The sequence below is a fragment of the Triticum urartu genome, chromosome 7A (assembly GCF_056163025.1).
Source record: "Triticum urartu cultivar PI428250 chromosome 7A, HENAU_Tu73, whole genome shotgun sequence".
NCBI lineage: Eukaryota > Viridiplantae > Streptophyta > Magnoliopsida > Poales > Poaceae > Triticum > Triticum urartu.
In genome coordinates this window covers 526,578,616-526,650,704 of record NC_141879.1, presented here as the reverse complement: position 1 = coordinate 526,650,704, position 72,089 = coordinate 526,578,616, and the positions used below count along the sequence as shown (strand labels likewise).

Genomic DNA, 72,089 nt, shown 5'->3' with positions numbered 1-72,089 from the left:
GTTGTAGTTTTTAGTTAGTTTAATTTCCATGCTTGTAGTAGTAATTAAAAAAGGAAAACCCAAAAAGATTTCTTGTTCTTCTTTTGCTTGTTGGGAGCTCTCCCGTGTAAATAGTTTTATTTCTTTTCTTTTCTTTGGGGGTCGATAGGAGAAGACCATAATTAAATTGTTGAAGTGGCTCTTGTATGCATACTTGTTGATCTGACAAAAGAGCCCATATTGCCTTGTCTTCTCCTATTTATTGAATGCTTGCAGATTCCAGCTTAGTCCAATGCACGCGCACTATTATTATTATTCACATCGTTCGCTCGTGCAAGTGAAAGGCAATTATGATGATATATGATGGACTGACTGAGATGACAAAGGCTGGTATGAACTCGACCTCTTTTGTTTTTGTAAATATGATTTGTTCATCGTTCCTGATTCAGCCTATTATGAATAAACATGTTTGCAGTGACAACTAGAGATCATAGTTTCTTGTGCCATGCTTGATTAGCTATGAGTTATAATGGTTTACCTTGCGTGCCAACATGCTATTAAAATGGTTATGATGTGGTATGATAGGGTGTTATCCTCCTCTGAATGATTTAAGTGACTTGACTTGGCGCATGTTCACGCATGTAGTTGAAACAACATCAGCATAGCCTTCACGATATTTATGTTCATGGTGGATTATATCCTACTCATGCTTGCACTCGGTGTTGATTAATTTTAATGCATGTTCATGAATGTTGTCGCTCTCTAGCTGGTCGCTTCCCAGTATTTTGCTAGCCTTCACTTGTACTAAGCGGGAATACCACTTGTGCATCCAAGTCCATAAACGCCAAAGTTATTCCATATGAGTCCACTATACCTACCTATATACGGTATCTACCTGCCGTTCCAAGTAAATTTGTATGTGCCAAACTCTAAACCTTCAAATAAATATCTTGTTTTGTATGCTCGAATATCTCATGTATCAACTAGGGTTGTCTGTATCTTCCATGTTAGGCGGGTTATTCTCAAGAGGAGTGGACTCCGCTCCTCACTCACGAGATAAATGGCTGGTCACCGGGATGCCCAGTCCCATGCTTTATGCAAACTAAATCAAAATAATTGCAAACAAAACTCCCCCTGGGATTCTTGTTAGTTGGAGGCACTTGTTGTTTTGAGCAAGCCATGGATTGATGCTTGTTGGTGGAAGGGGGAGTATAAACTTTACCATTCTGTTTGGGAACCGCCATTAATGTCCGTACCATGGAAGATATTGCCATCTCTTGGTTGTTATGTTGACAATGAAAGTATACCGCTCAAAATATTATTCACCTCTATTTCAAAACCGTGCTCTGGCACCTCTACAAATCCCTGCTTCCCTCTGCGAAGGGCCTATCTATTTACTTTTATGCTGAGTCATCATCCTCTTATTAAAAAGCACCAGTTGGAGAGCACCGTTGTCATTTGCATTCATTATTGTTAGTTTACATTGAGTATGACTTGACTAGATCTCTTTTACCATGAATTACAATGTCTAGTCAGTCCTTGGTCTTTAAAGGTGCTCTGCATTTATGTTTTGCGGTCTTAGAAAGGGTTAGCAAGATACCATCTTGTTATATCATATTATGATTGCTTTGAGAAAGTGTTGTCATCCGAGATTTATTATTATCGCTCGCTAGTTGATTATGCTATTGATATGAGTAAACTTGAGACCTAAGTGTTATCACGAATGTGGTTAGTTATAATCTTCGCTGAAAACTTGAATGCTGGCTTTATATATTTACAACAACAAGAGCAAACAGAGTTTGTAAAAGTTTTTCTTTATCACTTTCAGTTTGTCGACTGAATTGCTTGAGGACAAGCAAAGGTTTAAGCTTGGGGAGTTGATACGTCTCCATCGTATCTACTTTTCCAAATACTTTTGCCCTTATTTTGGACTCTAACTTGCATGATTTGAATGGAACTGACCCGGACTGACACTGTTTTCAGCAGAATTACCATGGTGTTATTTATGTGCAGAAACAAACATTCTCGGAATGACCTGAAACTTCACGGAGCAACTTTTCAGAAAATATGAAAAATACCTGTGAAAGATGAAGGCCAGGGGGCCCACCACTTCTTCACGAGGGTGGGGGGCGCGCCTGCCCCCTAGGGCGCGCCCCCTACCTCGTGGGCCCCCTGTTGCCTCTTCGACTCCAACTCCAACTCCATATATTGTGTTTCGGGGAGAAAAAAATCAAGGAGAAGAAATCATCACGTTTTACGATACGGAGCCGCCGCCAAGCCCTAAAACCTCTCGGGAGGGCTGATCTAGAGTCCGTTCGGGGCTCCAGAGAGGGCAATCCGTCGCCATCATCATCATCAACCATCCTCCATCACCAATTTCATGATGCTCACCGCCGTGCATGAGTAATTCCATCGTAGGCTTGCTAGACGGTGATGGGTTGGATGGGATCTATCATGTAATCGAGTTAGTTTTGTGTAACACCCTCTGTCGGCATTCTGGGAACGGGGGTCCCCAGACATGCCTGCCTGCGGCGTGGCTCAAAAGGAGGGCCCAGCACGGCCCATCTTCACCAACACAAACCCAAGACCCTCGCGAGGGGCCAGGCCTCGCGGGGCGGATGACGCGGAGCTTCCTCAGGCACGGCCTCATCAGGCTGGCTCACGAGGGGGCGGAGAGATCAAGGCGGGGTACCTCACGAGGTGCCCGTGACGCAAGCCATGACGATTCAGGGCGCCAGGCGGGTGCCAGCCCGTGCAGCGTCCTCCTTCCCTCTTTGGTGCAAAGGGGGCAAGCGCGGCTGCGGAGTACCGAGGCATCAGGCAAAGGTCGCCATTTCGGTGCAACGAGACCAAGACCAGGAGGACTACGAGACGGAGGTCACCATGGAGCCCAAGACGGCATCATCACTAGAGCTTTGCGCAGGCGAAGACTACTTTTGTCAGGATAGCTGATACTTGTTGTCCCCCTTCAAATTAGCCCGCCATTGTTGGCTCCCTTCCCGCTCGATATTTGGGAAGAGGACCATGGCCTCTATAAATAGGACTAGCCACCCACATGGCAAGGGGTCGGCTGGTTGGAAGCAGAGAGAGAGGGAGAGAGAGAAAGGTGACTGAACTCCTCCCAGCAGTTCATCACCTCAGCCAAGAACAGACCCTCGCGAGGCTGTTCTTCCTTGTATTGTTCATCATCATCAGCCCAAGAGGCAATCCACACACCACACACTGGAGTAGGGTATTACACCACAACGGTGGCCCGAACCAGTATAAACCCGGTGTCTCTTGTGTTGTTCTTCCGACAGTTTAGATCCTAGCAGGGCGGAGGGGTGCAGGTAGGTAGGAGGTGAAATCTCCGCGTGCACTCCAGTGTTCGAACCTCAAGGGTCTGCCGGAACCCGAAATCCGACATTTGGCGCGCCAGGTAGGGGTGCGCCGGAATTCGTCTTCCGTCACCCCGTTCTCCTCCGACCATCGCGCTCATATCTGACGCTCGTCGGGCCCGCGCGGAGCGCCGGGCCGCCCTCGCTTCCCGCGTCGCCCGGACGGCCCCTGTCGGAGGGCGTCCTCGCCGTTCCCCGTCACCTGCCGTCAACGCCGCCACCGGCCCGGCGGGGGACGAGCAGCAAGCATCGTCTCAGCAGCCATCCGTGCGCCAAGACGGCCGCACCACAACTCCCTCGCTCGCCCCAGCTGGTTCTTCGTCCCGCGCGCTCCGCGCGCCCATGGAGCCCCGCAACCTCTCCCCCGCCTATCGCGCTGCACCGACACCCCCAGTCGTCGCGGCCCTCTTGGGCGGCTCGCAGGCGCCGCCTACAAGTTACCACGTCAAGCCGTTCATCCGCCGGGTCAGCGCTGCTTCCATGCGGCAGGGGGCTCCCCTGGATCGGGCGGCGCCCGAGACCGGCCTGAGCTTCAGCTCGGAGGACCACCCCTCCAACTCGGCCTGCTCGGGCGCGCTCCCCATGCTGTGCACCCCCACCATCTGCCAGGTGGCCGTCACCAGAACTCTCATCGATGGCGGGGCAGGCCTCAGCATGCTCTCAGTCGAGGCCTTCAACCTCCTCTGCATACCCCTGGAACGGCTGCAGCCCAGCCGGCCCTTCTCAGGCGTTGGGGGAAGGTCATCTAGCTCCTTGGGACAGATCCGGCTCCCGGTAACCTTCGGCACCTACGACAACTTCCGCACGGAGCTAGTCGACTTCGACATCGCCCCCATCGGCCTCCCCTACAACGCCATCCTCGGCTACCCAGCGATGGCCCAGTTCATGGCCGCGACGCACCCGATGTACAACCTCATGAAGATGCCCGGGAGCAGCGGTGTCCTCACCGTGCACGGGGAAACTGGGGACGCTCTGCGGGTGCTCAAGCTCGTCTTCAAGACAGCGGCGTCGGCTTGGAGGCCCCCGAGCCCAAGGGGGCTGCGCCCGCCAAGAAGAAACAGTTGTTCACCCAAGACAAGGCAGAAACCAAGCAGATACCCGTCGATGAGGACGGATCCACCAACGCCACTTTCACCATAGGCGCCCACCTCAAACCCGAGCAGGAGGAGGCCCTGGTCGGGTTCCTGCGCACAAACAAGAAGGTATTCGCTTGGGAGCCAGACCAGTTGGCAGGGATCCCCAGGAGTGTAATCAAGCATCACCTCAACGTGTGCCCCAACGTGCGCCCTGTGAAGCAGAAGGCCAGGCGGCAGTCCAAAGAAAAGCAGGCCTTCATTGTCCAAGAGACTCGCAAATTAGAGGCCGCTGGGGTCATTCGCGAGGTCCGATACCCAGATTGGTTGGCCAACCCTGTCGTTGTGCCAAAGAAGGGAGGGAAGGAACGCATGTGTGTCGACTTCACCAACCTCAACAAAGCGTGCCTGCAAGATCCGTTCCCGCTCCCCCGCATCGACCAGATCGTCGATTCCACTACGGAATGCGACCTGCTATGCTTCTTGGATGCCTTCTCTGGGTATCACCAGATCAAGATGGCGGTTGAAGACGTCGAGAAGACAGCCTTCCTAACCCCGTGTGGGGTGTACTGCTACACATGCATGCCATTCAGGTTGCGTAACGCAGGGGCGACCTTTCAGCGGCTGATGCATATCACCTTGGGCCCGCAGCTCGGGAAGAATGTTGACGCTTACGTCGATGACATCGTGGTAAAATCTCGGGAGGCCAGGACCTTGATACAAGACCTGGAGGAAACCTTCGCGAGCCTCAACGCAGTGAACCTATGGCTCAACCTAGAGAAATGTGTGTTCGGAGTCCCCTCGGGTAAGCTCTTGGGTTTCCTCGTGTCTCACCGAGGCATCGAGGCTAACCCGGAGAAGGTCAAGGCAGTGGAAGACATGAGCCCGCCAAAGACCCTCAGAGAAATGCAGAACCTCACGGGGCGCGTGACCGCGCTAGGGCGCTTTATCTCCAAGTTGGGGGAGCGAGCGCTACCCTTCTTCCAGCTAATGAAGAAAAAGGGGCCCTTCGAGTGGACTGAAGAGGCCGACAAGGCATTCCAGGATCTCAAGAAATACCTGACCAGTCCACCGGTCATGGTGGCTCCGCGCCCTCAAGAGCCCCTGGTGCTTTACCTCGTTGCCACTCCCTACTCCGCCAGCGCAGCCCTGGTGGCAGTCAGAGAGGAGCGTCGAATCAAAACCGCGGCAGCAGCCCGGGACAAGGCGGAAGGCCCACAGAAGCCGCCACGGCGGCTGATGAGGACCAGCCGCCGCAGAGGGGCGCACTAGAGGTAGAAGAGGCCCCTCTCCCAGATGGCCAGTCTCAGGAGGCCTCATTGTCTCGAGAGGCGCCATGGTCTCCAAAGGGAGCCGCCAGCACTGACGCACTCCACCTCGTTGAGCACCCAGTGTACTTCGTCAGCACAGTGTTGCGGGATGCAAGGGCGCGGTACCCTATGCCTCAGAAACTCCTCCTCGCGCTATTGGTGGCCTCGCGCAAACTGCGGCACTATTTTCAGGGTCACCCCATCAAGGTCGTCTCGTCATACCCCCTGGAGAGGGTGCTCAGGAGCCCCAATTCAGCTGGGAGAGTCGCTGAGTGGAACATAGAGCTGCAAGCATTTCAGCTCGAATTCAGCATGACCAGAGTCATCAAGGGAGCAATGTTGGCGGATTTTGCGGCAGAATGGACGGAGACGCAAGGCCTCAAGGCCGACGAGGATCGGTCCCTGTCCCCGGGAAGCGAGGCGCCAGAAGGTTGGGTCATGTACTTCGATGGGGCGTTCTCCAGACACGGCGCAGGGGCTGGGGCGGTGCTTATATCGCCCACCCAGGACAAACTCTATTACGCCGTGCAGCTTTGTTTCCAGCAAGGCGAAAAGGTCTCCAACAACATAGCGGAGTATGAAGGTTTAATAGCGAGCTTGAAGGCCGCAGCTGCCCTGGGGGTGAAACGCCTCACCATCAAGGGCGATTCGCAGCTCCTTGTCAATTTCTCCAACAAGGTGTACGAGCCGAAGGATGAGCACATGGAGGCCTACCTTGCAGAGGTCCGCAGGATGGAGAAGCAGTTCTGGGGGTTGGAGTTGCAGCATGTGCCCCGTGGCACCAATCAAGAGGCCGATGACATCGCCAAATGCGTGTCCAGGCGGTTACCTCAGGAGCCTGGCGTTTTCGAGGAACGGATCTTCAAGCCTTCGGCCTTGCCGTCACTATCAAACATGGCTCAGCCCCGGGAGGAGCTCCCCCAGCCACCTGCCTCCGGAGCTCCGGCCTGTGGGCCGGCCTCAGGAGCACGCCTGCTCCTGACGATGGAACCTCAGGAGGGATGTTGGATCACGGAGCTCCGGAGCTACTTGACGCAAGGGACCCTGCCGGAGAAGGAGGAGGAAGCAGAGCGAGTGGCATGCCAGGCCACGGCATACTGCATCAGAGATGGAGAGCTCTACCGGAAGCGACCAAACGATGTATCCTTGCGCTGCATCTCCAGGGAGCAAGGGAAGGAACTACTGGAAGATATACACGGCGGGGACTGCGGACATCATTCATCGTCACGGACCCTCGTCGGCAAGGCGTTCCGCAGTGGGTTTTATTGGCCCACCGCGCTCAATGACGCCATTGAACTAGTGAAAGCTTGTGAGGCCTGCCAGTTCCACGCCAAGCAGATCCATCAGCCGGTAGGGGGCTTGCAGACTATCCCCCTTTCGTGGACATTCGCAGTCTGGGGGCTCGACATCTTGGGTCCGTTTCCTCGGGCGCCAGGGGGCTACCGCTACCTTTACATTGTTGTAGACAAGTTCACCAAGTGGGCTGAAGTGGAGGTTGTCCGCACCATTCCTGCGGGTTCCGCGGTCAAGTTCATCAAGGGCATTGTGAGCCGGTTCGGGGTGCCGAATCGCATCATCATGGACAACGGTTCGCAGTTCACCAGTAACCTCTTCAAAACATACTGTGATAACCTTGGAACGCAGATATGCTACGCTTCAGTGGCGCACCCCCGAAGCAATGGCCAGGCCGAGCGAGCCAATGCGGAGGTCCTGAGGGGCCTCAAGACCAGGACGTTCAAGAAGAAGCTGGAGGCCTGCAGCAGAGGTTGGTACGACGAGCTTCAGTCCGTGTTGTGTTCCATCCGCACAACCGCGACCAAGCCGACTGGGGAGACCCCGTTCTTCCTGGTCTACGGAGCCGAAGCGGTCCTCCCTCACGAGGTCAGACGTCGCTCCGCGCGGGTCCTGGCGTTCAACGAGGCGCAACAGGACACCATGCGGGGGATGGACATCGTGCTGGGGGAGGAACGCCGCCGAGAAGCCGCGCTACGAGCGGCGAGGTACCAACAAGCGCTGCGGCGATATCACTGCCGCAACATCCGCCCCAGGACACTCGAGGTAGGAGACCTCGTGCTCAGGCGGGTCCTCTCCAGGGAGGGGCTGCACAAGCTCTCTCCCATGTGGGAGGGCCCGTTCAAGGTTGTTCATGTTTCCAGGCCCGGCTCAGCGCGCTTGGAGACTCAGGAGGGAGTGTCGGTCCAGAACGCATGGAACATCCAGCACCTCCGGAGGTTCTACCCCTAAAAAGGCCCGGAGCCTGTGAAGCAAGGCGAATGCCTGTGAAGCTATCGCGTTTTGGAAAAGGCCCGGAGCCTGTGAAGCAAGGAGAATGCCTGTGAAGCTATCGCGTTTTGGAAAAGGCCCGGAGCCTGTGAAGCAAGGAGAATGCCTGTGAAGCTATCGCGTTTTGGAAAAGGCCCGGAGCCTGTGAAGCAAGGCGAATGCCTGTGAAGCTATCGCGTTTTGGAAAAGGCCTGGAGCCTGTGAAGCAAGGCGAATGCCTGTGAAGCTATCGCGTTTTGGAAAAGGCCCGAAGCCTGTGAAGCAAGGCGAATGCCTGTGAAGCTATCGCGTTTTGGAAAAGGCCCGGAGCCTGTGAAGCAAGGCGAATGCCTGTGAAGCTATCGCATTTTGGAAAAGGCCCGGAGCCTGTGAAGCAAGGCGAATGCCTATGAAGCTATCGCGTTTCGGAAAAGGCCCGGAGCCTGTGAAGCAAGGCGAACGCCTGTGAAGCTCGCCGCCCGTGACACTCTCACGTAATAATGAGTTGGGGTTGTACACGCCCCGGAGTCTCAGGAGCGCCGGCCTCAGGCCCTGGGGCTCCCTTCCACGCCTAGTGGCAGCACTTAGCTCCGCGCTGGTGAGAAGACGTCGAAGACTAGACTAGGTGCCGGACGCGGCTTTTCATTTGCTTTCCGCAGTTGGCTTGTTCCTCTTCATTTGAAGTTTTATTGAAGTTGTTGCCGTATTTGGCTTGCGGTTCTTCGGCTTTTCACGCTCCTGCCTCGATTTCTCTTGTGCAAGGCCTCACGAGGGGGACAGCCGAGCGCCCTCGCGAGTGTTCCTATCCTAGTCACTCAAAGGGTTCGCGACCTGGGCCCCTTGCAGAAGCACCCCTCCAGTCCGTGCCCCTCGGGCACCGCGACACAAATACAGGGCCTGGGTCGGTTGCCCCCACGGCTGGGGCCGGGAACCATCCACGTGCGGGCACATAGTCGGAAGGTACGATGAAGAAAGCAAAACGATAATTAACAGCAATAACCCATACACGCCCCCACGGGGCACCACACTACTATCCTTTTACACAGGAAAAGGGAAGAGAAAGAACAAATCTGGTGCGGCTCGCCTCGCACCGGCCCGCAGGGAAGCCCGAGCTGCCTCCAGAGCTCAGGCGTACTCCCTCTCGCGCTTCACTAGGGCGCGACGGTGGGCGGACACGCTACCACCCCCCAAGCAGATACGACGGCGTGGGGGCTGACTGCGGCCACCACTAGAAGAGTCGCCGCCTGAAGAAGAACCGGAGAAGCTTGAGGAACCCTGAGCGTCGCCAGCCCCGCGAGCGTCGTCCTCTCCATCATCGCCGGAGCCGGGTTCCCAGCCGTGGTCGTCGCCCTCGGGGCAACACCCTGCGCGGCGACCATCTTCCCCAAACACCCTCATGTAGAGGGTGGCATCGCCATCGAACCTGAAGTGTAGGGTGCACCGACGGCCCAGGCCACGCGCGTGGGCAAACGTCTGCCAACCGCGGGCCAGGGCCAGGCTCCCGGCTGCGGAGACCTCCAGTGAAACCCATGAGGCCCGGCTGCAGCAGCCGTCGGCCTGAAGCCAGAGGCCGCCCGGGGCGCCGGACGGGAGCTCGCCGAGGAGGAAGCAAGGAAGTGGGAGCCGGGTGCTAGTCGGCTCCGCCGACCACACGACGAACTCCGGCAGCACCTCTGCAGCGCAAAAGCGCGGCATAGGGGGACGTGCAGCCGGAGCGCACCCCCGGCCGCAGCAATCCGCCCGCCACCGCGCTGGAAAGCGTCTCCGCGGTCGTGGGGAGCTGCCGTGGTGGCCACAGGATGTTTGCGGGGGCGCCCTCGGTCGCGCTTGGGCGGGGGAGAGGCATGCTCTGCCTGGCAAGCCTTCCCCTTCTCCGTGGCCGAGAACCTCCTCGACGGGGCCATGAAGAAGAAGTAGAAGCAAGGGGAGATGAACCGGAAGGGAGCACGCCGTTCCGTACTTATAGCCGGCGGAGGCCAACCGCCGACCTCCACGATCGCAGGTAATCATGACCCGTTTGCATGCAGGGACTTGTCCAGTCAATGCAGTTGCCGAGGCGCCATGGGGAAGTGGAGACGCCCACGTCCAATCAACCGCCACGCGGCGCCTAAGGCCGCAGGCTGTTAGGGCCCGCGGCGCTTCGCTCTTGCCCTTTCGCCTCCCTGCACGGCCAAGCCCGGGCGCGCCTTGGGCCCGGGGGCTACTGTCGGTGTTCTAGGAACGGGGGTCCCCAGACTTGCCTGCCTGCGGCCTGCGGCGTGGCTCAAAAGGGGGGCAGCACGACCCATCTTCACCAACACAAACCCAAGACCCTCGCGAGGGGCCAGGCCTCGCGGGGCGGACAACGCGGAGCTTTCTCAGGCACGGCCTCATCAGGCTGGCTCACGAGGGGGCGGAGAGATCAAGGCGGGGTACCTCACGAGGTGCCCGTGACACAAGCCATGACGATTCAGGGCGCTAGGCGGGTGCCAGCCCGCGCAGCGTCCTCCTTCCCTCTTTGGTGCAAAGGGGGCAAGCGCAGCCGCGGAGTACCGAGGCATCAGGCAAAGGTTGCCATTTTGGTGCAACGAGACCAAGACCGGGAGGACTACGAGACGGAGGTCACCATGGAGCCCAAGACGGCGTCATCACCAGAGCTTTGCGCAGGCGAAGACTACTTTTGTCAGGATAGCTGATACTTGTTGTCCCCCTTCAAATTAGCCCGTCATTGTTGGCTCCCTTCCCGCTTGATATTTGGGAAGAGGACCAGGGCCTCTATAAATAGGACTAGCCACCCACATGGCAAGGGGTCGGCTGGTTGGAAGCAGAGAGAGAGGGAGAGAGAGAAAGGTGACTGAACTCCTCCCAGCAGTTCATCGCCTCAGCCAAGAACAGACCCTCGCGAGGCTGTTCTTCCTTGTATTGTTCATCATCATCAGCCCAAGAGGCAATCCACACACCACACACTGGAGTAGGGTATTACACCACAACGGTGGCCCGAACCAGTATAAACCCGGTGTCTCTTGTGTTGTTCTTCCGACAGTTTAGATCCTAGCAAGGCGGAGGGGTGCAGGTAGGTAGGAGGCGAAATCTCCGCGCGCACTCCAGTGTTCGAACCTCAAGGGTCTGCCGGAACCCGAAATCCGACATCCTCGATGCGGCTATATCTCCCACGTGTCGAAGCACGACTTAGAGGCATAACCGCATTGAAAGCAATGTCGCAAGTAAGGTAATCTTCACAACAACCCATGTAAATAGATAAAAGGGGAAAAGGTACATAGTTGGCTTACACTCGCCACGTCACACAAATACATGAATAACATTACAATCATCCAATACACTCATGGTCCGACTACGGTACCAAAATAAAGATCAACCCCCACATGCAAAAAAATCCCCGATCGCCCCAACTGGGCGCCACTACTGATCATCTGGGAAAGACACATAGTAACGACGAGAGTCTTCATCGAACTCCCACTTGAGCTCAAGCACATCGTCTGGAATGGTATCATCGGTCCCTACATCTGGTTTTGGAAGTAAGCTGTCAGTCACGGGGACTCAGCAATCTCACACCCTCGCGATCAAGACTACTTAAGCTTATAGGTAAGGCAAGGTATGATGTGGAGCTGCAGCAAGCGACTAGCATATATGGTGGCTAACCTGTTTGCAAAAGAGAGCGAGAAGAGAAGGCAAAGCACGGACGAACAACTATGATCAAGAAGTGATCCTAGAATAACCTACGTCAATCATTACTCCAACACCGTGTTCACTTCCCGGACTGCGCCGAGAAGAGACCATCACGGTTACACACGCGGTTGATTCATTTTAATTAAGTTAAGTTTCAAGTTATCTACAACCGGACATTAACAAATTCCCATCTGACCATAACCGCGGGCACGGCTTTCGAAAGTTCAAATCCCTGCAGGGGAGTCCCAACTTAGCCCATCACAAGCTCTCACGGTCAACGAAGGATATTCCTTCTCTCGAGACATTCCGATCAGGCTCGGCATCCCGGTTACAAGACATCCTCGACAATGGTAAAACAAGTCCAGCAACACTGCCCGAATGTGCCGACAAATCCCGATAGGAGCTGCACATATCTCATTCTCAGGGCACACTCAGATAAGCAATCCGTACAACTAAAACCAGCCCTCGAGTTTCCCCGAGGTGGCGCTGCAAGGGGCTCTAGTTTGGACCAACACTCAGAGGAGCACTAGCCCGGGGGGTTTAAATAAAGATGACCCTCGGATTCCGGAAACCCAAGGGAAAAAGAGGCTAGGTGGCAAATGTTAAAACCAAGGTTGGGCATTGCTGGAGGAGTTTTATTCAAGACGAACTGTCAAGGGGTTCCCATTATAACCCAACCGCGTAAGGAACGCAAAATCCGGGAACATAACACCGATATGACGGAAACTAGGGCGGCAAGAGTGGAACAAAACACTAGGCAAAAAGACCGAGCCTTCCACCCTTTACCAAGTATATAGATGCATTAAGATAACAAGATAATATGGTGATATCCCAACAATAAACAATATTACAACAAGGAACGATCTCCAAGCTTCACCTGCAACTAGCAATGCTATAAGAGGGGCTAAGCAAAGCGGTAATATAGCCAATCAACGGTTTGCTAGGACATGGTGGGTTATAGGTTTGACATGGCAATTTGGGAGGCATGATAAGCAAATGGTAGGTATCGTAGCATAGGCATAGCAAAAGAGCGAGCATCTAGCAAGCAAAGATAGAAGTGATTTCAAGGGTATGATCATCTTGCCTTCAAAGTTGTTAGTGTTGACTTGATCCTCGTAAGCGAACTCAACGGGCTCCTCGTTCACGAACTCGTCTCCCGGCTCTACCCAAATAAGAACAACAAGCAAACGGAACACAATCAACCACGTGCAATGCTCAAACAACATGATGCAAACATGGTATGATATGCGGGATGCGGTATGTGATGCATATGCAAGATTTGACAAGGAATGATTGAACCTGGCCTCAAATTGGAAATCCAAGAGTGCCACTGGAAAGGTGAGGTGATTTTGGTTGAAATCGATATGAAGATCACCGGAATCGGATGCACGGTTTGGAAATGGCAAGCAAAACAAATATGGCACCGGTCTGCGATAATCAGCAAATGACCAACTAAATACATCAAGATAAATATGCTACAGCACTCAAACATGACAACAAAATACATGGCAGGGATCCACTCATGAAGCTTGACAAAAGATGAACACTGATCTACGGCTAATTCATCCCTTAACAGGTTCAAACAAGCATGGCAAAAGTGCAAATGATAACATGTTTCAGACTTGGTGAAATTAACACAAGTCTAGAATTTATCATCAGGAAGCACATTTTAGAGCATGAAAACTACATGCTACAGGAACTTAACATGGCAAAGCAAGGCATGGCATGAAGCTACTCAAAGCATTTAAGAAAAGTCATTTAGTGACCTTGAGCCAAAAGGGACTAGAAAATGCAATTGCAAGCATGTGAACATGGCAAAAACATAAACAGATTCAGACTTGGTGCAAATCAGTTAACGAGTAGGCATGTTTACGAGCTCGATGCACTCACTACAAAGCATGTCATGACAAACTAAGCATACACCCATCAAGAATACATGGCATAGAAGCTAGACATGGCAAGAACAACAACATAGCATGCATGGATCAATAGCAACATCCTCGGCAAAATCGCTAAACATGTCAACAATCTGCCAGGATTCACTTTATAGCAAAAGTAGAGCTCGATTGACTCAAGCTAGCTTGCTCCATAAATGCAAACAAAGGCATGGATGGATAGAGCACCAGAATGTTAACAAAACATCCTTACTGATCATCCTCAAAAGAGGCACGTATCACTAGGAAACAACATGAACATATGGCATAACGACAAGAACAGAACAAGGACTTAGTGAAATTCTAAGTCCCTGAAAACAGCGTTACCGATTACGCTACTTTGCAAGCTTGTGCTAGTCACCACAAATATCACACAAATACATGGCAAGCACCTCTTTAAAGATGGCATGGCATATAACAGAACACATGTAAAGCTCAGGAGCATAGCATGCACACATTAAACATGGCAAAAATGACAAATAGCTATTTGCTGAAACAGATCTGACAAATTCACCACATAGCCCTCTTCCAACAGCATTTCGGGAATCAAGATGAGCTCAAATGAAAATGATGCAATGAGATGAAATGATGTACTCGTCTATACGAACATTTTGATATGCTACACGCACGAAGCAGAGCTACGGATGCAGAGTTATAGCATGCCAAAGTTTGCAAAAAATTAGGGTTCGGGGATGAAAAAGTCAACCGGGTGATACTCCAGATCCAGATCCGGATCGGCGCGGATTACGAGGTTCGCTAGAGCTGCACTATAGTGGACTTGCCGAGGTCGTCGACGGCGGCCGGAGGAGAGGGGTTCGCCGGAGGGCTCGACGCCGGCGATGGGGCGAGGGCGGCGCTGGCCGAGTGCGGTGGGGCGCGTGAAGGTCTCCGGCGCCCGAGGCGACGGGGTCGCGGGGCCGCGGCGGCTGGGCGCGGCGAGGTGGCGGCCGCCGTCGAGAGAGGAGATGGGCGGCGCGGCGAGGAGCTAGGCGGCGGGGCGCGTCGATGGCCGAGCGGCGCGGTGGTGGAGGCGAAGTGGGCCGGGAGGGCCCGCGGCGGGTTCCGGCGGACTGCGTGGGTGAGGAGGTGGCCGGGCAATGTGTCACACCTTGGTTGGGCGCGGACGGCAGCGGCGGTCCGTCCGGCACGGAGCGGACACGTCCGGCGCACGGAGAGACGAAATTTAGGGTTAGGGTAGGAAGAGACCCGGGATTTTTGTGAGGGGATCTATTTATAGGCATACAGGGAGCTAGGAAGCTCCAAATGAGGTGCGGTTTTTGGCCACGCGATCGTGATCGAACGCTCTAGACGATGGAGGGATTTTAGGTGGGTTTTGGGCCAAATTGGAAGGGTGTTGGGCTGCAACACAAACGAGGCCTTTTCGGTCCCTCGGTTAACCGTTGGAGTATCAAACGAAGTCCAAATGGCATGAAACTTGACAGGCGGTCTACCGGTAGTAAATCAAGGCCGCATGGCAAGTCTCGGTCCAATCCGGAAATTTTTAACCCCCACACACGAAAAAAGGTAGAAAGGACCACCGGAGGAGATACGAGAGCCGGAATGCAAAACGGACAACAGAGAAAATGCTCGGATGCATGAGACGAAGACGTATGCGAATGCAATGCACATGATGACATGATATGAGATGCATGACAACGACAACAACACACAGAGACAAAAACCCAACACCGAGGAAAATAAAATAACTTATGCCGGAAACGGCAAGAGTTGGGATACATATAAGGTAAATTACATCTAGGGTGTTACAACACTCCACCACTACGCCGGGTACTCAGAACGAAGGTGATCCTCGTGTTCCCAGGTGGCTTCACGGTCGGAATGATGTGACCACTTGACTTTGAGGAATTTGATAGACTTATTGCGAGTCTTGCGCTTAGTTTCTTCAAGAATAGCAACGGGGTGCTCATGATAAGAAAGGTCTTATTGGAGATCAATGTCTTCGAAGTTGACGGTGCGGTCAGGAGTCTTGAAGCACTTGCGGAGCTGAGAGACATGGAACACGTCATGCACGTTTGCAAAGTTGGAGGGAAGCTCGAGTTGATAGGCGAGATCGCCTCTCTTGCTGACGATGTTGAAAGGACCCACGTATCTAGGGGCAAGCTTCCCTTTGATGCCAAAGCGACGAGTACCTTTCATTGGAGAGACGCGGAGGTAAACATGGTCTCCGATCTCGAAAGCCAAATCACGATGCTTACTATCATAGTAGCTCTTCTGGCGCGATTGCGCTGCTTTGAGGTTATCACGAATGACTTTGCACATCTCTTCTACCTCTGTGATCAAGTCATTTCCAAGAAGTTGACGTTCACCGGTCTCTGACCAGTTAAGAGGAGTAAGGCACTTCCTGCCATAGAAAATTTCAAATGGGGCCTTGCCCGAACTCGCTTGAAAGCTGTTGTTGTAGGAGAACTCGGCATATGGAAGACAATCTTCCCACTTCATACCGAAAGAGATAACGCAAGCCCTGAGCATATCTTCAAGAATCTGATTGACACGCTCGACTTGACCGCTAGTTTAAGGATGAAAAGTTGTGCTGAAACGGATGTTGGTGCCCATGGCCTTCTTAAAAGAATCCCAAAACTTCGAGGTGAAGATGCTGCCACGATCTGAAGAAATCAACTGCGGAATGCCGTGTAGAGAGACAATCCGAGAGGTATACAGCTCCGCCAATTGAGCTGCAGTGATAGACTCTTTGATAGGCAGGAAGTGAGCCACTTTAATGAGTTTGTCGATGACAACGAATATAGCATCATTTCCACGCTTGGACTTTGGAAAACCCATCACGAAGTCCATCTCAATGTGGTCAAACTTCCATTCTGTAATGGCAAGAGGTTGAAGGAGACCAGCTGGTCATTGGTGTTCTGCCTTCACTCTTCTGCAGACATCACATTCATTCACGAACTGAGCAATCTCGCGCTTCATTCGAGTCCACCAATACGCCTGCTTGAGGTCATGGTACATCTTTGTACTTCCAGGGTGGATAGAGAGGAGTGAATTGTGAGCCTTGTTCATAATGACTTTACGAAGGTCACATTTAGGCACAACAATGCGATCCTCGAAGAAGAGGGTATCCTTGTCATCAAGGCGATAGCACTTGTACTTGGATTAACTCTTGGCAATCCCAATCTTCACCTTCTTCACCATAGCATCAAGAAGTTGAGCCTCGCGAATCTGATCTTCCAAAGTAGGAGAGACTTGAAGGTTGGCGAGGAAACCTTGAGGAACAACTTGCAGATTGAGTTTGCGGAAAGCTTCACAAAGCTCGGGTTGGTAAGGCTTGAGAATCAAACTGTTGCAGTAAGCCTTCCTGCTCAATGCGTCAGCAATTACATTGACCTTTCCTGGAGTATATTCGATACTCAGATTATACTCTTGAATCATTTCGACCCAATGAGTCTGTCTGAGGTTGAGATTAGGCTGAGTGAAGATGTACTTGAGACTCTTGTGGTCAGTGAAGATGTCCACTTTTCTTCCCAATAAGAGATGTCTCCAAGTCAAAAGGGCATGAACAACAGCCGCCAACTCAAGGTCATGAGTGGGGTAGTTCTTTTCATTGTGCTTCAACTGGCGAGAGGTATAAGCCACAACTCTCTTCTCTTGCATCAACACTGCACCGATACCTTGAAGAGAGGCATCACAGAAGACCTCGAACGGTTTGGATTCATCAGGAGGAGTCAGAACTGGAGCAGTGACTAATTTCTCTTTCAGGGTGTTGAAAGCGATGTCACATTCTGGAGACCAAACGTACTTGACGTGCTTCTGGAGAAGGTTGGAAAGAGGCTTCGTGATCTTTGAGAAGTTCTCAACGAACCTTCGACAGTAGCTTGCAAGACCAAGGAAACTGCGGAGTTGCTTCACGTTCTGAGGTGGTTCCCAATTCACAATTGCAGACACCTTCTCAGGATTCACCACTATGCCCTTGGCAGAGATGATATGCCCAAGATAGAGAACCTCATCGAGCCAAACTCGCACTTTGAAAACTTGGCATAGAACTGATGTTCTCTGAATTTATCGAGCACCAAACGCAAGTGCTTGGCATGATCTTTCTTGTTCTTGGAAAAGACCAAAATGTCATCGAGGTAGACCAAGACGAAATCATTTGTGTAGGGGTTGAAGATGAATTTCATCATGCAAGAGAAAGTCGGCGGAGCGTTGACAAGGCCAAAAGACATGACAGTGTATTCATATGAACCATAGCTTGTTCTGAATGCCGTCTTGGGGATATCTTGCTCACGAATTCGGATCTGGTGATAGCCCATACGGAGATCAAGCTTGGAGAATACTTGAGCACCTTTGAGTTGTTCAAACAGCTCGTTGATGTTGGGAAGTGGGTACTTGTTCTTTATAGTCTTCTTGTTCAATGGACGGTAGTCAACACAAAGTCGGTCCGTTCCATCCTTCTTCTTCATAAAAAGAACTCCACAACCCCACGGAGAAGAACTAGGTCGGATGAGACCCATACGCTCTTGTTCATCGAGTTGTTTCTTCAGCTCCTTCAACTCTTTGGGTCCCAGCTTGTAAGGACGTTTGCAAACAGGTTCCGTTCCAGGCTCAAGATCGATGACGAATTCAACTGGCCGGTGCGGAGGCATTCCTGGAAGCTCTTCTGGAAAGACGTCTTGATATTCGCAAACGACTGGAATTTGAGAGATGGCATCCAGTTCATCCTTCCCATTGAGAGAAAACAGACGGATTGTATCATCCCTTGCGGCAAAGACAATTACATCCTCAGACGAATGAGTCAATTGAATCTGCCTGGCAGCACAATCAAGCTGAGCCTTGTGCTTAGAAAGCCAATCCATTCCGAGAATAAGATCAATATCTGAGTCACCAAGAACATTTGGAGAAGATAAGAACTTATAGTCACCCAATGTGATTGAAACATCCGGAACGCATACTCAAGAAGTCATCTGACGGGCCGGAGAGACAATAGCCAACGGTTTCGGCAACACTTGAGTAACAAAATCATGCTTAGATGCAAAAGGTCTCGAGATGAAACAATGTGATGCACCAATGTCAAAAAGTACTTTTACAGGAACATCGTTAACAGGAAGGTTACCCATGACGACATCTGACGAGTCCTCTGCCTGAGCTGCATTCATCAAATTGACCTTGGCGTGCTCGGGGTTATGCTTGACCACAGCTATACTTGCCGATCTCACAGGAGGAGGAGGAGGGAGACGCCTCTGATTGAAGCATTTGTTGGCATAGTGACCCTTCTGTTGGCACTTGTTGCACGTGACCTCCGAGAGCGGACGGTGATACGGAGCACTTGATCTTGGAGCTTGAGATGAAGTCTTGTTCTGAAAGCCAGGGTTGGGTGGGTGGGAAGATCCACTGCCACCTTTGCTCTTCTGCTGATAAGGCTGACGGAACGGAGGAGGAGGAAGCCAATACTTCTGCTGCTTAGCCACTTGAGTTGAGGAAGAAGGAGTTGCATCTCTGACTCGCTTCTTGGAAGCATTGCACTTCAGTTGAGTAGTCTCTTGCTTCATTGCCATGTTGTAGAACTCACACTGGTAGAAAAAGGGCCTTTAGTCCCGGTTTGTAAGGGCCTTTAGTCCCGGTTCTGGAACCGGGACTAAAGGGTCGGTACTAATGCCCTGACCCTTTAGTCCCGGTTCAATCCAGAACCGGGACTAAAGGCCCTCCACGTGGCCGGTCCACCTTTAGTCCCGGTTGGTAACACCAACCGGTACTAAAGGAAATTTTCTGATTTTTTTTTGAAATTTTTTTTTTGAAATTTTTTTTATTTTCAAATTTCTGAATTATTTTAACCTCTAATCTCTAATCACCCCTCATCGCTGCTCAATTTAATCTCTAATCACCCCTCATCATTCCAAATTATCTAACTTCCCGAACGGTCACCCATCCTCTCACTACTCCAGCCTGAGCATGCTTAACTTCCGGGTTCTATTCTCCCTCGTTTCCAAGTCTGCACTTGTTGTTTTCCTGACAATAGTAAGATGTCAATCCTATTAACCCTCAGGAATTTAGCTTGAGCATGAAGTCACATATTTCACTGTTTGAGTTTAAAACTATTGTTCTAAAAAACAATAATTTTTTAGTAACACTAATATTTCTTGAATAAGTAGTTTGACCATTGTTTGACCACAGTTTGACCATAGTTTGACCATACTTTGACCAGATTTGACCAAAATTCAAAAAAGGTGAAATAATTATTTAATAACACTAATATTCTTGAATAATTATTTAGTAACACTAATACTTCTTGAATAAGTAGTTTGACCATAGTTTGACCAGATTTACTGAAAATTTAAAAAAACTGAAATTTGAGCATAACTTTTTTTCTTTTTGGAATTTGAGGATTCTACAAATTTGCAAACAGGCCTTTGGCCATCTCCATCGGATGTAACTTTTCGAGTAGATGATTTTTCATATAAAAAACTTTTTAATCCGAGTTCGTATGCAAAAGTTATGCCCATTTTACAAATTCCAGAGAGATTTTGTAAATAAAGTCGAAATTCATATTTGTAAATTTTCCCAACAACTAGACCACGTATCACATGGAAAACTTATTTTATTTTATTTTTATTGACATTTCCATCATTTTCTTTTGTTTTTTCTAAAACTAAAAAGGCGGTCCACGGGGGGGGGGGAGTTTGAAAATGGGACCTTTAGTACCGGTTCGTGCCATGAACCGGTACTAATGCCTCAAAGCACATTAGTCCCAGTTGGTGGCACCAACCGGGACTAAAGGTCTAACCTTTAGTACCGATTGGTGCCACCAACCGGGACCAATGGACATCGCACCCTTTAGTCCCGGTTCGTGGCACGAACCGGGACTAAAGGGCCCAGGTGAACCGGGACTAATGCCTTAGCCGCACGAACCGGGATAAATGCACCCATTGGTCCCGGTTCTGGACTGAACCGGGACTAATGGGCTTACCCGGCCTGGACCAAAGCCCCCTTTTCTACTAGTGTCATCGTACCTCTTGGGCTCAAAGAGGACGAGAGCTAGCTGGATTTCTTCTCTGAGACCACCCCTGAACTGATATATCATGCTCTTCTCGTCAGGGACGTCCTGCTTAGCAAAACAGGCGAGCTTCTAAAACATTTTGTTGTACTCGTAAACAGACATAGTGCCTTGCTTCAGGTTGCGGAATTCCTCACGCTTGCTTTCAACCACACTCTGAGGAATATGATGAGCTTTGAAGTCTTGACGGAATTCATCCCAAGTAATCACACGGCCTCCTCTGGAATCTTTGTACTGCTGAAACCATTCTGCAGCTTGGTCTTTGAGTTGGAAGGAAGCGAACTTGACAAAGTCCTCAGGCCTAACGTTACTGCACTCGAAATGCTTGCATATGTCCATGAGCCAATCATCAGCGTCTGTTGCCTCAACACAATTGTTGAAGGTCTTTGGCTGGTTAGCAAGGAACTGGTTGAGTGTAGCAAACTGATTCTGATTGTTGCCATGACCCTGGTTCCCTTGGTTGCGCTATTGAAGAGGTTGCATGATCAGCTGCGTGTTTGCATTGGTAGCGGCCATCACAGCTTGCCATGCCTCTGGAGGTGGAGGTGGTGGTGGCGGATCAGGATTCGGAGTCGTGCGCGTTGGAGGAGCCATCCTGAAGAGGTTGACATCCGTTAGCACATTGACAGACAAATATTGAAGCTGAATCAAACGGGTTGAAATTGCAACATATAGTCTTCTCATCCGAACAAAATGAACGAATGCATTCCAATCGAAATGGTCACATATCCATAAATTGAGAAGCCACTTAGAGTTGAGGTAGAAGAAAAAAAAAACAAGGTATGGACAAGAATGAATACTTGGTGAGGATTACCCAATCCCAAACCAAATATCCATGGAAGAAGAACTAGAGCTACAAGAATTCCCACCTATGAAACTCCTGAACCTTTCCGGTTATGCAATCAGGTGTTGGGGATACAGGGGAAGCATAATATCTCACCCAAATCTAGCAAATCCTACATCCAGATGTATCCATCCTTCAACACATAACCGAGAAACCTTCAGAAATCATTTACCTCAACCTTCGAAAAGCATCCGTTATACGAGTTATGGCAATACTCCCGAACTCCCGCCCCAGTACTGGGTGGCGTCGAGGTTATCTCACCAACAACTGCATAAAAGAGATTTTCGATGTCGGCAAAACTCAGGTATTCCAAAATCTCAACGATAAAATTGTGACGACAACACCTCGGAGCTCAACTCCCCGGGACACTGCCACAACCCCTAAATGACAGGAGGCACCAAGAACAATGTTCTCGCCACAAATCGATCGATGTTCTCGCCACAAATCGATCGAAACGATTCCAAGATACCCGCGTGATCCTAAAAAAAATTTAGTGAAATTTGAGAAGAGAAGAGTCAAAACTCTACGTCAGCATGCCTTACTAGAGCGATGAAGGGACTGGAGAGTAAAAAGAATTCCTAACTCTCCGATATATAATTCCTAAATGACTCAAAACATTTTTCTAGACTCAACAACGCCAACGATTCGATCAAGCAGGGGGCTCCTAAGGTCGGGGAAGGCTCTGATTACCAACTTGTAACGCCCTCGATGCGCAAATATCTCCTACGTGTCGAAGCACGACTTAGAGGCATAACCGCATTGAAAGCAATGTCGCAAGTAAGGTAATCTTCACAACAACCCATGTAAATAGATAAAAGGGGAAAAGGTACATAGTTGGCTTATACTTGCCACGTCACACAAATACATGAATAACATTACAATCATCCAATAAACTCATGGTCCGACTACGGTACCAAAATAAAGATCAACATCCACATGTGACAAAATCCCCGATCGCCCCAACTGGGCACCACTACTGATCATCTGGGAAAGACACATAGTAACAACGAGAGTCTTCATCGAACTCCCACTTGAGCTCAAGCGCATCGTATGGAACGGTATCATCAGTCCCTGCATCTGGTTTTGGAAGTAAACTGTGAGTCACGGGGACTCAGCAATCTCACACCCTCACGATCAAGACTATTTAAGCTTATAGGTAAGGCAAGGTATGATGTGGAGCTGCAGCAAGCGACTAGCATATATGGTGGCTAACCTATTCGCAAAAGAGAGCGAGAAGAGAAGGCAAAGCACGGACGAACAACTATGATCAAGAAGTGATCCTAGAATAACCTACGTCAATCATTACTCCAACACCGTGTTCACTTCCCGGACTTCGCCGAGAAGAGACCATCATGGTTACACACGCGATTGATTCATTTTAATTAAGTTAAGTTTCAAGTTATCTACAACCGGACATTAACAAATTCCCATCTGCCCATAACCGCGGGCACGGCTTTCGAAAGTTCAAATCCCTGCAGGGGAGTCCCAACTTAGCCCATCACAAGCTCTCACGATCAACGAAGGATATTCCTTCTCCCGAGACATTCCGGTCAGGCTCGGCATCCCGATTACAAGACATCCTCGACAATGGTAAAACAAGTCCAGTAACACCGCCCGAATGTGCCGACAAATCCCAATAGGAGCTGCACATATCTCGTTCTCAGGGCACACTCAGATAAGCAATCCGTACAACTAAAACCAGCCCTCAAGTTTCCCCGAGGTGGCGCTGCAAGGGGCTCTAGTTTGGACCAACACTCAGAGTCAGAGGAGCACTGGCCCGGGGGGGTTTAAATAAAGATGACCCTCGGGCTCCGGAAACCCAAGGGAAAAAGAGGCTAGGTGGCAAATGGTAAAACCAAGGTTGGGCATTGCTGGAGGAGTTTTATTCAAGGCGAACTGTCAAGGGGTTCCCATTATAACCCAACCGCGTAAGGAACGCAAAATCCGGGAACATAACACCGATATGACGGAAACTAGGGCGGCAAGAGTGGAACAAAACACTAGGAAAAAAGACCGAGCCTTCCACCCTCTACCAAGTATATAGATGCATTAAGATAACAAGATAATATGGTGATATCCCAACAATAAACAATATTCCAACAAGGAACGATCTCCAAGCTTCACCTATAACTAGCAACGCTATAAGAGGGGCTGAGCAAAGCGGTAACATAGCCAATCAACGGTTTGCTAGGACATGGTGGGTTAGAGGTTTGACATGGCAATTTAGGAGGCATGATAAGCAAGTGGTAGGTATCGTAGCATAGGCATAGCAAAAGAGCGAGCATCTAGCAAGCAAAGATAGAAGTGATTTAGAGGGTATGATCATCTTGCCTGCAAAGTTGTCAGTGTTGACTTGATCCTCGTAAGCGAACTCAACGGGCTCCTCGTTCACGAACTCGTCTCCCGGCTCTACCCAAATAAGAACAACAAGCAAACGGAACACAATCAACCACGTGCAATGCTCAAACAACATGATGCAAACATGGTATGATATGCGGGATGCGGTATGTGATGCATATGCAAGATTTGACAAGGAATGATTGAACCTGACCTCAACTTGGAAATTCAAGAGTGCCACTGGAAAGGTGAGGTGATTTCGGTTGAAATCGATATGAAGATCACCGGAATCGGATGCACGGTTTGGAAATGGCAAGCAAAACAAATATGGCACAGGTCTGCGATAATCAGCAAATGACCAACTAAATGCATCAAGATAAATATTCTACAGCACTCAAACATGACAACAAAATACATGGCAGGGATCCACTCATGAATCTTGACAAAAGATGAACACTGAGCTACGGCTAATTCATCCCTTAACAGGTCCAAACAAGCATGGCAAAAGTGCAAATGATAACAGGTTTCAGACTTAGTGAAATTAACACAAGTCTGGAATTTATCATCAGGAAGCACACTTTAGAGCATGAAAACTAAATGCTACAGGAACTTAACATGGCAAAGCAAGGCATGGCATGAAGCTACTCAAAGCATTTAACAAAAGTCCTTTAGTGACCTTGAGCCAAAAGGGACTATAAAATGCAATTGAAAGCATGTGAACATGGCAAAAACATAAACAGATTCAGACTTAGTGAAAAACTGGAGCATGCAAATCAGTTAACGAGTAGGCATGTTTACGAGCTCGATGCACACACTACAGATCATGGCATGACATATTAATAATACACCCATCAAGAATACATGGCATAGAAGCTAGAAATGGTAAGAACAACAAAATAGCATGCACGGATCAATAGAACATCCTCGGCAAAATCACTAAACATGTCAACAATCTGCCAGGATTCACTTTATAGCAAAAGTAGGGCTCGATTGACTCAAGCTAGGGTGCTCCATAAATGCAAACAAAGGCATGAATGGATAGCGCACCACAATGTTAACAAAACATCCTTACTAATCATCCTCAAAAGAGGTGCGAATCACTAGGAAACAACATGAACATATGGCATAACGACAAAAACAGAACAAGGACTTAGTGAAATTCTAAGTCCCTGAAAACAGCGTTACCGATTACGCTACTTTACAAGCTTGTGCTAGTCACCACAAATATCACCCAAATACATGGCAAGCACCTCTTTAAAGATGGCATGGCATATAAAAAAACACATGTAGAGCTCAGGAGCATAGCATGCACACATTAAACATGGAGAAAATGACAAATAGCTATTCGCTGAAACAGATCTGACAAATTCACCATATAGCCCTCTTCCAACAGCATTTCGGGCATCAAGATGAGCTCAAATGAAAATGATGCAGTGAGATGAAATGATGTATTTGTCGAGGCGAACATTTTGATATGCTACACGCACGAATCGGACCTACGGATGAAGACTTATAGCATGCCAAAGTTTGCAAAAAATAGGGTTCGGGGATGAAAAAGTCAACCGGGTGATACTCCAGATCCAGATCCGGATCGGCGCGGATTACGACGTTCACCGGAGCTGCACTGTAGCGGACTTGCCGAGGTTGTTGACGGCGGCCGGAGGAGAGGGGTTCGCCGGAGGGCTTGACGCCGGCGATGGGGCGAGGGCGGCACTGGCCGCGGGCGGTGGGGCGCGTGGAGGTCTCCGACGCCCGAGGCGACGGGGTCGCGGGGCCGCCGCGGCGGGGCGCGGCGAGGTGGCGGCCGCCGGCGAGAGAGGAGATGGGCGGCGCGGCGAGGAGCTAGGCGGCGGGGTGCGTCGATGGCCGAGCGGCGCGGCGGTGGAGGCGAAGTGGGCCGGGAGGGCCCGCGGCGGGTTCCGGCGGGCCGCGCGGGTGAGGAGGTGGCCGAGCCACGTGTCATGCCCTGGTTGGGCGTGGACGGCGGCGGCGGTCCGTCCGGCGCGGAGCGGACACGTCCGGCACACGGAGAGACGAAATTTAGGGTTAGGGTAGGAAGAGACCCGGGATTTTTGTGAGGGGATCTATTTATAGGCATAGAGGGAGCTAGGAAGCTCCAAATGAGGTGCGGTTTTCGGCCACACGATCGTGATCGAACGCTCTAGACGACGGAGGGATTTTAGGTGGGTTTTGGGCCAAATTGGAAGGGTGTTGGGCTGCAACACAAACGAGGCCTTTTCGGTCCCTCGGTTAACCGTTGGAATATCAAACGAAGTCCAAATGGCACGAAACTTGACAGGCGGTCTACCGGTAGTAAACCAAGGCCGCATGGCAAGTGTCGGTCCAATCTGGAAATGTTTTACCCCCACACGCGAAAAAAGGTAGAAAGGACCACCGGAGGAGATAGGAGCGCCGGAATGCAAAATGGACAACGGAGAAAATGCTCTGATGCATGAGACGAACACGTATGCGAATGCAATGCACATGATGACATGATATGAGATGCATGACAACGACAACAACACACGGAGACAAAAATCCGACACCAAGGAAAATAAAATAACTTAGGCCGGAAACAGCAAGAATTGGGATACATATAAGGTAAATTACATCCCGGGTGTTACATTTTGTTAGGGTTTGATCCCTAGTATCCACTATGTTCTAAGATTGATGTTTCTATGACTTTGCTATGCTTAATGCTTGTCACTAGGGCCCGAGTGCCATGATTTCAGATCTGAACCTATTATGTTTTCATCAATATATGAGTGTTCTTGATCCTATCTTGCAAGTTTGTAGTCACCTATTATGTGTTATGATCCGTTAACCCCGAAGTGACAATAATCGGGATACTTACCGGTGATGACCATAGTTTGAGGAGTTCATGTATTCACTATGTGTTAATGGTTTGTTCCGGTACTCTATTAAAAGGAGGCCTTAATATCCCTTAGTGTCCGTAAGGACCCTGCTGCCACGGGAGGGTAGGACAAAAGATGTCATGCAAGTTCTTTTCCATAAGCATGTCGGAATACATGCCTACATTATATCAATGAACTGGAGCTAGTTCTGTGTCACCCTAGGTTGTGACTGTTACATGATGAACCGCATCAGGCATAATTCTCCATCACCGATCCATTGCCTACGAGCTTTCCATATATTGTTCTCCGCTTATTTACTTTTCTGTTGCTATTGCTATCATCACTACAAAATACCAAAAACATTACTTTTACTACTGTTACATTTTGCTACCATTACCACTACTATCATATTACTTTGCTACTAAACACTTTGCTGCAGATATTAAGTTTCCAGGTGTGGTTGAATTGACAACTCAGCTGCTAATACTTGAGAATATTCTTTGGCTCCCCTTGTGTCGAATCAATAAATTTGGGTTGAATACTCTACCCTCGAAAACTGTTGCGATCCCCTATACTTGTGGGTTATCAACCCACAATTCATCATATCTCGACAAACACACCACAAAAAGAATTACATCGAATAGATCTCCAAGAGAATCGAGGAGAACTTTGTATTGAGATCAAAAGAGAGACAACAATCCATCTAGCTAATAACTATGGACCCGAAGGTCTGTGGTAAACTACTCACACATCATCGGAGAGGCTATGGTGTTGATATACAAGCCCTCCGTGATCGATTCCCCCTCCGGTGGAGCGCCTGAAAAGGCCCCAAGATGGGATCTCATGGGTACAGAAGGTTGCGGCAGTGGAAATAGGGTTTCGTGGTGCTCTTGGATGTTTTCGGGGTATATGAGTATATATAGGCGAAAGAAGTAGGTCGGTGGAGCCACGAGGGGCCCACGAGGGTGGGGGCGCACCTACCCCCTGGGTGCGCCCTCCTGCCTCATGGCTACCTTGTTGCTTCCGTGACGTCCACTCCAAGTCTCCTGGATTGCGTTTGTTCCAAAAATAACTCTCCTGAAGGTTTCCTTCCGTTTGGTATTCCTTTTTAGCGAAACACTGTAATAGGCAAAAAAGCAGCAATTTGCACTGGGCCTTTGGTTCGTAGGTTAGTCCCAAAAATAATATAAAAAGGTATATTAAAGCCCATTAAACATCCAAAATAGATAATATAATAGCATGGAACAATCAAAAATTGTAGATACGTTGGAGACATATCAAGCATCCCCAAGCTTAATTCCTGCTCGTCCTCGAGTAGGTAAATGATAAAAATAGAATTTTTGATGTGGAATGCTACCTAGCATAATTCTCAATGTAATTTTCTTTATTGTGGCATGAATGTTCAGATCCGAAAGATTCAAGACATAATTTGTATATTGACATAAAAATAATAATACTTCAAGCATACTAACAAAGCAATCATGTATTCTCAAAATAACATGGCCAAAGAAAGTTATCCCTACAAAATCATATAGTCTGGCTATGCTCTATCTTAATCACACAAAGTATTTAGTCATGCATAACCCCGATGACAAGCCAAGCAATTGTTTCATACTTTTGATGTTCTCAAACTTTTTCAATCTTCACGCAATATATGAGCGTGAGCCATGGACATAGCACTATATGTGGAATAGAATGTGGTTGTGGAGAAGACAAAAAAAGAGAAGATAGTCTCACATCAACTAGGAGTATCAACGGGCTATGGAGATGCATATCAATAGATATCAATGTGAGTGAGTAGGGATTGTCATGCAATGGATGCACTAGATCTCTAAGTGTATGAAAGATCAACAAAAGAAACTAAGTGGGTGTGCATCCAACTCGCTTGCTCACAAATACCTAGGGCATTTTGAGGAAGCCCATCATTGGAATATACAAGCCAAGTTCTATAATATAAAATTCCCACTAGCATATGAAAGTGACAACATAGGAGACTCTCTATCATGAAGATCATAGTGATACTTTGAAGCACAAGTGTGGTAAAAGGATAGTAACATTTTCCCTTCTCTCTTTTTCTCTCATTTCTCTTTTTTCCTTTTTTTAGTTTGGGCCTTTTCCTATTTTTTATGGCCTCTTTTTTATGGCCTTTTTTTCTTTTCTCCCTTTTTTTATTTTCGTCCAGGGTCTCATCCCGACTTGTGGGGGAATCATAGTCTCCATCATCCTTTCCTCACTTGGGACAATGCTCTAATAATGATGATCATCACACTTTTATTTACTTACAACTCAAAAATTACAACTCGATTCTAGAACAAAATATGACTCTATGTGAATGCCTCCGGCGGTGTACCGGGATGTGCAATGAATCAAGAGTGACATGTATGAAAGAATTATAAAGGTGGCTTTGCCACAAATACGATGTCAACTACATGATCATGCAAAGCAATATGACAATGATGTAACGTGTCATAACAAACGGAACGGTGGTAAGTTGCATGGCAATATATCTCGGAATGGCTATGGAAATGCCATAATTGGTAGGTATGGCGATTGTTTTGACGAAGATATATGGTGGGTGTATGATACCGGCGAAAGGTGTGCGGTATTAGAGAGGCTAGCAATGGTGGAAGGGAGAGAGTGTGTATAATCCATGGACTCAACATTAGTCATAAAGAACTCACATACTTATTGCAAAAATCTATTAGTTATCGAAACGAAGTACTACACACATGCTCCTAGGGGATAGATTGGTAGGAAAATACCACCGCTCGTCCCCGACCGCCACTCATAAGGAAGACAAACAATAAATAAAGCATGCTCCGACTTCATCACATAACGGTTCACCATACGTGCATGCTACGAGAATCACAAACTTTAGAACAAGTATTTCTCAAATTCACAACTACTCAACTAGCATGACTCTAATATCACCATCTTCATATCTCAAAACAATCATAAAGAATCAAACTTCTCATAGCATTCGATGCACTTTATATGATAGTTTTTATTATACCCAACTTGGATGTTCATCACATTAGGACTGATTTTATAGCCAAAGAAAATTACCATTCTGTTCTATAAGACTCTCAAAATAATATAAGTGAAGCATGAGAGATCAATAATTTCTATAAAATAAAACCACCACCATGCTCTTAAAAAGATATAAGTGAAGCACTAGAGCAAAATTATCTAGCTCAAAAGATATAAGTGAAGCACATAGAGTATTCTAATAAATTCCGATTCATCTATGTCTCTCCAAAAGGTGTGTACAGCAAGTATGATTGTGGTAAAATAATAAGCAAAGAATCAAATCATACAAGACGCTCCAAGCAAAACACATATCATGTGGTAAATAAAAATATAGCCTCAAGTGAAGTTACCGATGGACGAAGACGAAAGAGGGGATGCCTTCCGGGGCATCCCCAAGCTTAGGCTTTTGGTTGTCCTTGAATTTTACCTTGGGGTTCCATGTACATCCCCAAGCTTAGGTTGTTGCCACTCCTTATTCCAAAATCCATCAAATCTTTACCCAAAACTTGAAAACTTCACAACACAAAAACTCAACAGAAAATCTCATGAGCTCCGTTACTATAAGAAAACAAACCACCACTTCAAGGTACTATAATGAACTCATTATTTATTTATATTGTTGTTAAACCTACTGTATTCTAACTTCTCTATGGTTCATACCCCCCGATACTAGCCATAGATTAATCAAAATAAGCAAACAACACATGAAAAACAGAATCTGTGAAAAACAGAATCTGTGAAAAACAGAACAGTCTGTAGTAATCTATAGGTTTCGAATACTTCTGTAACCCCAAAAATTCTTAAATAAGTTGGTGGACATGGGGAATTTGTCTATTAATCATCTGCAAAAAGAATCAACCTAATCGCACTCTCTAGTAAACAATGGCAGCTAATCTCGTGAGCGCTAAAGTTTCTGTTTTTTACAGCAAGATAGCAAAGACTTCCCCCAAGTCTTCCCAAAGGTTCTACTTGGCACAAACACTAATTAAAAACGTAAAACCCCATCTAAACAAAAGCTAGATCAATTATTTATTACTAAACGTGAACAAAAAGCAAGAAACAAAAGTGAAATTGGGTTGCCTCCCAACAAGCGCTATCGTTTAACGCCCCTAGCTAGGCATAAAAATAAGAATAGATCTAGGTATTGCCGTCTTTGGTATGCAATCTATAAGTGGCTCTCATAATAGATTCATAAGGTAATTTAATTTTATTTCTAGGGAATTGTTCCATGCCCTTCCTTAATGAAAATTGAAATCTAAAATTTCCTTCTTTCATATCAATAATTGCACCAATCATTCTAAGGAAAGGTCTACCAAGAATAATAGGACAAGTAGGATTGCAATCTATATCAAGAACAATGAAATCTATGGGCACACAATTCCTATTTGCAAAAATAAGAACATCATTAATCCTTCCCATAGGTCTCTTAATGGTAGAATCCGCAAGATGCAAATTTAAAGAACAATCATCAAATTCATGGAAACCTAACACATCACACAAAGTTTTTGGAATCGTGGAAACACTAGCACCCAAATCACATAAAGCATAGCATTCATGATCTCTAATTTTAATTTAATAGTAGGTTCCCACTCATCATAAAGTTTTCTAGGGATATAAACTTCTAATTCAAGCTTTTCTTCATAGGATTGCATTAAGGTATCAACGATATGTTTGGTAAAAGCTTTATTTTGATCATAAGCATGAGGAGAATTTAGCACGGATTGCAACAAGGAAATACAATCTATCAAAGAGCAATTATCATAATTAAATTCCTTGAAATCCAAAATAGTGGGTTCATTGCTATGTAAAGTTTTGACCTCTTCAATCCCACTTTTACCAATTTTTGCATCAAGATCTAAAAACTCTGAATCATTGGGACGCCTTTTAACTAAAGTTGGCTCATCACTACTAGGAAAAGGGCTATAGATAGAATTGACACTAATAACGCACCAGACATGTGGTGCGCCATTACTATATACTAATGGCGCGCCATGTGTTGGTGCGCCATTAGTGTCCAAATACTAATGGCGCACCACATCCACGGTGCGCCATTAGTAAAAAAAATTAAATTTTTTCAAAACTACTAATGGCGCATCGTGGGAATGGTGCGCCATTACTAGTTGAACTAGTAATGGCGCACCAATCCCACGGTGCGCCATTAGTAACTTGGCCACCACTTTCACCGAATGCACCCCCCCCGGACCGCCTTTTCAGTTTTAAAAAATAAAAAAATGATGGAAATGTCAAAAAAATAAAAGAAAATAAGTTTCCCATGTGATATGTGGTCTAGTTGTTGTGAAAATTTACAAATATGAATTTCGACTTTATTTGCGAAATCTCTCGAGAATTTGTAAAATAGGCATAACTTTTGCGTACGAACTCGGATGAAAAAGTTTTTTATATGAAAAATCATCTACTCAAAAAGTTACATCTGAATTTAACTGGGGGAACCTCGTTAAACATTTTCAAAATCCTCAAAAACCTAACAGAAAAAAAGATACGGGGCTTTTAAGATCTGGAGAGGCAAAAAAATTCAAACTTACTAATGGCGTACCTACCCATGGTGCGCCATTACTATCTTCCCACCTTCAAAATTCAAAATAAGTCAAAAAAATAAAAAAAAAAAGTTAGTGATGGCGCACCTGCCCGCGGTGCGCCATTACTATGCCGTATATATGGCTGGTCGTGGTCCTCTCCTCCTTACCTCTTCATTCTTCTCCTCCACTCCACCTCTCCTCCACTCCATCTCCTCCTCTCCTCCACTCCATCTTCCCTTCTCTCCTCCACCATACTATCCTCCTCCTCTCCGGCGACCTCCTCCTCCTTCCTCTCCTCCCCTTCCCTCCCCTCACGGTTTCTCCTCCCTCCTCTCCGGTGAGCTCCTCCTCCCTCCTCTCCTCCCATCCCCTCATGGTTTCTCCATCCTCCTCTCCGATGCTCCGGTGAACTCCTCTTTAGCGACCTCCTCCTCCTCCTCTCTGGAGAACTCCTCCTCCTCCTCTCCGGCGATGTAGGCGAGCGCCTCTCCAGTGACCTCCTCCTCCTCCTCTCCGGCGAACTCCTCTCCGGCAAAAGAACACGACAAAAGAACGTACAAGATCCAAAAACAGAAACAAAATTTGAAATAATATCGTGCCAAAAAACGAGCAAAAAAATGAGCAAAAAATGGGCAAAAAATCACGATCCAGATCCAAATTCAAAATTCAAAAATAGCAATGGCGCACGGTGGGGGTTAGACGGTGCACCACTACTATTTTCCCGACTTCAAAATTCAAAAATACTAATGACGCACCAGTGGCCTATACTAATGGCGCACCAGTGATGCGCCATTAGTATACCAGATACTAATGGCGCACCAGTGATGCGCCATTAGTAGGCAAAACTGTTGCGTCATTAGTAGCCCTTTTCCTAGTAGTGCATCTCCAGTCTCATCATTATCAATATTCATATTGGCAAACAAATATTTAATAGGAGACACATCAATCACTTTTAGATCTTCATCATTGTTACCATGAAAACTAGAAGAACACGCTTTTACAAAACAATCTTTTTTAGCATGCATCCTAGCGGCTCTTTCTTTGCACTCATCAATGGAAATTCTCATAGATTTGAGAGACTCATTGATATCATGCTTAGGTGAAATGGATCTAAGTTTTAAAGAATCAACATCAAGAGAAATTCTATCCACGTTCCTAACCAACTCATCAATCTTAGGCAATTTTTCTTCAAGCAAAGCATTGAAATTCTTTTGCCAAATCATAAATTCTTTAATACTAGTCTCAAAATCAGAGGGCATCTTATTAAAATTTGCAAAAGAGTTGTTGTAGGAATTACCATAATTATTATAAGAATTACTAGGAAACGGCCTAGGATTAAAGTTTCCTCTATATGCGTTGTTACCAAAATTGTTCCTACCAACAAAATTCACATCACATCCATAGATACATTATTATTCTCAATCAAAGTAGACAAAGGCATATCATTAGGATCAGAAGAAACACTCTTAGTAGCAAACAATTTCATAAGTTCATCCATCTTTCCACTTAAAACATTAATCTCTTCTATTGCATGAACCTTTTTACTAGTAGATCTTTCGGTGTGCCATTGAGAATAATTAACCATAATATTATCTAGGAGTTTAGTAGCTTCTCCTAAAGTGATTTCCATAAAAGTGCCTCCCACGGCCGAATCTAAAAAATTTCTAGAAGCAAAATTCAATTCAGCATAAAAAAACTTGTATGATCATCCATAAAATTTAATCCATGAGTAGGGAAATTACGTATCATTAATTTCATCCTCTCCCAAGCTTGTGCAACATGCTCATGATCAAGTTGCTTAAAATTCATAATATCGTTTCTAAGAGAGATGATCTTAGCGGGAGGAAAATACTTAGAGATAAAAGCATCTTTGCACTTATTCCATGAATCAATACTATTTTTAGGCAAAGACGAAAACCAAGTTTTAGCACGATCTCTAAGCGAAAACGAAAATAGCTTCAATTTAACAATATGATTATCCACATCTTTCTTCTTTTGCATATCACACAAATCAATAAAGTTGTTTAGATGTGTAGCGGCATCTTCATTAGGAAGGCCAGAGAATTGATGTTTCATGACAAGATTCAGCAAAGCGGTGTTAATTCACAAGATTTAGCATCGGTAATAGGAGAAATCAGAGTGCTAAGAAAATCATTGTTGTTGGTATTGGAAAAATCACACAATTTAGTATTGTCTTGAGCCATTGTGACAAACAATCCAACACACAAGCACAGAAGAAGCAAGAAAAAGAGGCGAATGAAAAAAGAGGGCGGATAAAACGGCAAAGGTGAAGTGGGGGAGAGGAAAACGAGAGGCAAATGGCAAATAATGTAATGCGAGGGATAAGAGTTTGTGATGGGTACTTGGTATGTCTTGACTTGTGCATATATCTTCCCGGCAACGGCGCCATAAATCCTTCTTGCTACCTCTTGAGTATGCGTTGGTTTTCCCTTGAAGAGGAAAGGGTGATGCAGCAAAGTAGTGTAAGTATTTCCCTCAGTTTTTGAGAACCAAGGTATCAATCCAGTAGGAGACTATACGCAAGTCCCTCGTACCTGCACAAACAATCAAGAACCTTGCAACCAACGCGATAAAGGGGTTGTCAGTCCCTTCACGGCCACTTGCAAAAGTGAGATCTGATAAAGATAATAAGATAAATATTTTTGATATTTTTGTTGTATAGATTGAAAATTAAAGATTGCAAAATAAACGGCGACAGAAATAGCAAGTAGATAGGAAAATAATATGATGGAAGATAGACCCGGGGGCCATATGTTTCACTAGTGGCTTCTCTCAAGATAGCAAATTCTACGGTGGGTGAACAAATTACTGTCGAGCAATTGATAGAAAAGTGCATAGTTATAAGAATATCTAGGCATGATCATGTATATATGCATCACGTTCGCGACAAGTAGACCGAAATGATTCTGCATCTACTACTAGTACTCCACACATCGACTGCTATCCAACATGCCTCTAGAGTATTAAGTTTATAAGAACAGAGTAACGCATTAGGCAAGATGACATGATATAGAGGGATAAACTCAAGCAATATGTATAAACCCCATATTTTTATCCTCGATGGCAACAATACAATACGTGCCTTGCTGCCCCTGCTGTCACTGGGAAAGGACACCGCGAGATTGAACCCAAAGCTAAGCACTTCTTCCATTGCAAGAAAGATCAATCTAGTAGGCCAAACCAAACTGATAATTCAAATAGACTTGCAAAGATATTAAATCATGAATAAAAAATTCAAAGAAGAATCAAATATTGTTCATAGATAATCTTGATCATAAACCCACAATTTATCGGATCTCGACAAACACACCGCAAAAAGAATTACATCGAATAGATCTCCAAGAGAATCGAGGAGAACTTTGTATTGAGATTCAAAGAGAGAGAAGAAGCCATCTAGCTAATAAATATGGACTCGAAGGTCTGTGGTAAATTATTCACACATCATCGAAGAGGCTATGGTGTTGATGTAGAAGCCCTCTGTGATCGATTCCCCCTCCGGCGGAGCGCCGGAAAAGGCTCCAAGATGGGATCTCACAGGTACAGAAGGTTGCAGCAGTGGAAATAGGGTTTCGTGGTGCTCTTGGATGTTTTCTAGGTATATGAGTATATATAGGCGAAAGAAGTAGGTCGGTGGAGCCACGAGGGGCCCACGAGGGTGGGGGCGTGCCTACCCCCCTGTGCGCGCCCTCCTGCCTCGTGGCCGCCTCGTTGCTTCCTTGACATCCACTCCAAATCTCCTGGATTGCGTTTGTTCCAAAAATAACTCTCTCGAAGGTTTCATTCTGTTTGGTATTCCTTTTCTGCGAAACACTGAAATAGGCAAAAAAACAACAATTTGCATTGGGCCTTTGGTTAGTAGGTTAATCCCAAAAATAATATAAAAGTGCATAACAAAGCCCATTAAACATCCAAAATAGATAATATAATAGCATGAAACAATCAAAAAGTATAGATACGTTGAAGACGTATCACGCCCTTGGAAGGGTTCCTCAACGCCGACCGATGCCACGGATAAGCAACTCTTCTCGAGCCGTTCCTCAATACGTTTGGGTGATGGCCGCCTCGCAATCTTCTGGATGGATCGCTGGCTACATGGCGAGGCTCCTGGTTCCGTAGCCCCGGGATTTTCAAGCTTGCCCTTTTCAAGAGACTAACGGTCAGGGAAGCGATCACAATTGGCTGGTGGATGCGAAGGATGCAGAGGATGCGCATCGAGGCTCAGCTGGCGAGTTCGTCAGATTGTGGAATGCGGTACAGCTGGTGGTGCTAGCTGACTCAAAGGATCATATTGGATGGTCTCTAACTCCAAACGCAAAGTACTCTGCCTCCTGTGCCTATGCAATTCAATTCGCGGCCAGGATCGAGCAGCCGGGATTGGTGAAGGTTTGAAAGTGCAGAATGGAAGGGAAGATCAAATTCTATATCTGGCTGTCCCCGCAGAACAGAAACTGGACTGTGGGTCGGCTGGACGCGAGAGGATGGCCACACAACGAAAAATGCAGACTATGCGATTGGGAAGAGGAAACCGTTGTGCACTTAACACTACAGTGCTCTTTCGCGAAGGAAATGTGGTTCTAATTCCAGGGAAATCACAACACAATGTGCGATGCTGCATCGTTAGCCTCCTCAATTGGGGACTGGTGGAGGAGGCTATGCGCTGCCCCTGGGGCGGGACAGGGCCCATGAGGAGATCACATTGGCGGCATACATAGCATGTCATTTGTGGAAGGAACGGAATCAGAATGTTTTTGAACAAAAGGAAGTAACTGCGGTCATGCTCTTAGCGATGATCAAGGAGGATGTTTAACTGTTCCAAGCAGCGAGGGATACACTACTAGTTGTTGAGATGTAACCTGCCTCCCCTCTTTTCCTTTTCTGTGTTGTTTTTGCTTCAGTGCTAGAGTGTGCGTGAAGCTTCAGAATGGAGTGTGTGTCTTGTACTCTGGGTGTTTAAACCCCTCCAATTCTACTATGTAACTTTTTTCACCACTATAATGCAAAGGCAAAGCTTCTGTTGTTCTCGTAAAAAAAAGTGCTCCAACAATCCAACTTGAATTATATCCTAGTCGGGACACCATTTTTTTGATGTGGCAGCATATTTAGTGTGGGAATAGATGCTACCATATCTTATTCTAGATATAGTTCTTCGCACCAAAACCAAGATAACTCATTTCTTTTCTCTCTCAAAACATATTAAATAAGATCTTTTTTAGGTACAACAATAATAAAAAGATACTCCATATATAAGCTAAGTATTGGAGTGCATTAGCAGTACAATGCATTGAAGGGGCTATATCGAAGTGTATATTTTTTTAATAAAGAAAGTGTATATTTAATGCGTATGATATACATTTGGAGTACCTTTATGCAGTTCCTCGTGTCTGGATAAGCACGCAATTGTTGCAAATAGGCACGAAATCGCCAAACAATTAATTGTTGTCAAATACAATAATTTCTACTCCCGCCGGGCGACCGCGGAAAAGCCATAAATAGAGGAAATCCAGATTTTTGGGACCATCGAACAACACCAGGCACTACAGACAGCGTTCCCTTGAGGCTTGAGTGAACTGAGCGGGCTGGGCATCACGAACCTAACTTGATCGCCATGGCTGGTCCTGCGTTGGTGCACTGCCTGCTCGCCGTCTCTCTCCTCTCCGCCGTTGCCCACGCAGAGCTCTCGACGAGTTTCTACGCCAGGTCCTGCCCCAGCCTGGAGAACACCGTGTGGGCGGTGATGAAAGAGGCCGTCGTCAAGGACCGGCGGATGGGCGCCTCGCTTCTCAGGCTCTTCTTCCACGACTGCTTCGTCCAGGTGATGACTCGTCGCAGTGCTTGACTACACAGTCTATACTTGAGCTCGCATGATGATAATTCTGACATGCATGTACTGCAGGGCTGTGACGGCTCGGTTCTTCTCGACGCCGGCGGCGAGAAGGCCGCCGGCCCGAACGCCAATTCCCTCCGTGGCTTCGAGGTCATCGACACCATCAAGGCGCGCGTGGAGGCCAGGTGCCCCGGCGTCGTCTCCTGCGCCGACATCCTCGCGCTCGCGGCGCGTGACGGAACGTTCCTGGTGCGTCCCCGTCCCGGCCGGCCAAACTTAGCCAGCGGCTCCCGGAGTGATTTGCTCCTTGCAACTTACCAATTTCCATTGTTAGAATCTGATTAATGTGTCTGCTTTGTTTGTAGCTGCACGGGCCGACCTGGGCAGTGCAGCTCGGCCGGCGAGACTCGACGACGGCGAGCCAGTCCCTCGCCAACAACAACCTTCCCTCGGTGAACTCCAGCCTGGCCACGCTCCTCTCCATGTTCGCGAGGCAAGGGCTCTCGCCGACCGACATGACGGCGCTGTCCGGCGCGCACACCATCGGCCAGGCCCGCTGCACCACCTTCCGCGACCGCATCTACCACACATCCAACTCCAACATCGACGCGGCATTCGCGAGGCGGCAGCAGCGGACCTGCCCCCTCGCCGGCGGGGACAACAACCTGGCGCCCCTGGACGTGCAGACCCCGAGGGCGTTCGACACCGCCTACTACCAGAACCTCATGGCTCATCGCGGCCTGTTCCGCTCCGACCAGGAGCTCTTCAACGGAGGATCGCAGGACGCGCTGGTGCGGCAGTACAGCGCCAACCCCGTGCTCTTCCGGAGCGACTTCGTCAAGGCGATGGTGAAGATGGGCAACATTAATCCTCTCACCGGCACCGCCGGACAGATCAGGAGAAACTGCAGATTCGTCAACAGCTAGATAGATGGAGAGCCGAGACGATGTGACGGAACTCTCAAATGTTGCGTCGTAGCAAAACATAGTATACCATGTTGGTGTAGAGAAACAAGTGATGCACTCTTACAATCGCAACAATTGCATGCATATTCAAATCGCCCTTTTGGTTTAGTCTTTTTTTTTTAAACAGTTCCTCCCACCGAACGTGCATCACCGGAAAATTTAAAATAAATCCGAAATAAATACGAGCAACACGATTTGAACCCCGATGGGCTGGGGATACCACTTCCCTTCTAACTATCCAACCACACAGGTTAGTTCGCCGCATGTATTATAATTGTTGTACAAACTTATCACACAATGAGAGAAAAGGTAATCATATTTGAAAATAAATGTATGATATGTGTTTTATATTGTACAATGAACCAACCATATATGGTGCACAGAAAAATCTATAATTTGGAAAGTGAGGAGATTAAATCTGTCAAAAGAATCATTTCAATATATTATACTGACCATATATATGTAGCCAAATTTACCCTTGATCAATCGATGGTTGGGATTGAATTTTTCTCTTACCTCTTAAGGAGATCTTAAAATCTTTCTATACAGAAATAAGCTGCTTCTAGAAAGATGACGATGCTTTCTCGTTTAAATATTTATATCTCTCTTTATTGCGGATATAATGTTTATTGTATTTATAATTTTTACCTCCACTTTAAAGATTTTGTATATGTTTTAAAGGTGGTGCACTAATGACTTAAAATTAATGCATCTCTTTTGATTTTTTAAGTTTTCATATAAAGATATCATCATCGTCAATACTGAAGAGTAAAACGTGACCATCTCTATCTTTAAATCGAATTTTTTATGAGGCTCGTTTACAAGAAATTAGTATTGGGATGGCATGAATCTTGATGTAGGAAGCCCTTTGAAACTCATAACAAGACTTGATAGGTGTTATCCCACGGCAAGCGTGATCAGCAATCATCAAATATTGCTATATAAGACTTGATAGGTGTTGAGGAAAATGGTGGGATGGATAGGGTTTTTACAGGTTGGACCTAAAAATCTAACCGCTACACTTTTTTTCCTACAGCTTGGAGACATCAAGTGATAAGTTTAGAAGCACCAAAAAATTAAGTGGCGACTTGCATAGGCTTGGAGGAACTTACCAAAATATGACTGGAGGCTCCAAACTGAAAGGCAAACAAACTGCAAGGTTCTGACCAAAGGTGGTTTGAAAGACCTGGACGACACTTAGTACGCTGCAACCTCTGTTTTAGAGGTTCTAAATGGTACATACCTGAAGGATCCGAATGGTGCAAGGCTCGGCATGGAAAGGATTCAAAGGCTTTGAATGGAATTTTGCTGGATGTTTTGAACAATTGAAAAAAACAGAGATATATGCTAGAAAGTATGAGACAATGGAATTAAGCACTTTGCAGGAAGAGGTTCACCTCATAACCCTTAATCTCTTTTTGATAACATCAATATACTTATGGAATCGAGCTTATCTTGGATCACAAACAGCTATGAAATGACCCCTAGTCATGTCAGCACTTGATCCATAAGAATTGAGGGGGTCAAAAGTCATCTTTCCAACTCACATTTTTTGGGACCTAAGCTGAAAAGGCACTTAGAGTAAACAGTATCCCCTCGTTTTTATAGAACATCAAAACCCCACTAGGGGCAATGGATGCACTTGCAAAGGCCCTCTCGCAAATTCACCGGAAACCCGACGATTGCCATTTCAAGATGGTCTCATGAAGGTGGTCAATTCTCTTTTTTTACACTTTCTCCATCAAGGATAGTTCCTGGATTTGATTTTGTGAGGGGTGAATGTTGGGAAATGCTCCACTATGGGTGTGTTCTAGACTTTTCCAGATGGTGAGGCATAATTATGCACACTGGATAAGGTCCTAGGAGTCTTGCATCGGGATGTCTCCTTTCATCGGGCCCTAGTATGAATCGGATTGGAGACTTGGAACACTTTATTTGGGAAGTAAGAGTTCGTTCATCTTATGCCAGGATCAGATGAATTTTGTTAGAATGTAAAAAAAGATGGGACCTGGTTAACTTATTATATCTTGCTTCTGTGCATTGTAATGCTCCCATCTTCTATCTATAAAAAAACTATCCTTCACTAATCTATTTGTCTCAACGGACAAGCATGCCACCTCAACATACAACATATATGAAAAAAGGTCAACCCTCAACATGCAACCATGCATAGGAATAAGACCACCTCAGCATGCAAACATGCATGATACTTTTCATTCTCTTATGCTATTATATTTAATAAATATTTGAAAATCAATCACAATATATGATTATCCAAACATTCATTCCATACAGCCAAATCTCACTAAAATTTATTGTGAAACATTCCGCAACAATGTGCAGGTATCATGTGGTAAATGATAAAAATCCTTGGAGGTTAAAACTCCCAGCTAAGATCATCCCATGGTAACTTCATAGAGGTGTGGTCTTGACTAGGGATAACCTTACTAGGTAAAAGTTGCAAGGATGTAAAATATGTGTTTTTTGCCACCACAGGCAATCCATTAAACTTCTCTTATTTGAGCTCTAGCAAAGCCAGCTTCTTCCACAGTGGCGCGATCATGTATTCTTGCCATGTCAGTCTGGATCGTGTCTCCTTCCGGCAGTGTGCGCCCTCTGTGTGACCGTGCAACGGGCATCGACATTCCGCAAGTGAACTATGTGTTTGGGAGGAGTGATGCTGCAGTTTCTCCCTTATTACCAGGAGGGAAAGTATCTAGTGCTTCCAGGCCTAGGGTGCTCCCGGTGCTCCGATGCGAAAAACATTTTTTTAAATATTCAAAAAATTCTGAAAAAAATGCAGCACATCAACGGAACATCGATGTCTCTTGTCACAAAATTTCAAATCAAAATTCGAAACATTGCTCGAGATACAAAAATGACAAATTTGACATCAATGTGATAATGGGCCAAAACTAAAACCCAACTTATGTTATGTACAAAAATTTGTCATTTTCGTATCTCAAGCAATGTTTCGAATTTTGATTTGAAATTTTGTGACAAGAGACATTGATGTTCCGTCGATGTGCTGCATTTTTTTCAGAATTTTTTGAACATTCTAAAAATGTTTTTCGGACAATTGAAGCACCGGGAGCACCCCAAGCCTGGGAGCACTAGATACTTTCCCATTACCAGGATGCCATGTACTCATTCGGGTTCAAGTGTGAACCACTTCACTTGCCAACGTGGCAGCGTCCCTCGACTCAGGACGAGAAGGCAAAGACCTTTTTTGGCGGTGAAGACGGATGGTACGGTGCTCATGTTGTGTGGAGGACGAGGGCTCGCTCCTTTCATTTATTTTCTTCCTCCATTCTCTGTGATGTTCTGTTGGCGATGATTTCTTTGGTGGACAACGACCTCGAAGAATCAAGCTCAAGTTATTTTTCCTTTTCTTTCTTGGTGGTTTGCTTATGATGTCTTTGGGTTGTGCATTGTTTTGTTGGTACCTTGTCTCTGCCGCTTGGGGATCTCTCACCTCAGTTTTCTTTTCCTGTGATTTTCTTCATGTTGGCACTGTGTGATCCATGGGCGGTTGATGGCTTCTTTAATTCAAAGTTGTGCTCTTTTTAAGCGCCAAATCCTATTCGGCGCCTTATGCACCTGTTTAAAGCCCATTTGGTACGCAACGCACACACCCCTCTCTTCGCTTGATCTAAATGGGCCGGCCCATCTTAACGCACCAGAGGGAAGCTTCCTAGCCCGGTTTTGGAAAGCTTCTAGAAGTTACGGTCAGTTTTTCTTTCTTCCTTTCTTGGTTTCTGGTTTTTTTGTCTTCATTTATTTCTTTTTTTTCTCCTTTATTTTTTTACCAAATGCGTAAAAGGTTTTTCAATTTGAAATTTTTTAAAATTCTTGAACATTTTTACAAAGCCCCTGCATTTTTTCGAATCCGTAAACTTTTTTGTGAATCCGCCAACTTTTTCCAAATGCACGAGTGTTTTTCAAAACCATGAACCCTTTTCAATATTTACGAACTTTTTTCAAAATCCACAAACTTCTTTCAAATTCGTGATTTTTTTTCAAAATGCATTTTTAGGGGTATTTTTTTTTCAAAATGCATGAGAGGTTCAGGTTGTAAAATCCTCACCGGTCGCGATTTGATTCCTAGCCGAAGCCCATCTGAAAGATGAAAGAACGGTCCATCGCAAGGAAGGTCCAGAGCCGCTTTCGGATGAGCACGGGCCAGCTATAGTCGGACAATATAAATCGTACGTGCAGTGATTCCCATTTCTGATTGGGCTCCGTTTTCGTCTCCCCTCCCAAACCCCCATCAATAAATTGCAGCAAGAGCTTACGAACCAACCTTCAAACCAGAAGCGACGGAAAAAGCGAGAGAGACACACACGATCGAGAGCTAATTCCCAAACCTGCGAACTCCCGTCGCTGCTCCGTTCCGCGTCGATCTGTCGGCGACGTCTTGGATCCGCCTCGACTCTGCCTGTCGAGATCGCCATAATGAATCCGGAGATGCTGCGGGTGGCGGAGGAGCAGATGCGGCGCATCCCCGCCGACGACCTCGCCAGGATGCAGCGGCAGCTCATGTCCAACCCGGACCTGCTGAAGCTCGCAACCGAGAGCATGAAGAACATGACGGCCGACGACTTCAAGAGGGCCGCCGAACAGCTGAACCGCGCGAGGCCAGAGGAGATGCTCGACATGACCGAGAAAATCGCCAAGGCCAAGCCCGAGGAGCTCGCCGCCATGAAGTCCCAAGCCGACGCTCACACCTCGTACGCGATATCCGCCGCCAAGATGCTGAAGCGGCAGGGGAACCAGCTCCATGGCCGCGGGGGGTACGCCGAGGCCGCCGCCAAGTACAGACTCGCCAGGGATAACGTGAAGAACAGCGTGCCGTCGGCAGCCGGGCGCGCTCTGCAGCTGCAGTGCAGCGTTAATCTGATGGCCTGCTACCTGAAGCTCAGCGAGTTTGAGGAGTGCGTCGATGAAGGCTCGGAGGTTTTGAGCTATGAGTATCACTCGGGCACTGCCAAAGCGTACTACCGAAGGGGTCAGGCGTACAAGGAGCTGGGAAACCTCCAGGCTGCTGTTGCTGACCTGAGTAAAGCCCATGAGATGTCTCCGGACGACGAAACTGTCGCTCAAGCTCTGACAGAGGCTCAAGAAAAACTTGAAACCGGAGGGGGAGCAGCAGACCAGCCAAAGAGAGTTGTCATTGAGGAAGTTGTAGAAGAAGATGTTAGTTCTGATCTGCCAAGCGCTCAAGGGAGTTCTTCTTCTACTGCTGTTTCACAGCCACATGATGGAGCACGAAACTCGACACAATCTGACTCTTTAGGAAGCTTGGTAAATACTACGTCTCAGGTTGCTTCTTCATCAAGCGGAGCAATCCCTGTTGCTCCAGATTTGGGATCCAATGTGCCAGGAATTTCACCTGGCATGGTCAGTATGGCAGACCCTGCTATGTGGGAGATGTTTACATCCATGGTGGAGAACATGAGCCCTGATGCGATGTCAAACATGAGTGAGCTGTTCGGTATCAAGTTGTCCAGGGAGGATGCTGCCAACGCTCAACAAGCTATGTCTTCATTCTCTCCACAAGATTTACAAAAAATTATGAAATGGATCGGCAGAGCACAGCGAGGAGTCGAAGCAGCAAAGAAGACGAAGGACTGGCTACTAGGCAGGAAAGGCTTCATCTTTGCCATTGTCATGCTGATCTTGGCGTTCATCCTCCATCGGCTTGGATTCATCGGGTAGGTGAGGTGATGGCCTACACATCCGAGAATCAGCAACAACAAAAAATACTGTGCTCTTTTTCCTGGGGCCAGAAGCGATAGTGGGCGGATGACAACAATGTGGAAGCAATAGTTGAACTGGGCCTTTCTTGTACCATTGTTTATTCTTTCAGCATATGTGTTTGTAAAATTGTAACAGATTATAAGTAACTGGCCGAGTGTTTTGATAACTAGCAATGGTGCGGGGATCGACTTTATTTCCTTTTGAAAGTAATGATGAGAACAAAGTTAGGGGTGTAACAATCTAAAGTTAATTGAGCCGGTACCCAATTTTTTCTCTTTATTAATGCTGAAGTGTTAGGGTACACCAATAATCCTTCCCTTCATGTTGATTTTGTTTTGTCATTTTGAACACCCATGTATATGTGAATATCTGAATCCGTCACCAGCCTTGTAGTCCTCGTGGTACTCTTTCGACGAAATAAGCTTTCGCCCCAGTATATAGATATAGCAACCACCCGATACAACAAAGAGTCCAATGCTGGGGCAAACAGCACAAGCATGCCCAAAAGAAACAAAAGAGAAAGAAGAGAGAAAACAATGTTAACAGCGTCGGATCGACAAAAATGATGATAACCTGAAACTATTGCGCCCACCGAAGATATACCACCTTGCTCCAAGCACCTCGAACCTCCGCATACCAAGCAGCACCTTCAGAAAAGAACACAACGACGACGACGCTACTGCCCGGACAGGCTCTAGGGTTTCCCCCGGTATGCGGAGGGGGCCCCGGGAAGAGGAAGAAGGAGATAGAGCAAAGGTCTCCTCTTCCTGTCCGCTCTTCCTGGCATGTAGAGATTCGATTGGGCTTATAGTTTAATTGGTTGAAACGTACCGCTCATAACGGTGATATTGTAGGTTCGAGCCCTACTAAGGTAAATTTAACTTTCTCACGAATTCAGCAATTAACAAATCCAAATCCATTTCCAGGTAACTTCATCTTTTTCAGCTCTACTTCCGAAAAGAGAAAGGAGACTGATTTGTAGGTCGGCGTTGGTTTTTCCAACGAAAGCCTGATTTAGCATGTAACGTGAACATCAGCGGGCGTCGCCGCGTTGGTGCCGGCGAGCCGGCATGGATTTCTCCCATCCGCCAAACACCCACATCCCCGAACAGTCTGACGCGCTCCACCAGACACGTCCTTGCGGTACTCCTTCATGCGTCTTCTCTAGTTCTTTGTCAAGTCTTGTTGGAACAATTTAATATTTTTCCACGGCAGTGTGTCTTAATAATCAATAGTCCCCCATGTACTAAGGAACGTGTGCCTCTTGATTGCAACTCTATAATCTTTGAATAAACTCCTATTACCCCGCAAAAGAAAAGAAAAAAAAAGCTTGGAGTAATGAACCACTCCACTTTGCATTTAGGTCAGTGCTCCTTTTTTTTAGGTAAAGGTCAGTGCTCCTACTTCCGCATTAAGCAAAGAATGGTACGTGGGCTGGGCCATACAGATTTCCCTTTTCCTTTTTCACTTAACATATTTTAGGAGAAATGTGTGAAAGTGATTTGAATAGTACGTAAATCATGTAGTTTTAATGCATTAAAAAATGTTCACATATTTATAAAAATCCCATACGTTTTAAAAAGTCTACTTATTTGTAAAAGCCGTTTTGAAATATTGTGTTTACAAAAATGTTGATGTATTTCAAAAAATATTCATGTATTTTAAAACAATTACTTTTTAAAAATATGGTTTTTTAGGGGACAATGCTGCCATTTATTATCCAAGCAGCCTCTGCCGCAACAATGTAACGAATACAAAGTGGAAAAATAGTAAACCAAGTCTTGCACTTATTTACACTTACTAAATACTTCCTCCGTCGCAAAATAATTGTCTTGACTTTGTACTAACTAGTACAAAGTTGTACTAACTAGTACAAAGTTGTACTAGACGGAGAGAGTAGTAAATTGTATGGTTTTTAGAAAATTGTTATTGCATGACTAATTGTTTTTGGCTGATACAATTTAAGAAAATATTAGGGTATTTTTTCCCTTTCATTCACTCTGCATATTAGCTTGGATTCACCGTGGCGGATGACAATGTGTAAGAGCATCTCTAGCCGCGCTCCCAGAAAAGCCTATCTAGGCGTTTTTTTTCGTGCCGGCGCTGAAAAATTGGTCCACTCGCGTTTTCAGGAGCCTGATTTTCGCCGGCCTGGGCCGAATTTAGCGCCGGCGGACTCAGGACGAACCCGGCACGCCGGGGGCGCCGGGACGAGCGGCTTTGGTGCGAAAGAGCCGTGGGCCCGCCGTGTCAGCGACACCCCGCGTCTTCTTCCCCGAAAGCCTCGGTTTCCCGCAGGGAATCAATGGCAAGGCTGCCGCCGGTCAGCCTTACCAGTGATTCCTCACGGACGACGCGTTCACGGGGCGGCACGCCGACGCCTCCCCTCCCTCGCACGCGCACGCACGGGGCGGCGCCGCTATATAAGCCAGTGGCCTCCCTCGCCTCTGGCTACACCAGCCACACCAGCCCTAGCCCGCCCTCTACCTCTCCCGAGCGCCGCCGCCGAGCCCTGCCTCTCCCGAGCGCCGCCGCCGAGCTCTCCCTCTCCCGATGGCCGAGCGATTCCCCGGCGATGAGGCCGCGGCCAACGGCTTCGGCCGCCGATCGCTCCGCGAACAGGAGTCTTGGCTCATGTTTCAGGCGAACATCCCGGCGCCACCGGACATGCGCGCCGGGCCAACGGGGTGGGGACTCAGCAACGGGGGACTCAGCAACGGGGGGTTGCCTGACGTCGTGGCGAAACCGGACTACTTCGCCGACGAGGTCGACGTCGTGCGCGCCTCCCTCACCGCCGCCCAGCTCGCCCTCCCTGAGTACGCCGCCGACAACACAGCGGCGTGGACGGCGTACTTCCAGCGCCGGCATCAGCAGAGGCTCGCATCCACCAACGGCGCGCCGGTGGTGGCCAGCCGAAGAACAGCGACGGACGCCGCCTGTGGTGGGGTGTCCCCGGTCGGACCCTCGAGGGCGTTCTGACGTACCTCGAGGGCGGCAACGACCCGCCGTTGGCATACCCCCCGGCGAGGGCGGCTGCCACGGCCACGGCTCACCGCCGACGCGACGGGCAATGGTTGCCCAGGAGGTTCGGCGCCTCCTCTTCTTCCTCCTCCTGCTCTTCCTCACACTCGTCCGGCGCTCCGGCGCTGCTCGGCGTCAAGGCCGAGCCCGCGGCGGAGACGCCGCTCGACCGGCGCACTTGCAGCGCCGGCATCGTCATCAATGAGGGCGGCCGGCGCGCCCCCTCGTCGGCTCCTCCGCACTTCGTCAAGCCCAAGACGAAGCCAGGCTGGCACCGGTGAAGACAGAGCCAGGCCTTCCCGCAGTGAAAACGGAGCACAGCGCCGACGTCGAGCTCGACGACGACGCGGCCCTAGAATGGGCGCGCGCGGACTCCCTGTAGATGGCGAGGGAGCGCAAGTGCGCCGCCCTGCGGCGATTCACGCAGCGCCGCCGGGGCCGCGACGAGGGAGGAATCGCCGTCATTGAGGACAGCGACGACGACACCGCGCCGCCGCCACCAGCCCGCATAGGCGACGCCGGTCAGGGGTCCACCACAAGGAGGAAAAGCCGGACAACGATGGCGGCGGCGACTACTTGGCTTTTAGCCAATTCTTTTTTTAATTATATATGTAATAAAAACCCACTTTTAAAATGTAATATATGCCGAACTTTGAACTTTGCAACATATTTAAATTTTTTTTACCGCGCCTGGGGACGGCCCTGGGACCGGCGGCTGGGGACGAACTCGGCCCTGGGGCCGAGTTTTTACGCCAGCTCACCCCCAGGGGCGATTTTAGGCGCCCCCTGGGGGGCCAACAGCTGGAGATGCTCTAAGCACCGAGGGAAGAGCTTGCGCATTTCTTGTATCACTGTTTATTCTTTCATTACTTGTGATATATTTGTATTCTAATCACTAACCACTACTAAGGCAAGCAGAAAACAAATCATTTCATCATTCAATAGCATGCCTGCCTTCAGCTTTGAAATTCTTTGGACGAGAATGTCAGTTCTGTTCATCGCAGTACCCAGGTGCCATAGCATGATGCCAACGCTAAAACGAACGCTAAGTACAATAATAAAAACACTAAAGTGCTAAGTTGAGTTTCCAGCCTCAGCCACTGAACTAGAGTTGTCACATGTTCGACTCTAATGATTGGGTACAATTATCAGCAAGCCATGTCGGATGAGAGTTAGGTATCACGTGATTTAGTCTTCAGGAGTTGGGGGGATGTCCTCCATGGCCCCTTTACCATCAGCATCGTCGAAGTAAAAGAAATTCTTGATCGGATCGCCCTTGCAAGATATTGATTTGATCACCTCCTGTTAAATCCAAAAACAAAGTATCAATCCGTGACCAGTATGATATAGAGAATATTCACACATAAGTAGGCTTTAAATGGAAGGGCAACAGGAAGAGGATGCAACTTGTCTGTCTGGTAGGTCTAGTGAAATGCTTTTGGTGTTGGTGCATGTAAATAAAAATTTCAGCAAATAGCATGTGACATATGGACTAAAAGTTAATAGCTTGGGCCGCCTGAACATTGCACATTTGTGTTCTCAAACTTGTACAGCTGAGCCAGGACAAGTCCGGTTTAACTGAACCTTAACGGACAAATGTTAGATATAACATACCATGGTTACTTTACATGACATGAAATCTTTGTGTGACCAACAAAGATATGATGATTTCGATTTAACATATCATGAAGAGATTTTGCTAGTTTCACAGTGATTTTATTTAGCTGAAAAAAGCATATTCGAGCTTTAAATAAATCATAGTTAGTTGAAGTCTCGTTTGGACTTGCGTTGACTCGGTTAATTTAAACTTGGAATTCTGTGTAGTGAGGGCCAGCCCATCAAACGTGGAGTCTTATTCCTTAATTAGGGTCATAGTTGGTTTAGCAAGTTTGTTTGGAATGAGTCCAGTCAGTTCATAGATCGTATTAGAGTTTAAATAGAGTCACCAGCTTGTCGGTCAAGTCGTGTCCAACTATATGAAGGAGCCGACCCCTCAATAAATCAGAGAAGAATATTGTCGCTTACTGTTATCAACTTTACAGTAATTTGTGCTATGTCAGTAATAGATCCTACCATTATGTCAAAGTGACTGTATTTAAAGTATCATCTCAATATGTCACCTACTTTTGCCAAGTAATAATGACATACACATTGCTTGAGATGACTATATTTCCTGTTGAGCTATTATGTTACACATGAAAAAAAAAAGATAGTATACGTAAACGTAAATGAATTAAATTACTGTGCTTATTTTCCAGCTAGCACAAAAACTAAAGAATAGAAGAAACAGAAAATCAAGGGTGGAAGATTGGACCTACCTGACCAAGAATGCCACCAAGGATTGCACATACAGGAGGATGTTCCTTTTTCCCAGCTGCTAGAAGCCGTTCCAGAAGAGACGTAGGAATTTTAGACTCGTCCACAGACTGCAGTTTAAAGTGCCATGTAAAATATCTGAAGAAAAGTGACTCAAATACTCAAAGTACAACAAACGGCCAAAGCTGTACCATTCTATCACACATATCCTTCCTCCGAGCCAAAACTGCAGGTAGATCAGAAAGTGATGTCTCACCAGGGTCGCGCCCTTCAGATGATTCATAACTTTCCAAGACTACAAACAGACATGTTTATGTTAGTTACAAAACCAAGACAGGGAAAAATACGGATAGGTAACAGTCAAAAGGGTTCTTGGTGGCAGTTCAAGTGAACATGCAAATCAGTTATTTTGGTGAAAAACAAATATAGAAGTCCTAAAGAAAATCTCAGAGAACCAGTTGAACATGGGATGTTATATTCTATGTCCGCAGAGGAGCAAGCTCATTTGCTTTGTGAGATATGAAAAAAAAAACTTAGTGAAATAACGATACAATTTGATCTGTTCTACTAAATATTTATCATTGATGTACGTACAAATGAAACACATTGATCCCAATTTTCGCCTGATATTTGCCCAGGAAAAAAAGGCCAAGAAAGTAAACAAACACAGTTACCACTATTAGACAAGCAAAACCTTAGGAACAGTATTTTAGGTTATCATATCATCACCTCTCATTGCGTAGTACAATTTAGTTGTTCTTTTGGACAGATCCTTCCAGGGCACAGAAATAGCTTCCTGTATAGAAAAAACAAATGTAAATGCACTCATTGTAATTCAAATTGTAATACTTACTAACATGAAGCATCCAGAAGAGTGTGATACTGATTTGTAAGCAAGTCATATGAGGTTCAGTAGTAGTGTACAATTGCAATCGTTGGAATTGAAATTTTATATTTGGCAATCAAAGCATCCAAAAGGTGGTGATATCGGTTCCTGCAGGTAAATCATATGCAGGTATTCCGGTAATATTGTACAGCTGAACTACAGGAGTAACAGGATAGGAGTAATATAGCACCATCAGTACAATAACCAGATTGAACCAGTACTTAAGTGGCAACAAAGACATAGCAAGCATGCATAAGTACTTGCATGAAACAAACAATTTAAGGAAGTACAGAAGCAGTATAAAAAGAACAATGAACAGAGCTGCCTTCAGCATATGTATTACCCAAAAAAGAAATTGCAGGCCTTTCCAAATAAGGGTAGATGGGCATCACAGAGCCACATCAGAACAAGATGAAAAACGAATTGCAATAAAAGCACTTATTATCTTTTTTTCTTCTGCTGCCATGAAACACTTCTGTGTATCATGTAATTTGTATAACCTGCATAGTAAATACTCCCCAGAAAAGCACATGGCAGCAAAACATGGATCGCCAACTTGAGGAGTACAAAACAAGAGAGCACAGCTACTAAAAGACTTTATCTCTATAAAGACCAACCTACAAAAAAATTCAAAAAAAAAACTTCCATACCTGCAGACTAGGATATTTCAACTCCTGCTGTTCAGGTTCTCCTCCAGGCTTCTTCTGAAAAATAAAAACAATTTCAGGGATGTACATTTTAAGAATGAACTGAAGACAAAAATTGCATGCCGCAGTTATCATAAATATGGAAAGCATTCTAAGCATTCTGAGTATCACCACCAGTAGCCCCCACTTTAGAGCCCCTAAAGGCCAAATCCGAAATGGGGGCTGCCCTTATTTCCTGAGCCCACAAATAACAGATCCAACTCCAGCAGCAACCCCCATTATGTTATGTACTTATTGACACATGGGAGTGATTGCCATTGAGCCCAGTATTTTTTAATATTTTTTAAGCAAATAAGAAGGCGTACATGTTTTTGGCTTGTGAACAAAGCAAGTAATACAATGCTAATCAACAGATCTATAGACTAGATGTTACAAGTCCTTAACAAATACATACCTGAAGATAGCTATGGTCCTGCAGATCAACAAATATTTCACCACAAGAATCCTTGCACTCTACAGAGTAGAAGGCAATATGCTTGCTTCTCTTCCGGCAGTTGTCATTAATAAACAACTAAAAATATAACACAGATGTAAAAATAGTAAGGATGAGAAACGGAATGTGACAGAAAAAACTAAAAGTTATGAAAATACTACTTCAGAGAAGGATCTACACCTTTGTTTTAAGAGATGCGCAGCTGACTACAATAATGTCGAACATGTCAATGAATGTTCCATCAATTAGTGATGGGTTACCTGGAGAAAATAACATAATAGTTAGAACTTTTCCAATCAACAACAACAACAACAACAAAGCCTTTAGTCCCAAACAAGTTGGGGTAGGCTAGAGGTGAAACCCATAAGATCTCGTGACCAACTCATGGTTCTGGCACATGGATAGCAAGCTTCCACGCACCCCTGTCCATGGCTAGTTCTTTGGTGATACAAATAATGTCGACCAACTCATAGTTAGAACTTTTCCAATCAATACTGTAAAAATAATCTCGGATTTTATGGCCAACAAAGAATGGTTAAAAATATATCTTACAGAAACAATATTAGTAAAACAGTGTACAATACCATAACAACTGATTGTTCCTATCATTAAATGATCTTTCTTGCAAGAACTTTCTCAACAATAGCAGCATTATGAGTGCATTATCAGTTAACACAATAAATTGAAGACACTCCTGCCAGTAATTTTGGAACAAACCAATTCAAGAATACAAGACATGATCACTGTACACAATATATATTTCTTAACTATAACCAAGCTTAAGGAGAACGTGCATCAAACTATACAGCTCACCTTTTGCAACAGCAACTCGGACCATTGGATTGAAATCTTTTAAGGACTCGCAGCAAACCTCTGCCCGTGATTTACCACCATACACACTCTCATCATGAGGAATTAGGAAGTTTGAATTGAGATCATCCTCTGTGACCATGTGATCGTCCATCAATGATAAACTGCCAACTCCTGCTAGAACAATGTTCTTGCAGAACTGCGGAGTAGGAGAGAAATCAACTTTAGTGTATGTGATTGCCTTCACTGAATTAACTAAACTGTAAATATCATGTGAAAAGTTAAAATACTGAAATTTAATCAATGTCAAGAAGAACTGTGGGCCTCTGTTTGGAAAATCAGTATGGTTTGACAAGATAGAACATGAGTGAGAATAAAAGGAACGGTAAGTTATAATGTAATTATTTTTATCTTGCAACGAAAAAGATTTAGCACTTAAAAAGAAAACTAGCAGGCTAGCACATAGACAGTTTAAAGAAACTCAAAATGACAGAGTTGGACATTATAATTTCAGCAATGCAAAATACAGAACATTAGTCCAATCCACACATACTAGTTATAACAACCTTGAACCCTGATACAGTAATTACTATCGTAACAGCTTGAACCCTAATTTCCATGCTATTTTCAGATATAATCAATAGCAGACCATTAAAGATTAAAACGAAAAGATAAATTGTCTGTGAAGTACAATAATAGAAGGCAATTTTAGTGACCCACCTCAATAGTAGTACCGTTGACGCCGCACACAAGCACATGCGCCTTACTTAGCCTGCTCCAAGCAAACACAAATATAACAGTCAGGTAAAAAGAGATGAATGCACCCAAACAAAATTCTACCGAACCTACAGGGGAAAAGAGGAAGAGGCGAAATAGAACAAAGAACATTGGCAGAAGAAATCAAGTCCAAAAAAATCCTACCGAAAGCATGAAACCGGGTTCACATAAAAATTAAAATCCACGGTCATAACAGAGGAAAAGGCTTGATACTGTGCAAAAGGCTGAATCTCGGCTTGAAACTCCCGGGAGCCCCAGAAGACCACAGGACGTGTTTTTCGAGACAAAACAAGACGCGATAACCCAGCAGAAATACAGAAAATAATGCGGTAAACGGAAGGGGGGGAAACGGGAGCAAGGGTGGGTTCTTGGGAGAGGGGAGGCACCTCTTCTGGGCATCGACGCCCCAGACGCGGATCTGGCGGTCGTAGAGCGCCGTCTCCTGCGCCGTCAGCTCCTCCTCCGCGCCGCCGCCGCCGCCGCCGCCGCCCATCGCACGGAACGCCCGGATCCCGAGCCTGAGACGCGAATCCGGTTAGCAGCCGAGCAAGGGGGAAAGCCGCAAGGTCCGGATTTTTCTCTTGTTTTGCGATGTGGTACTACAAGAAAAAGACGAGAAGGGGAGTAGCCGGGAGGGTTTTGGAGAAAATGAGTTTCCTTTCCCCTCTCTTCCCCCTTAATCCTCGTGGAGGCAGCAGCATCCCGCTGGTGCAAGGACGGCCGTCCATCCTTTGGTGAACGGTCTAGGTTTGTTTTGGAAACATCAAACCAAACATGCTAACACTAGATTAAAAAAAGGAACTGGCCTACTTTTATTAACTACTCCTTCTGTAAACTAATATAAGAGCATATGAGATCCGTCCACTGCAGTACACATTATTTTTACATACCTACGGAAGAAGCATATGAGATCGGCCACATACTTGGACAGATCCATCATGCGACAAGCCAGCTAGGAGGAGGGGAAGCGAGGCGAGAAAAGCAGCTGCTCATGGCAGGACGGCCCGGGCTCGCTGGCTCTGCGTATGCTATCGATCGATTCGCTCTCTTCCTCTTCCCGCGAGACGATGCTGAGCAACTGTGTGTGGTGTGTGTAGGCCACATCCCAAGAGCAATGCGAGCAATTTAAAGTTACACCGGAGTGGAGGATTTGGGAGCGATTAATTTTGGCGAGTGCCCGTGGAAACCAAAAGGCGGACTTCTGGGTTACCCTCCACTGGTCACTCTTCCATGGGTGTTTGTGGAAGGCGTCGAAGCATACCTCGGCATACCTGGCCAAACGGGCCGGCCCATCGTAATCGTGCCTGGCCCGGCACGGCCTGCCAGGGCACGATTACTATACGGACCGTGCCGTGCCGGCCCGCATGCTGCGCCCCCAGGCCCAGGCACGGCCCAGTTAGTAAACGGGCCGGCACGTTGGCCCGTTTAGCACGGTGGGCTGCATATTTTCAGCCTGTTATTTGACGCAATGAGCGTTTTTAGCTTATTTTTACATATTGGGCCATATATAGATATAAAAAAATAAAAAAACGTAATCGGGCCGTGCCGTGCCGGCCCGCGTGCCCAGCCTCCAGGCACGGCCCAGGGCGTGCCGGGTCTGGCCCGTTTAGCCCGTGACGTGCGTGGCCCAAGGCGGGGCGTGCCGACGTGCTCACGGGCCAGCCCGAAAAAAACGGCGCCAGCTATATACCTCGGTAGAAACAGCGATCTGGCACGAAGAGGGGCGAGCCAGGGAGATCGGTGCGGGCTTCGAGGGTGCGGCCGACGAGGCGATGGGTGTGTGTTGGAAATATGCCCTAGAGGGAATAATAAATTGGTTATTATTATATTTCCTTATTCATGATAATCGTTTATTATCCATGCTAGAATTGTATTGATAGGAAACTCAGATACATGTGTGGATACATAGACAACACCATGTCCCTAGTAAGCCTCTAGTTGACTAGCTCGTTGATCAATAGATGGTTACGGTTTCCTGACCATGGACATTGGATGTCGTTGATAACGGGATCACATCATTAGGAGAATGATGTGATGGACAAGACCCAATCCTAAGCCTAGCACAAGATCGTGTAGTTCGTTTGCTAAACTTTTCTAATGTCAAGTATCATTTCCTTAGACCATGAGATTGTGCAACTCCCGGATACCGTAGGAGCGCTTTGGGTGTGCCAAACGTCACAATGTAACTGGGTGGCTATAAAGGTACACTACAGGTATCTCTGAAAGTGTCTGTTGGGTTGGCACGAATCGAGACTGGGATTTGTCACTCCGTGTAACGGAGAGGTATCTCTGGGCCCACTCGGTAGGACATCATCATAATGTGCACAATGTGACCAAGGAGTTGATCACGGGATGATGTGTTACAGAACGAGTAAAGAGACTTGCCGGTAACGAGATTGAACAAGGTATCGGGATACCGACGATCGAATCTCGGGCAAGTATCGTACCGCTAGACAAAGGGAATTGTATACGGGATTGATTGAATCCTTGACATCGTGGTTCATCCGATGAGATCATCGTGGAACATGTGGGAGCCAACATGGGTATCCAGATCCCGTTGTTGGTTATTGACCGGAGAGTTGTCTCGGTCATGTCTGCATGGTTCCCGAACCCGTAGGGTCTACACACTTAAGGTTCGATGACGCTAGGGTTATAGGGAATAGATATACGTGGTTACCGAATGTTGTTCGGAGTCCCGGATGAGATCCCGGACGTCACGAGGAATTCCGGAATGATCCGGAGGTAAAGATTTATATATGGGAAGTCCTGTTTTGATCGCCGGAAAAGTTTCGGGTTTTATCGGTAATGTACCGGGACCATCGGGAGGGTCCCGGTGGTCCACCAAGTGGGGTCACCAGCCCCGGAGGGCTGCATGGGCCAAGTGTGGGAGGGGACCAGCCCCATGTGGGCTGGTGCGCCCCCCACCAGGGCCCAAGGCGAAGAGAGAAGGGAAAAGGGGGAAACCCTAGGCTCAGATGGGCCTAAGGCCCACCTAGTGGTGCGCCCCCCCTCTCTCCCCCCTTGGCCGCCCCCTAGATGGGATCTAGGGCTGGCCGCCACCCCTAGGGGTGGAAACCTAGGTGGGGGCGCAGCCCCTCCCTTTCCCCTATATATAGTGGGGGTTTTGGGCTGCCAGAAACACGAGAACATCTCCTTCTTGGCGCAGCCCTACCCCTCTCCCTCCTCGTCTCTTCGGTGCTTGGTGAAGCCCTGCTGGAGTACCACGCTCCTCCACCACCACCACGCCGTCGTGCTGCTGCTGGATGGAGTCTTCCCCAACCTCTCCTTCTCCCCTTGCTGTATCAAGGCGTAGGAGACGTCACCGGGCTGTACGTGTGTTGAACACGGAGGTGCCGTCCGTTCGGCACTAGGATCATCGGTGATTTGGATCACGACGAGTACGACTCCATCAACCCCGTTCATTTGAACGCTTCCGCATAGCGATTTACAAGGGTATGTAGATGCACTCTCCTTCCCTCGTTGCTAGATTACTCCATAGATTGATCTTGGTGTTGCGTAGAAAATTTTGAATTTCTGCTACGTTCCCCAACAGTGGCATCATGAGCTAGGTCTATGCGTAGTTTCTATGCACGAGTAGAACACAAGTTTTTGTGGGCGTCGATTTTGTCAATTTGCTTGCCGTTACTAGTCTTATCTTGATTCGGCGGCATTGTGGGATGAAGCGGCCCGGACCGACCTTACACGTACTCTTACGTGAGACTGGTTCCACCGACTGACATGCACTAGTTGCATAAGGTGGCTAGCGGGTGTCTGTCTCTCCCACTTTAGTCGGATCGGATTCGATGAAAAGGGTCCTTATGAAGGGTAAATAGAAATTGGCATATCACGTTGTGGTTTTCGCGTAGGTAAGAAACGTTCTTGCTAGAAACCTATAGCAGCCACGTAAAAACTTGCAACAACAATTAGAGGACGTCTAACTTGTTTTTGCAGCATATGCCTTGTGATGTGATATGGCCAAAAGGATGTGATGAATGATATATGTGATGTATGAGATTGATCATGTTCTTGTAATAGGAATCACGACTTGCATGTCGATGAGTATGACAACCGGCAGGAGCCATAAGAGTTGTCTTTATTTATTTATGACCTGCGTGTCAATATAAATGTCATGTAATTACTTTACTTTATTGCTAAAGCGTTAGCCATAGTAGTAGAAGTAATAGATGACGAGACAACTTCAAGAAGACACGATGATGGAGATCATGATGATGGAGATCATGGTGTCATGCCGGTGACAACGATGATCATGGAGCCCCGAAGATGGAAATCGAGAGGAGCAAAATGATATTGGCCATATCATGTCACTATTTGATTGCATGTGATGTTTATCATGTTTTACATCTTATTTGCTTAGAACGACGGTAGCTTAAATAAGATGATCCCTCACTAAAATTTCAAGAAAGGTGTTCCCCCTAACTGTGCACCGTTACGATGGTTCGTTGTTTCGAAGCACCACGTGATGATCGGGTGTGATAGATTCTAACGTTCGAATACAACGGGTGTAAGCCAGATTTACACAGCAAAAACACTTAGGTTGACTTGACGAGCCTAGCATGTACAGACATGGCCTCGGAACACGGAAGACCGAAAGGTCGAGCATGAGTCGTATAGAAGATACGATCAACATGAAGATGTTCACCGATGTTGACTAGTCCGTCTCACGTGATGATCGGACACGGCCTAGTTGACTCAGATCATGTTTCACTTAGATGACTAGAGGGATGTCTATCTGAGTGGGAGTTCATTAGATGAACTCAATTATCATGAACATGGTCTAAATTGTCTTTGCAAATATGTTGTAGATAAATAGCTCACGTTGTAGCTCCCTGTTTCAATACGTTCCTAGAGAAAGACCAAGTTGAAAGATATTGTAAGCACTGATGCGGACTAGGTCCGTAGTCCGAGGAGTGTCCTCACTGCTACACAGAAGGCTTACGTCTTTGATGCACCGCTCGATGTGCAAACCCCTACAACGTCGTCTGTGGATGTTGTGAACACCTGATAGACACATCCTGATGACTACTTGATAGTTTAGTGCACCATACTTTACGGCTTAGAATCGGTATTCCAATGACGTTTTGAACGTCATAGAACATGTGAGATGTTCCAAGAGCTGAAATTGGGATTTCAGGCTCATGCCCATGTTGAGAGGTGTGAGACCTCTGACAAGTTCTTTTGCCAACAAGATGGAGGAGAATAGCTCAGCTAGTGAGCATGTGCTCAGAATGTCTGGGTGCTACAATCACTTAAATCAAGTGGGAGTTAAACTTCCAGATAAGATAGTGATTGATAGAGTTCTCTAGCCACTATCACTAAGCTACTAGATCTTCGTGATGAACTATGACATGCAAGGGATGGAGTTGATCCCGGAGCTGTTCGCGGTGCTTAAGACCGCAAAAGGTAGAAATCAAGAAGGAGCATCAAGTGTTGATGGTTTAATAAGACCACTGGTTTCAAGAAGGGCAAGGGCTAGAAAGGGAAACTTCATGGATGGCAAACCAGTTGCCGCTCCAGTAAAGGAACCCAAGGTTGAACCCAAACCCGAGACTAAGTGCTTCTATTGTAAAGGGGACGGTCACTGGTAGCGGAATTACCCCAAATGCATGGTAGATAAGAAGGCTGGTAACTTCAACAAAGTATATACGTGTTATTAATGTGTACCTCACTAGTACTCCTGGTAGCACCTGGGTATTGGATACTGGTTCAGTTGCTATTATTGGTGACTTGAAGCAAAAGCTACGGACTAAACGGAGACTGGCTAAGGGCGAGGTGACGATGTGTGTTGGAAGTGTTTCCAAAGTTGATGAGATCACCATCGCACGCTCCATCTGCCTTCGGGATTAGTATTGAACCTAGATAAATGTTATCAGGTGTCTTCGTTGAGCATGAATATGATTAGATCATGTTCATTGCAATACAGTCATTCATTTAAGTTAGAGAATAATGGTTATTCTGTTTACATGAATGATACCTTTCATGGTCATGCACCCTATGTGAATGGTTCATTGAATCTCGGTCGTGGTAATACACATGTTCACGCCAAAAGATGTAGAGTTAATAATGATAGTACCACTTTCTCGTGGCACTGCCGCTTAGGTCATATTGGCGTAAGATGCATGAAGAAACTCCATGTCGATGGATGTTTGGAGTCACTTGATTTTGAATCGCTTGACACATGCGAGCCATGCCTCATGGGCAGGATGACTAAGACCCCGCTTTCAGGTACAATAAAACGGGCAAGTGACTTGTTGGAAATCATACATGCTGATGCGTGTGATCCAATGAGAATTGAAGCGTGCGGTGGATATCGCTATTTTCTCATCTTCACTGACGATTTGAGTAGATATAGGTATATTTACTTAATGAAGCACAAGTCTGAAACGTTTGAAGAGTTCAAGCGATTTCAGAGTGAAGTTGAGAATCATCATAACAATAAGATCATGTTCCTACGATCTGATCAAAAGGGGATTTTCTGAGTTATGAGTTTGGCAATCACTTAAGACATTGTGGAATTGTTTCACAGTTGAAGCCACCTGGAAACCCACAAGGTAATGGTGTGTCCGGACGTCGTAATCGAACCCTATGAGATATGGTGCGATCTATGATGTCTCTTACCAATCTACCGTTTTCATTTTAAGGTTATGCGTTAGAGACAGCTGCATTCACTTTAGATAGGACACCATATAAGTCTGTTGAGACGACGACGTATGAACATTGGTTTGGCAAGAAACCAAAGTTGTCGTTTCTTAATGTTTGGGGATGCGATTCTTAGGGCTTCAGCCAGAGAAGCTCGAACCCAAAGCGGACAAACACATCTTCATAGGATACCCAAGGGTGACAGTTGGGTATACCTTCTATCTCAGATCCGAGGGCAAATTGTTTGTCGCTAAGAACGGGTCCTTTCTCGAGAAGGAGTTCTCTCGAAGAATTGAGTGGGAGGAAGATAGAACTTGATGAGGTTGTCAAACCTTTACTTCAACCAGAGAGTGATGCAACACAGAAAGATGTTTTCTGTGGCGCCTACGTCTGTTGAAGAGGAAGTAAATGATAGTGATCATGAAGCTTCGATCTGCTATCGAACCTCGTAGGTCGACAAGGATATGTACTACTCCTGAGTGGTATGGTAATCCTGTCTTAGATATCATGTTGTTAGACAACAATGAACCTACGAGCTATGGAGAAGCGATGGTGGGCCCGTATTCTGACAAATGGTTAGAAGCCATGAAATCCGAGATAGGATCCATATATCAGAACAAAGTATGGACTTTGGTGGACTTACCCGTTGATCGGCAAGCCATTGAGATAAATGGATCTTTAAGAAGAAGACGGACGTGGGCGGTAATGTTACCGTCTATGAAGCTCGACTTGTGGGAAAGAAACTTTTCACAAGTTCAAGGAGTTGACTACGATGAGAATTTCTCATCCGTAGCGATGCTTAAGTCCGTCGGAATCATGTTAGCATTAGCTATATTTTTCGATTATGAAATCTTACAGATGGATGTCAAAACAAGTTTTCTTACCAGTTTTCGTAAGAAAAGTTGTATGTGATACAATAAAAGGTTTTGTTGATCCTAAGGATGCTAAAAGGTATGCTGGCTCCAGCAATCCTTCTATGGACTAGAGCAAGCATCTCGGAATCGGAATATATGTTTTGATGGAGTGATCAAAGCTTTTAGGTTTATACAATGTTTGTTAGAAACTTGTATTTACAAGAAAGTGAGTGGGAGCACTACAACATTTCTGATAAGTATATGCGGATGACATATTGTAGATCCGAAATAATGTAGAATTTCTGGAAAGCATAAACGGTTGTTTGAAGAGTGTTTTTCAAAGGAAGACCTGGGTAAAGCTGCTTACAAATTGGCATCAAGATCTATAGAGATAGATCAAGACGCCTGATGATACTTTCAAAGAACGCACACCTTGACATGTTTTTGAAGGAGTTCAAAATAGATCAGTCAAAGAAGGGGTTCTTGCCTGAGTTGTAAGGTGTGAAGTTGAGTAAGACTCAAAGATTGACCACGGCAGAAGAAAGAGGAAGGACGAAGGTCGTCCCCTATGCTCTTGTCATAGGATCTATACGGTATGCCATGCTGAGTACCGCACCTGATGTGTGCCTTGCCACATGTCTGGCAAGAAGGTACAAAGGTGATCTAGGACTGGATCACCAGATAGCGGTCAAAATTATCCTTAGAGGAATAAGGAAATGTTTCTCGGTTATGGAGATGATAAAGAGTTCGGCGTAAAGAGTTACGTCGATGGAAGCTTAACACCTATCTGGACAACTCTGAGTAGAGATACCGGATACGTATAATGGAGCAACAATTTGGAATAGCTCCAAGTGGAACGTGGCAGCAGCATCTACGATATAAAGTTTTGCGAAATACATAGGGATCTGAATATGGCAAGACCCGTTGACTACAACCTCTCTCACAAACATAACATGATAAAACCCAGAACTCATTGGGTATTAATCACATAGTGATGTGAACTAGATTAGTGACTCTAGTAAACTCTTTGGATGTTGGTCACATGGCGATGTGACCTGTGAGTGTTAATCACATGACGATGTGAACTAGATTATTGACTCTAGTGCAAGTGGGAGACTGTTGGAAATATGCCCTAGAGGCAATAATAAATTGGTTATTATTATATTTCCTTGTTCATGATAATCGTTTATTATCCATGCTAGAATTGTATTGATAGGAAACTCAGATACATGTGTGGATACATAGACAACACCATGTCCCTAGTAAGCCTCTAGTTGACTAGCTCGTTGATCAATAGATGGTTACGATTTCCTGACCATGGACATTGGATGTCGTTGATAACGGGATCACATCATTAGGAGAATGATGTGATGGACAAGACCCAATCCTAAGCCTAGCACAAGATCGTGTAGTTCGTTTGCTAAAGCTTTTCTAATGTCAAGTATCATTTCCTTAGACCATGAGATTGTGCAACTCCCGGATACCGTATGAGTGCTTTGGGTGTGCCAAACGTCACAATGTAACTGGGTGGCTATAAAGGTACACTACAGGTATCTCTGGAAGTGTCTGTTGGGTTGGCACGAATCGAGACTGGGATTTGTCACTCCGTGTAACGGAGAGGTATCTCTGGGCCCACTCGGTAGGACATCATCATAATGTGCACAATGTGACCAAGGAGTTGATCACGGGATGATGTGTTACAGAACGAGTAAAGAGACTTGCCGGTAACGAGATTGAACAAGGTATCGGGATACCGACGATCGAATCTCGGGCAAGTATCGTACCGCTAGACAAAGGGAATTGTATACGGGATTGATTGAATCCTTGACATCGTGGTTCATCCAATGAGATCATCGTGGAACATGTGGGAGCCAACATGGGTATCCAGATCCTGCTGTTGGTTATTGATCGGAGAGTTGTCTCGGTCATGTCTGCATGGTTCCCGAACCCGTAGGGTCTACACACTTAAGGTTCGATGACGCTAGGGTTATAGGGAATAGATATACGTGGTTACCGAATGTTGTTCGGAGTCCCGGATGAGATCCCGGACGTCACGAGGAATTCTGGAATGGTCCGGAGGTAAATATTTATATATGGGAAGTCCTGTTTTGGTCGCCGGAAAAGTTTCGGGTTTTATCGGTAATGTACCGGGACCACCGGGAGGGTCCCGGTGGTCCACCAAGTGGGGCCACCAGCCCCGGAGGGCTGCATGGGCCAAGTATGGGAGGGGACTAGCCCCAGGTGGGCTGGTGCGCCCCCCACCAGGGCCCAAGGCGAAGAGAGAAGGGAAAAGGGGGAAACCCTAGGCTCAGATGGGCCTAAGGCCCACCTAGTGGTGCGCCTCCCCCCCTCTCACCCCCCTTGGCCGCCCCCTAGATGGGATCTAGGGCTGGCCGCTACCCCTAGGGGTGGAAACCTAGGTGGGGGCGCAGCCCCTCCCTTTCCCCTATACATAGTGGGGGTTTTGGGCTGCCAGAAACACGAGAACATCTCCTTCTTGGTGCAGCCCTACCCCTCTCCCTCCTCGTCTCTTGCGGTGCTTGGCAAAGCCCTGCTGGAGTACCACGCTCCTCCACCACCACCACGCCGTCGTGCTGCTGCTGGATGGAGTCTTCCCCAACCTCTCCTTCTCCCCTTGCTGGATCAAGGCGTAGGAGAAGTCACCGGGCTGTACGTGTGTTGAACACGGAGGTGCCGTCCGTTCGGCACTAGGATCATTGGTGATTTGGATCACGACGAGTACGACTCCATCAACCCCGTTCACTTGAACGCTTCCGCATAGCGATCTACAAGGGTATGTAGATGCACTCTCCTTCCCTCGTTGCTAGATTACTCCATAGATTGATCTTGGTGATGCGTAGAAAATTTTGAATTTCTGCTACGTTCCCCAACAGTGTGTGTGCTTAGGGTAAAGGAGGGATTTCTTCTGGCAGGGAAAAAAGAAAGAATAAACGGGAGGAGGCGAATAATAATAAATCTTGATGGGCGACGCTACGATAGTCGTCCGATCTAGTGTCCGTGTTCCGTATGCCCACTCATTATTCCCGCAACAAATGCTCTGTTGCAGAAACAACACTTCTGCCGCTGGCTCCGACAGAGCTGCACCCCACGCGGCGCCGCGGCCAACCCACCGCAAAATCTGCCCGCCGCTGGCGTGCGGGAGCTACTCCAGCGCATCATATTGTGTGTCAGATGGTTGGACCTGACACAAATTGAGCTCACCGACTGGCCCTGCTTTGAGCACAGGCGCGGCCTCTACTCCGGCATGGCGACGACGAGCTCCTACGCCGGAAACTCCTTTGCGATTTCTACAACTGGAGCTATGTTTCTGAAACACGCGCCATGTTGCAATTCTTGGCCGTGTACGCTCTAAGATCGTGTGCTTCTTCAATGCTTTCTGTAACCGGGCCTATGTTTCTGAAGCAGGACCCTTGTTGTAGAAAAAAAATCTTTGCTTTTTTTCTGAAACAAGACCTGTGTTGCAAAAACTTTCTAAAATTAGACCCTGTTGTTGAAAAAACACTTCACCACCAGATAATTTTTTTTATTTCTGAAACAAGGTGTTTGTTGCAAAAAGGATACACACCTGCTGCTTGTGCAGCCGTCAGCGACCTCAGATCCCGTCGTCATCGCCATCGCGGCTGGTCTGCCGCGGTTGCCTAGCCGCCGTCGACCACCCAGCTGCCGCCTCCGTCCCAACTGCATGGTGCTCCGCCTCCCCGCTGCTGGATCTAACCTCCACAGAGCCCCGCAACGAGCGCTCTGTTGCAGAAAGCGTTTCTAAAATAGCAGCTCAGCTGCAGAGTCGTGCGCGTGGGTACGGGTGCTATCGGCCGTTGGATCAAAAGACGATCCGACGGACACGGAGCCGACGGACGTGGGCTCGAAATCGACCGGCAGAAGGTAAGCTTTTCCCTAAATCTTTCCCTCCCTAATAATAAGGAAAACTCTTGGCTTCTACCGGCAGATCCCACGCGAGCATCCGCTGGCTCGTCCGTATGACATGTGTCCCCTGGGAGCGGTCTATTTTCTTTCTTTCAGTCAACCTGGCCACTGCTCGTTGCTCGTTGCTCGCTGCTCAATGCCCACTACGATGAGTTTCCGCAGCAAGGCCTCTGTTGCAGTAAAAACTGCAACAAGATCTCTATTTCAGAAAAAATAAATTTACAACAAGACCTTTGTTGCAAAAAAACTAAATTGCAACAAAACCTCGGTTGCAAAAAAAAGAAACAAGACCTTTGTTGCAAAAAAATCTAAATTGCAACAAAACCTCTCTTCAAAAAAAATCTTGCAAAAATTTCTACAACATGACTCGTGTTGTAGAAATTTCCGGCAACATGACCTATGTTGCAATGATAAAAGGGTGACGCTAAGTCGCTTAATTGTCGGATCCGATGCAATTTCTTTTTTGAAACAAGGCCTCTATTGCCAGAAAAACTGTAACAAAGCTTTTGTTGCAAAAATAATTATTTTGCAACAGGCCTCTATTGCAAAAAAAATCTGCAACTTGACTTTTTTGCAAAAATTTCCGTAACATGATCCGTGTTGCTGGAATTTTCCGCAACACCACTTGTATTGCAGTAATAGAGAATGACGCTCGGTCACTAAATTTGCCTGATCCCATGGCTCGCGAGGCGGAAAAGATCTGCCGGCCGACGCGTAGCGTTGCCCTAATAATAAAGCACGGATTGACTTTGTCGGGTTTATCGTCACAATACGTTTTCTTTCCGTGAATTTACGCTTTTAGTTTGAATTCAAAATATATACACGAGGTGGTACTAAAGCGTTGATTCACCGTTGTTCTCTTTTTTTACGGGCGCTTCTTTCAAAAACGGCCACCGTTGTTCTCTTTTTTTATGGGCGCTTCTTTCAAAAAATCTGCAACTTGACCTTTTTTGCAAAAAAATTCGTAACATGATCCGTGTTGCTGGAATTTTCCGCAACACCACTTGTATTGCAGTAATAGAGAATGACGCTCAGTCACTAAATTTGCCTGATCCCACGGCTCGCGAGGCGGAAAAGATCCGCCGGCCGACGCGTAGCGTTTCCCTAATAATAAAGCACGGATTGACTTTGTCGGGTTTATCGTCACAATACGTTTTCTTTCCGTGAATTTACGCTTTCAGTTTGAATTCAAAATATATACACGAGGTGGTATTAAAGCGTTGATTCACCGTTGTTCTCTTTTTTTCGGGCGCTTCTTTCAAAAATGGCCACCATTGTTCTCTTTTTTTAGGGCGCTTCTTTCAAAAACGGCCACACATCAAAAGTTGATATTTTGAGGATTCGAACGCAGGTTGCCAGAAAAGCGCATAGAGCAATTGACCAACTCAGCTAGCCCATCATATGTTTAAAATAACAAGGGTTGCCCTCTTAGGGCCCGTTCGGAAGCTCTCCAGCTTCAGGAAATTCTCGTCTCCTGCTTCTCTCGCCAGCTTCCAGCTTCTCGCCAGGAGTAGCGTGTGTTCGGCAGGCTGTGGCCAGTTTCTCTCCACGCTGCATGGGCTGGTGTTGGGCTATAGGAAGATGGCCCGTTAGGGAACTTAGATGGTCACATGGGCTGCAGGCCCGGTTCGTTGTGGATGACCCTGATGCGTCCACGTCTGCTGCCTTGTTCGTGCGGGAGCTGGGGAGAAAACAGATCGAATCGGTACGCAACTTAGCGGTGGCATACCCACGTAATTTTGACGAACTTCACCTTTTTTGTGAAGCGGGGCTTCCGCTGCTCCTCGTCTCCGCGGAAATTACACGGGCCGATTCTTGTCTCCGGGAAGCCAGCTTCGAGAAGCTGGGGCGTTCGGAGTGGCTTCACGTACCTGTTTTGGGAAGCTGGCCCGTGGAGAAGATCCGAACGGGGCCTTAGTCTATCATGCCGGGAGGATTTTGGGGCCGCCAGGCCACATTAATCCGGCCCACCCAACCGAACAGGGCTAAGCTGGCCCACAGCCCGTTGCAAAAAAGTATTTGGTGGTGTCCTGAATCGAATTCTGAACCACGGTGTGTTATATTTAGACAGTTGATTCACCTTTTAAATAGTCCCATACCGTTTCCTTAAACTCAATCTTTGTAATTTATATACATCTAAGTGTTTTCTCGGTACCAAGGAGCCATCTCAGGAACCATTAAAAAAGGAAATAAGTCTTTCCATAATAAGAAAGGAAAGAGAGAAAAATAAAGAAGGAAAGATGAGGGATTTCATGTCTCTTGACAGAATAATAAGGAATAAAAGAGACAAAAATAAAGAAGGAAAGATGGCGGGGGATTTCATCTCTAGACAGAGAAAAAAAATGAAAAGTGGAAGTTGTCCCCCATAATAAGGTAAGGAAGGAAAATACAGAAAACTAAAAAAGGAAAGAGAGGGTCTCCAAATGGGATATAATGGCACTAAGGTCTTCGTGCATGGAATACCAATAGTAGCAACGGCATCAGGCAAGTTGAACTACTTTTTATATCTAAATTGTTGACGTCAAATTATACTCAAAAGCAAATTATGTTGGAATTGTTTAACATGCGCACAAAAAAATACTATGTCTAAATTACAATAAACAGGACTCATTCTATATTGGTCATGTACAATATTTTTCTGAGAACAAAAGAAATCTTTGCTCTTATTTTTCTGCTTGACACGCTAGCGCCCGTCACAAACCATTCCAATGCTCCTAATAAAAATAATTTTGGTCACCAAAGCACAAGCAGTCGGACTCCCTGTTGTGTGCGACACAAACTCCGCACTTTACTTTGTTATATATATTAGCCACTGATGGAGGATCTTTGTACAATGCTTCTAATATCATTACCCTGCAAAAAATGCTTCTAATATCATTGCCCCGCAAAAAATGCTTCTAATATCATTGGACACAATCACACAAATAGTGCTATGCTACCCAGTCCTAAACCTAGCCAACACTGGTTCATGGAAATCTTTGTTGCCTCCATAGTGAAGCTAGAATGTTGTACTAAGACTTTACTATTTTTATTATAGTGCGATATTTGGGGGGGGGGGTCACTAAGCAACATCAACAAATACGTGAAGAGATACTCGCGACCATGTAGATATTTCTGTGATTTAAATTGCACACACCTACAGTACAATTACGAATTCCTTTCATGGTTATGTTTTTGCACAACACATCTTTTCAGTCGTGGGAGGAGGAGGAGGAAGGGTCTTGAGCTATTGGGTTCAGGAAGTATGGTTTTTCTTCTTCCGTTGCAACGCACGGGCATTTTTGCTAGTAATAATAAAGCACAGATTGACTTTGTCGGGTTCACCGTCACAATACGCTTTCTTCTCGTGTCGTAATACGCTTTTACGATTCGTATGGACAAAATTATAATATAAACGAGGTGGTACTAATTTGGGGATGTCCTATATACATATGAGAAAATGATTCATATACGTCGCAGGTTATTTGTAGCATCAACCAGCCTCCTCAAAGACCAACAACAACCCGTGAGAACGGTGGGGGCAAAAGGACGGGAACTATGGGCTGGTTGAGACGAGATTCTTGGTCGAAAGCCGCGACAGGAAGGACAGCCAGGGGCAAATTCGGCGCTAGAGACGGGCGGCCAGAGGATCTTGTGGCGGAGGTCGCTGGCGCTAGGGACAGCCGACTAGAGAACTCGGGGAAAGTTTCCTGGCAGGACGAACAACTCGAAGGTCGCCGGTGCTAGGGATGGCCGGCCAGAACTCGGGGAAGGTTGCTGGCGGGGCGAAGAGCTCGCCAGCCGATGCCGCGACTAAAGGAGGTGAAGCCTGCGCTCGGGATGAACGGCCAGACCAGACCTCGGGGAAGGTTGCTGGCTGGCAAATAGCTCGCCGGCCTACACCGCGGCTAAAAGGAGCCGAAGCAGACGCTTGGGACGGTCGCCCAGATGTTGGGAGGTGCTGGCGGGGCGAAGACCTCTCGCGTCGGCCGACACCGCGGCTATAGGAGGCGAAGCCGTATGGGGGTCGTGCAGGTGGGGGGCAAAGAGCTTCCCGGCGCGAGCCTTAAGGAGGCGTCGTCTCTCCTGAGTGTGGCGGTGCGGAGGGAAGAGACGGGAGAGGGGTGAGGAGCTGCGCTGGGTGTGTGTGCGTGTGGCGGCGCAGAGGGAAGGAGACGAAGAGAGTTGTGGCAATCAGGTTGGTTTAGAGGGAGCTAGCTGGGCCTGGTGGGCTGACAACCCACAAGTATAGGGGATCGCAACAGTTTTCGAGGGTAGAGTATTCAACCTAAATTTATTGATTCGACACAAGGGGAGCCAAAGAATATTCTCAAGCATTAACAGTTGAGTTGTCAATTCAACCGCACCTGAAAGACTTAATATCTGTAGCAAAGTAATATGGAAGTAGAGGTAACGGTGGCAAAAGTAACAGTATTGGTTTTGTAGTGATTGTACAAGTGGCAACGGAAAAGTAACTAAGCAAAGATCAATATGTGAAAAGCTTGCAGGCATTGGGTCAGTAATGGATAATTATGTCGGATGCGATTCCTCATGCAATAGTTATAACCTAGGGTGACACAGAACTAGCTCCAATTCATCAATGTAATGTAGGCATGTATTCCGAATATAGTCATACGTGCTTATGGAAAAGAACTTGCATGACATCTTTTGTCCTACCCTCCTGTGGCAGCGGGGTCCTATTGGAAACTAAGGGATATTAAGGCCTCCTTTTAATAGAGTACCGGACCAAATCATTGACACTTAGTGAATACATGAACTCCTCAAACTACGGTCATCACCGGTAAGTATCCCGATTATTGTCACTTCTGGGTTAACGGATCATAACACATAATAGGTGACTATAGACTCGCAAGATAGGATCAAGAACTCACATATATTCATGAAAACATAATAGGTTCAGATCTGAAATCATGGCACTCGGACCCTAGTGACAAGCATTAAGCATAGCAAAAGTCATAGCAACATCAATCTCAGAACATAATGGATGCTAGGGAACAAACTATAACAAAACTAACTCGATTACATGACAAAACTCATCCAACCCATCACCGTCTAGCAAGCCTACGATGGAATTACTCACGCACGGCGGTGAGCATCATGAAATTGGTGATGGAGGAAGGTTGATGATGATGATGGCGATGGATTCCCCTCTCCGGAGCCCCGAACAGACTCCAGATCAGCCCTCCCAAGAGAGATTAGGGCTTGGCGGCGGCTCCGTATCGTAAAACGTGATGAATCCTTCTCCCTGATCCCCCCCTGAACGTGAATATATGGAGTTGTAGTTGAGGTCGGTGGAGCGTCAGGGGGCCCACGAGGCAGGGGGCGCGCGCCCCCACCCTCATGGACAGGGTGTGGGCCCCCTGGCCTTGATTCTTTCGCCAGTATTTTTTATAAATTCCAAAAATATTCTCCTTTAATTTTCAGGTCATTCCGAGAACTTTTATTTCTGCACAAAAATAACACCATGGCAATTCTGCTGAAAACAGTGCCAGTCCGGATTAGTTCCATTCAAATCATGCAAGTTAGAGTCCAAAACAAGGGCAAAAGTGTATGGAAAAGTAGATACGATGGAGACGTATCAACTCCCCCAAGCTTAAACCTTTGCTTGTCCTCAAGCAATTCAGATATTAAACTGAAAGTGATAAAGAAAAACTTTTACAAACTCTGTTTGCTCTTGTTGTTGTAGATATGTAAAGCCAGCATTCAAGTTTTCAGCAAAGATTGTGAACTAACCATATTCACAATAACATTTAGGTCTCATGTTTACTCATATCAATGGCATAATCAACTAGCGAGCAATAATAATAAATCTCGGATGACAACACTTTCTCAAAACAATCATAATATGATATAACAAGATGGTATCTCGCTAGCCCTTTCTGAGACCGCAAAACATAAATGAGAGCACCCCTGAAGATCAAGGGCTGACTGGAAATTGTAATTCATGGTAAAAGAGATCCATTCACAGTCATACTCAATGTAAACTAATAATAATACATGCAAATGACAGTGGTGCTCTCCAACTGGTGCTTTTTAATAAGAGGATGCTGACTCTAACATAAAAGTAAATGGATAAGCCCTTCGCAGAGGGAAGCAGGGATTTGTAGACGTGCCAGAGCTCGATTTTGAAATAGAGATGAATAATATTTTGAGCGGTATACTTCCATTCTCAACATAACAACCGAGAGATCTTGATATCATCCATGCTACACACATTATAGGCGGTTCCCAAGCAGAATGGTAAAGTTTATACTCCCCCACCACCAACAAGCATCAATCCATGGCTTGCCTGAAACAACGGGTGCCTCCAACTAACAACAATCCCGGGGGAGTTTTGTTTGCAATTATTTTGATTTGGTTTGAGCATGGGACTGGGCATCCCGGTCACCAGCCATTTTCTCGTGAGTGAGGAGCGGAGTCCACTCCTCTTGAGAAAAACCACACATGGAAGATACAGACACCCCTAGTTGATACATGAGCTATTCGAGCATATAAAACAGAGTTTTTATTTGAAGGTTTAGAGTTTGGCACATACAAATTTACTTGGAACAGAAGGTAGATACCGCATATAGGAAGGTATTGTGGACTCATATGGGATAACTTTTGGGGTTTATGGAGTTGGATGCACAAGCAGTATTCCCGCTTAGTACAAGTGAAGGCTAGAAAGAGACTGGGAAGCGACTAGCTAGAGAGCGACAACAGTCATGAACATGCATTAAAATTAATCAACACTGAATGCTGCCATGAGTAGGATATAATTCACCATGAACATAAATATCATGGAGGCTATGTTGATTTTGTTTCAACTACATGCATGAACATGTGCCAAGTCAAGCCACTCGAATCGTTCAAAGGAGGATACCACCCTATCATACCACATCACAACCATTTTAA

At 46.6% G+C, this 72,089-nt stretch overlaps 2 protein-coding genes and 1 pseudogene across 2 annotated transcripts; 2 read left to right on the top strand and 1 right to left on the bottom strand.

The window, feature by feature from the left end:
• The first annotated feature begins 37,738 nt into the window (after positions 1 to 37,738).
• On the top strand, positions 37,739 to 39,121 carry LOC125521629 (peroxidase P7-like). The gene is made up of 3 exons (XM_048686691.2): positions 37,739 to 38,052; positions 38,134 to 38,313; positions 38,430 to 39,121. The coding sequence occupies exons 1-3, from the start codon at positions 37,846 to 37,848 to the stop codon at positions 38,988 to 38,990; spliced, it is 948 nt and encodes a 315-aa protein (XP_048542648.2). The 5' UTR covers positions 37,739 to 37,845; the 3' UTR covers positions 38,991 to 39,121.
• Positions 39,122 to 43,308: 4,187 nt separating this feature from the next.
• Positions 43,309 to 44,943, top strand: LOC125521628 (outer envelope protein 61 pseudogene; annotated as a pseudogene).
• A 3,780-nt stretch (positions 44,944 to 48,723) lies between these two features.
• On the bottom strand, positions 48,724 to 54,395 carry LOC125520697 (SUMO-activating enzyme subunit 1A). Its single transcript, XM_048685663.2, has 10 exons — positions 54,126 to 54,395; positions 53,683 to 53,734; positions 52,966 to 53,161; positions 52,333 to 52,412; positions 52,114 to 52,230; positions 51,663 to 51,716; positions 50,856 to 50,922; positions 50,318 to 50,421; positions 50,129 to 50,236; positions 48,724 to 49,112 (listed from the first exon to the last, which is right to left on the bottom strand). The coding sequence occupies exons 1-10, from the start codon at positions 54,230 to 54,232 to the stop codon at positions 48,999 to 49,001; spliced, it is 999 nt and encodes a 332-aa protein (XP_048541620.2). The 5' UTR covers positions 54,233 to 54,395; the 3' UTR covers positions 48,724 to 48,998.
• Positions 54,396 to 72,089: the final 17,694 nt, after the last annotated feature.

Excerpts from the sequence above, each read along its gene's own strand:
- LOC125521629 (XM_048686691.2), top strand. The coding sequence starts at position 37,846 with ATGGCTGGTCCTGCGTTGGTGCACTGCCTGCTCGCCGTCTCTCTCCTC. Across the intron at positions 38,053-38,133 it reads TCCACGACTGCTTCGTCCAG|GGCTGTGACGGCTCGGTTCT; the intron begins GTGATGACTCGT and ends CATGTACTGCAG. Across the intron at positions 38,314-38,429 it reads CGCGTGACGGAACGTTCCTG|CTGCACGGGCCGACCTGGGC; the intron begins GTGCGTCCCCGT and ends CTTTGTTTGTAG.
- LOC125520697 (XM_048685663.2), bottom strand. The coding sequence starts at position 54,232 with ATGGGCGGCGGCGGCGGCGGCGGCGGCGCGGAGGAGGAGCTGACGGCG. Across the intron at positions 53,162-53,682 it reads TCAACGGTACTACTATTGAG|TTCTGCAAGAACATTGTTCT; the intron begins GTGGGTCACTAA and ends CCTACTCCGCAG. Across the intron at positions 50,923-51,662 it reads TGAAATATCCTAGTCTGCAG|GAAGCTATTTCTGTGCCCTG; the intron begins GTATGGAAGTTT and ends TTTTCTATACAG.